At 44.9% G+C, this 72,089-nt stretch overlaps 1 protein-coding gene and 1 non-coding gene across 4 annotated transcripts; one reads left to right on the plus strand and one right to left on the minus strand.

Moving 5' to 3' along the window:
• Nucleotides 1-33,204: 33,204 nt before the first annotated feature.
• Nucleotides 33,205-42,980, plus strand: LOC120644422. 3 transcript variants are annotated; one of them, XR_005663740.1, is made up of 5 exons: nucleotides 33,205-33,923; nucleotides 34,004-34,092; nucleotides 34,454-34,645; nucleotides 34,772-34,879; nucleotides 42,737-42,980. XR_005663740.1 is itself a non-coding variant. In XM_039921049.1 (4 exons), the coding sequence occupies exon 4, from the start codon at nucleotides 35,685-35,687 to the stop codon at nucleotides 36,762-36,764; it is 1,080 nt and encodes a 359-aa protein (XP_039776983.1). In that variant the 5' UTR covers nucleotides 33,205-33,923; nucleotides 34,004-34,092; nucleotides 34,454-34,645; nucleotides 34,772-35,684; the 3' UTR covers nucleotides 36,765-42,196. The 3 variants fall into 2 exon arrangements, 2 of the variants coding, with proteins under 2 accessions (XP_039776983.1, XP_039776984.1); XM_039921049.1 differs by lacking the exon at nucleotides 42,737-42,980 and having other exon boundaries at nucleotides 34,772-42,196.
• Nucleotides 42,981-70,218: 27,238 nt separating this feature from the next.
• On the minus strand, nucleotides 70,219-70,324 carry LOC120646612. Its single transcript, XR_005664513.1, has one exon. It is a non-coding gene; the product is annotated as a small nucleolar RNA R71 (small nucleolar RNA).
• Nucleotides 70,325-72,089: the final 1,765 nt, after the last annotated feature.

The raw sequence follows: 72,089 nt of genomic DNA on the forward strand, positions 1-72,089 counted from the left end.
TTCACAAGTCCAAGAAGAATAGGGAAGAACAAGGATGTGCAAGGCACTCAGCAGCTCGGCTGCAAAACCATACAAGTTCTTAATTCACCATATGATCAAAAGTTGTTTTCTAGTAGCACATAGGTGATATTTATACTAGGAACAACTCTCCTAGTTGGGTGTGAAAGGATCTTAGAGTTTCTGGAGTTTTGCTAACTCAAAGGTCACCACAAACTAAAATCCCGAAGAGCTTTTGTGCAGTGTCCACTAAATCTGTTATTACTCCTTACTAGTAAGCTGCCCGTGCTAACGCTATGGGTAAATTTCAGACGTACACCAAACAACACATGATCCATAGAGTTATTTCAGATGTACACCAAACAACACATGATTGATTGGGCTCTGAGTGCCTGTGCTAATGCTACGGGTCACACTTTCACTCCTATAGAAGTACTATAGATGATACTACATTCATCGTCTGACCTAGAGGCATAGACCGAAAGAGCATCCATCCAGTTATCCAAATGAACATAGGAACACAACATAGGTAAAATGATGTTGATCTTAGCAAATATATTTTTTGAGGTTAATTTATTTACATAATAGTGTCAAAGCACAAACAAATCATATGAAAATATGGACAGTCAAGTATGTAGTTTAAATTAAAGGAAGCACAACCTAGTTTTTAGTTTTGCGAAATCCCATTGAAATTCAAAATTATATAGCTCAAAACGGGTATTTCTTCATTTCTAAAAAGTAATAATCTCATTAGATCACAGCTAACAATATACAAATCCAAGACGGTGGTTATCTCATGAGATCTCATTAGTACCTGTGACCAAACCATGGCACCAGCTAAGAATGCAAGGGTGTGTATTATCTCATTCTCAGCCAAAATACTTGCATAAGGATATTGATGGAAGCAAGGGATTTGTTTTTACCTTCCAAAACCAAGGAAGATTCTTCCCACGGGCTTCCCCACAACCTCCTCCTCCACCTTCGCCACGCATCAACCATCCATACAACTGAGAATTACTGATCAATTTAAAATGATCATATCCATGGGATTATTGAAAATTATCATATCCATGGGATTATTGAAGCAGGAATGGTTCTTATGAGTATTTTAGAACCGACATGTGTCAAATGATCCCAAATTACAAATGAAATGTTCTTGAGCTGCTAAATTTGTCAAGGGCAGCCTGTTTTTCCTTTCAAATCCAAAACTTTGCTAAGCATTCAAAATTATCTATGTTTAGGCCACCCCAACTCAGCTAACCAGTTTCGATATGTTTAGCTACAACAAAATTTCTCATCAAACCCTTGTCCCTTTCCCTTTCTCAAAACAAAGGTATATAGGTTCATCAGTCAGAGGGGAATTTCATCTCGGATTCGAAGTTTTCCCCAAATTTGGAAACCCCAACATCGGCAGCACGTAGGCTTCCATCAAGTAAATGCAATAGCAACTTCTATTTCGGTGTAACATTGCTTGCCTAGACATTTCAATTTAATTCCACTAGGCATAGCATGAGAAGATTCATTGCTAGGAGGTGTATTTTTAATATTTTCAGCAAGCTCTTTGAAATGTTTCCTAATATCCGTAGGAGATAAAGGAAGCAAAGTAATATTTTTGTCCTTATGCATGAAAGTGTGTGTATTAGTTCTACCATGGTGTGCAACATCATTTTCATATTCCCATGGTCGTCCTAACAACAATGAAGATGATTGCATAGGTACCACATCAAAATCAGCATAGTCATGATAAGAACCAATAGAAAAAATGTATGCGTACTGATTTAGTTACCTTAGCGTTACCACTATTGTTGAACCATTCTAGGTGGTAGGGTTGAGGAATAGAACTAGTGGCCAAACCAAGCTTCTTGACCAAATCTGAACTCACCAAGTTGCTGCAACTCTCGCTATCAATTATGTTGAGAACACGGTAATCCTTTACCTCGAGAAACATGTGGAACAAATTCTTGCGTTGGATTTTCTCCTCCTCCTCATGTTCCGCTTTAGAAGTCAACACACACTGCACAAGAAAACTAGGAAGATCCTTTGTTGCAGCCACGAAATCAATTGCCTCACCCTCGTCGTCCTCCGAATCTGCAATAATGTTAGCTGCAAGAACCAAATCATCCTCAACATCACTAGCACTTACATATCCATTACCATCAGGTGCAGTGATGAAAGCTCGAGCACTTGGACAATCCTTCATGACATGTCCCATTCCCTTGCAATGGTGGCACACAATGTTGGTGGAGCGGCACGATGAAGCATTAGCAGGGGCAACCTTCTTCTGTTGTTGGGGCTGCACAGAATTCACATTGCTTACCTCAGAAGTGGGCGCAGGAGATGGTGATGTTGCTGATGGCTTAGCAACAGGCGCCTTGGGCTTGTCAACATCGGAACGCTGCTGAAACGATCTCCCAGTGTTGGACCTGAAAGAAAATTGGTCTTGGCGACGTCCCTGTACTTCTTGTTCAGCCTTAAGAGCAAGATGATACAACTAGGAAAAACGAGTCCATTCTTTGTAATCAAGAATATTCTGTATATCACGGTTCAAACCACCAAAGAATCTAGCACTAGTTTCATCATCATCCTCACGAATACCACAACGTGCTAGTCCAATAAGCAATTCCTGATAATATTCTTTAACTCCTTTATCACCTTATTTTAAAGTTTGTAATTTTAATCGTAAATCACGTTGGTAATAAAGAGGAACAAAACTAGATTTCATGCGCTGTTTTAAAACAGGCCATGTTTGAGGTACAGCAGCAGCATTACCAGCATTGCAAAGATCATTCCACCAGAAAAGAGCAAATCTAGTAAATTCACTAGTAGCAAGTCTAACCCTATGCTCAGCAGGAACCAAATGAGAATTAAACTTTTGTTCAACAGCAAGTTCCCAGTCTAAATAAGCCTCAGGATCACCAGTACCAGCAAAAGGAATCATGGTAAATTTGGCTTTAGCAAAAGGATCATTGTTACCATGATTGTAATTACCTCCCATACCTTGATGATTACGGTGAAGATGGTCCGCATCACGAGCATCATCATCATCATCAAGGTCGGCATCACCATCCTCATCCTCATCCTCATCACCATCATGAGGCTGGCGTCGGTGACGGCGTGGAAGAGGCCGTTGCTCAACATGCTCAATCCTAGTGACCAACCCATTGATATTGCGCATCAGTTCTTCAAACTTACCATCAATGTAGGTGCGCTGGTCATCAACAAGTCGCTGAAGCTCATCCTTTGAAACACATTCATTGAAGTCCGAAGGGGACTCCACTCCTTTCCCTTTTTCTTTCATGGTTAGAAGACAGCAAAAGACAACAGCAAAGTATTATCCCTATCAACTAACAACTACTAGTGGTGGTGAAAGTGGAGTGCAAACTCTCAAGCGGCTTACTACGGTCTTGCAAGTGTTCTTACCAAAGCCAAATAGGACGGTACAATATTTTGTCGAGCTGGGTGTAACAGTTGCAAGATGAACCTATACTGACAGAAGTATATGTGTAGCTTTAGGACAGGCACAATATGTAGCAAGGTTTAGCAAATAACGAATGCAGAATAGCAAAGTTCAATAAGTATCCAAAGTACAAGTCACAATTGCTGGCTAAGACATGTCCTAGGCATAGCACAACAAGTGGAAACAAGGGACGACGGATAAAACTCACAGAACAAGCAAAACAGCACTCTATGCTCCTATTGTTAATTTTTTGCCGAATTTCCTCCAGGACTAGTAGGAATCCAGATTTCTTATTTTTTGAACTATTTTTTATATTTTTCTCCGAACAAGTGTAACACAAGACCGAACCACAAAAATTTTCACCTTAAATAGAGGTGGGATGTGATCTGCAGAAAATCATGAACGTTTCTTGAAATCCGAAAAACAACTTCGGAGCCTCAAAACTCCCTCTTTCTGATTTTTTTTTAAAATTCTGAGAATGGCTCCAACTGGAGAAGTGATTTTATTGTATGTGCATAATTTCATTATCTTTCTGCTGTAAAAAATTGAGCCAAAACGGAGCACTGAGCGAAAAGTTATGCCTATTTTACCGAAGGTAACTCGTGTTGTGCGTTTCCAAAGGCACAACTTGGCAGATTGGCCGGCGGCGGCTAGGGCAAAGCTTCCTTGACCCCGGCACACAGAGCAGCTAAGCAAAGCTTCTCAGCTAGGGCAAAGTATCCCTGAAAAATGCAGCAACAAGTATCGCCAGATGAAATCAAGAAGGGCTGCGATGCAAGGCGAAACAACACAAGGCGGCTTGCAACCTATCTAGGGCTGGCGCGGCGAGAGTTCACGCAAGGCAGCTAGCGAGGGAAAGTCGAGTAATGGGGTGGATCGACATGTTGTTTTCTATAAAGGTGGATGGGATAGCGGCAGAAACAAACACAGAAACGGGCGATTGAACTATGACCACGAACACACTAAACCAGCAACAAGACTTGACCACGGACACAAACTCAACAATGCAAATCTGAAACGAAATTGCAAAGGCCAAAACGGTTCTAGGACAGCGGAATTTTTTTTATAGGTTTTCGTGGACTCTAGGTATATGACAGAAAACGAATCTAAGGGGGAAAACAAAGGGTAATACCTCACGGGAAACCTGAAATCTGATACCACTTGATACCAAATGATAAGTCCGGCCCAGGTGAGATTGGATGAAAAGCCCGACACACCGATCTGGATTCCCCGAATCCCGTAATCTTAGCACCGACAGCCGAAAATACGACACACCGATCCAGCCTCAGGAGTCCACTAGGGCCCAACGACCTGAACCTTGGCAATCCTAGCACCGTACTCCGGCGCACCCCTCGGGGAAAGGCCCAATCACCCCAAAAGACTAGTCTGATAGGGGAAGGGTGGCTCTCCCTTTTAAAGTGGCTTCCTCCTCCCAAGCTAAGCAAGGTGGGATTATTCAGAGGCTCACACGGTCGCAGCTCGACTACAACTGAGCCACTTTGGCCCATTTTTGTTGTGTCTTTGCCAGCAGGTAATAGTGGAGGATGTCCTCATCATTTCTACCCCCGTAACAAGGGCCCAACTCTGATACCACTTGATGAGATCTAGGCCCGATCTTCTGAGAGGTAGGGTAAATTCAATTGGTGGAGTATGTGACGTTAGCGATCCGAGCTTCTAATCAGCACGATTCGGAGTCCTGCAACCGTTACACCACTGCTCCGTGGTTATCAACCAAGCACAACTTGATTGACCTCACCGAGAAGGTTTTTCCTACAAGCGAATCGAAGGACACAAGCAAGAAGATGTAAACACGCAATCTGATTATTGCAAATATGTATGAAGCGAATCACAAGAGGGGTTCAAGCACTCGATTCGGAAGGACTAATCGACATAGTCGAGGAGAGCAAGAACAGGGGCCCTGGATCGGTGTATAAGGACTTGTCGCCACAGATACAACGATCCAATCTCTGTTTCTCGAAGGAAAACACAAGACACTAAACAAAACCCGAGTCTAAACCGCGGCGGCTACTGAGTTTATGAGCTAGGGACGACCTAGGGTTGGGGGCGACCAGGGGTGGGGCGCCCACAACTTGGGCCTAAGGCCCGACTCGATACAAAGCCTGAAAAGGCCCAAAACAGGTGTCGCAGCACCTTTCTGTAGTCACACAGATTGATCCACGAGGCTTCTGGAGCTGGGACCATAACCAAAAGAAGCATCTCTTCGTCACGATTCAACCGCATCTAAGATCACCTCATTTCCACTCGGTATGAGGGAGATATCGCCAAAACCGTGCATGGGTGTTGGCTGAATCCGAGCCGAACGTGATGACCGAGTTGGTGTCGACTTGTAACTTGGTGATGATGCCGGTTCGTGCATGTCCAACGTGGTGATGTCCTCATCATCAAAGGCAATCAAGATATAAGCAATAATAGTTTTCCTTCATAATTTAATCAAATGTGAATGCTTCTGTCATTCGCCCAAAAGAGCACCAGGATATTTGTAATTCGGTTTAGTAATTGCAGTCCTAGTTTTAATGGCAGACACACAAGAAGCTTATACAACCAATGGAATGATCTCCTTCATCTGCTGCATGGAGATGATAAAAATGACAGTAAATATATTAGCTTCCATACAGAGGTGTTATACTACAGGACAAACCAAAGTGCTAGAACCCTCTAAAAAGAATTGTACTCACAAACCAAAGTTCCCGGTCGGCGGCGTCCCGGCCGGCGGAGGAGACCCTGACGGCGGTTGGAAGAGGGGTGGCGAAGGAGCCCCTTTTGGGCCGGCAGAGGAGGCCCTGACGGCGGTGTGCCTGGCCGGCGGAGGAGGAGGCGGCAATACACCAAAGGAGGAGGCGGCAGCGTGCCCTTTTGTTTTCCTCGCGAGATTGGAGATTCGAACCGAGGCAGACTGGGGGCGAGGGAATTGGAGCCCGCGGGAGGTTCGGGGGATGCGGCGTTGAAGCCTTTTGGCCTCGTCTGTTCGATTTCACAGCTGTGTAATCTGGTCCATCCGTTGTGTGGGAGGGGATTTGCTGGGTAGATTTTATTGGGTGTGCATGGATTTGCTCCTCAGCGGGGGGCGTCGGCTGTGTGGTCGTAGCATAAATCGAAGTGGTGCATTATTGGGTGGATTGAGAAGTCCAAATGATGCACCGTTTATTATATTGGAAAGTAGACTTGATAAGCTTTCCAACTATGTGTAGCTTGCACCACAAAACTTTGTAGATTGGTACAGTTTTGCATGGGAATTTGGACCAAGCTAGATCTAGATAAGCCCCTTGACCTTCTGACTAGTCTTCACTAAACTACTCGGATCTCATTAGTGGATAATTCAAAGTACTCGGAGTGAATGTCATTGGTAGACTTCATAATCTTTCCAAAAATGAGCTCAATGACCTTCATAGCTTTTGGGAATAAAAAGTTATGGCTATTTCTTTTGGTGGTCCGATCCTGCTTCTTTTCTTCATGTGTATACCTAAGTACAACCAATGTGGCACATTTAGGAAGTATAAAATTCTCATATATGTCATAGTTAGTTTCAGCTAGGAATGAAGTCACCTGTTGTTGTAGCTTCTTAGCTCGACTACGTGTAATTGGTCCAATGTTCACTTGTTCTACTGCTTGGGTGACATCTTCCACATCATATCCTTGATTTACATGGAATAGTGCTTGGTTGGTTGGGATGGCCTCATCATAGGTAACTGGTGTAACCGATGCATCCGACTCTTGTATGGCCGGGGTGTCCTCATCACTATGTCAAAATTCTTTAAAGAGTTGGGAGTCAAATTATTTGCCGTTATCAACTGTCAGCTCTTTGGGTACCCCGAATCTGCATATGAGGTTATGCTGACTAGAGGTTTTGCCTCTATCCATTTGGTGAAGTATTCAATAGCTACAACGGTGTACTTGTAGTTGCCTTGTGCTGTGGGGAGAGGGCCGACAAGGTCCATCCCCCATATTTGCAGTGGCCAAGCTGGTGGTATGAGTTGCTAAGGTTCTGATGGTCTGTTTCACTTGGGCCCCATCATCTGGCAAGCTTCGCATATTTTCACAATGTGCTCTACATCCCTTAAGGCCGAAGACCATAAGAAGCCTTGTCTGAAAGCTTTTGCTATGAGGGGTCTTATCCCGACGTGGGAGCCATAGAGCCCTGAATGGATTTTATTTAGCAATTCTTTGCCCTGTACTGTAGGGATGCATCTTAGCCATGGCGTGGTTACACCGGACTTGTAGAGTTCACCATCAGAAATGGTATAGCCTCTTGCCCTCTAAGATATTCTCTTTTCATCTATCTTGTTGGCTGGTTCAAAATTGCCTCGAAGGTATGCCATTATGGGGGACCTCCAGTCCTTACTGAAGATGGCATTGATCTGTTTCTCTTTCTTTTGCCGGACCGAAGGTCTTGTGATTTCCTCGTAAAAAATGTCCGGATGTAGGGGTTGCTTTCTTGCAGCCGCGTTTGCAAGCTTATCAGCTTGGTCGTTTTGAGCTCTGGGGATGTGAATGATGGTGAACCCCTTGAAGTGTTTCTCTATGGCCCTGACTGGCTCCAGGTACTCTATCATCTCCGGGTTTCTGGCCTCTGATTCTTTTTCAACATGGTCAGTGATGACCTTTGAGTCTGACCTTATGATGAAGTTTGGGTGCCCCAGTGCTTTCATGTTGCCAAGGCCAAACAATGGCGCCTCGTACTCGGTGGTGTTTTTGTGCTTGGATCATGCTTAGTGAAGTTTAAGCAAGCTGCATATCTCATTTTAGCCCCCGAAGGTGCAGTACTGGAAACCGGAATATCCCTGTCAGTTAGAAACCGACAGAAAAATACAAATTACCGATAGGAAAATGAAAAACCAGTTTTCCTGACGATTTACCGACAGAAAAATACCGATAGGGCTAGCTCGACAGGGAAATAAAAATTCCCTATCAGTTTTCACATCTCCTTGTCGGTTTCCCACCCTCAAGGAAATGCTCTCTGTCAAGTTTGAAAACTCTTTCCCTGTGAAGACAATCCGACAGAGAATAAACTATCTACCGCCAGGAAAATGCATTTCCCTGTCAATTTACAACAGCACAAATAATTTTCATTTTCTGTCACCTTTCTTTACAGACAGGAGAAATATGTTAACCATTGCTAATGTCATGTCATTCCAACTTGGTAATTATTCACTAGCTGACAGGTCAAATTATCTTCAAGACCAGTTACCTCAAATAATAGAATAGTCCAGTAATGACACATCACAACTTAATCATACAAATAGCTTATTTACAAGGCATCAAAACTTGACCAATACATACAGCATACATACTGAGATGACGTACAAATGTTTGACATCAAAACAATAGGCACATGACTTCCCCCGCTAATCAAAAGTCTCCTACTCCAACCTACTAAGTGAATGCAACTTCAAAAGATGAAATTAAACCAACTACTGCCATTCTGTCTTGAAAGCAACCTGCACCTTCACATTGATGCCAAATGATGCCTAGCCTGGTTTAGATTGCAATTATGCTTGCGCCGTCGACATCCTTCCAGCAGTGGGCCATCTACGGCAACACAATCGCTACTCTATTCTGAGCCAACAGAAGATGATCCAGTGGTCTGCATGCCATTACAAGAAAAAATCAGCAGAAATGTAGTATGCAAGGCACAACACTTAAAAAGATGATGAGTTGAGTTCACATCAGTAAAAGTTCAGTAATATTTTCCTATTGAACTGAAGTAGCACCAAAGAACTGAACTAATGCAAATATCTACCTTAGCATCACAGCACCAGAGAACTGAACAAAATAATTTCCAAGTGTTGTACTCACACTTCAACAATTTGTTTGGCATCAACACTGCATGAAGCAACCGGTTTTGACGCAAAACAAAATGAAATCATTAATCAAACAATTTTGTCTGTGCCTTGTCCTCAATTCCCTCCAAAGTCACCTATAGTAGGGCTGTCTAACCCATTTTTCTTGCCTCTATTTGGCCTTCTGGCTCTGGTTCAGAACAACTAACATCTGGCAGCAGCATGTAATAGAAAACTTCTTTAGTGTCTCAAAAACAGCATGAATTATTTAATTTTAGGTTAGAACAAAAGAGCAGCCTTTACGTCACAGATGAATTCATCAGGTTTATCTTGTCGGAGTCATCTGATTCTTTAGTCACATCTCCATTACCAGCTTGAATGTATCCCTGGAGTAGAGACAAAATCAAACAAAGCATTAGTGAAACATGCTATGCAGTTGACTGTTGAGGAGCTCGCATTCGCCTCCGTCGAGGGGATAAGGTTACCGCGGCAGATTCTGAGGACCTCCAGGCCGCCTGCTACCCAGGCCATGCGTGCCCCGCGCCAGCGCCTTGTGCAGTCCTAGCATGCGGCGCTGCCACGCCAAGCAACGTGTGCCCGACGCCCGTGTGCTCTGTTGCCGCCCGATGCCTCCGAGCGGCGAGCACCCGAGCCGTGGAGACCTCGGGTGGCGCGGAATCAATGCCTTCGAGCCACGGGATCTGGGCCTCCTATGCCGCCACCGTCCCCCATTTGCGGCCAGTCGGCAGGGTCAAGTGCCGCCGCTACCGCGACAAGGCAAAGGGTGGCCATGAGGAGGGAGCTCGAGGGAGCAGCGGAGGAAAGCAGGAGGATTTGGGGGAGGAGTTGTTGACGCAAAAATCAACACACTGGAATATGAAGTCACCGTTCGCCAAGTTTCAGAATGCAGACCAAGCATGCCGGTCAATTTGACCTGTAAATTGACAAGGAATCGGCAAATGTTAGATCTGAGAGTGCATCGGCTGGTTTTCCGAATAAACCTCGCACAGCGTATCGGCGGGCTTTGCCGATGCAGTAAACGACAAGAATTAGTTAAAGCAATTGGTGCGAGCGTAAGATGGCGCAGAAGATTGCACAGACGTATCGGCAAGTCTAGCCGACACAGAAAACGACAAATCGGCTCGGACAGTTGATTACACGTACGTAACAATATAAAAGCTAGAATGTGTAACTTAAATAAGGCTACTCGATAATACTTGAAATAGATCTAAATCGGATCTATAATATTATAATAATATTATAAGATTTCACAGCCAATCACACGTGTTTCAAGGCAAATAGATCTGATAAAAGCTAAATTGATAGGAAAAGACCTATAAATCTAGCAAATACCGATAAATTGTGAATTAATCTAGATGAGACCACAGCGATACGCCCAGAAGTCAAAGCCCAGATAGAATTCGATAATTTTGAACAAATCTAAATGAAGCAACAGCGATGCGCCGGTTGACTAAAGCTTAGATTTATTTGATAAACAAAAACATACCAGCAGATCAAGTCACTCTAATGTGAGATGTCCTCGATCAACTTGAAAGAACTCATAGAAAAAAGAAAATAGCGAAGTCGCCGACAAGAAAGTAAATTGTAGGGGAATTGTAAAGGTTTGTTGTATTGGATCTGTATCAACATTCTTAGGTCCCGTACAACTGCTATTTATACCCTAAAACTAACAAGTCCTGGCCGATTACGGCAAACACATATCTTGACAAAAAAGAAAAAGATTTCCTAAATAAGATAAACCGAATCGAAACCAAATTGCCGAGATCTGATCGAATCTAGAATATTCGTTTAGCACATTGGCAACGACACCGTTGGCTGACTTCCATACGCATCGGTGCCTTCCAAACTGGAATATTCTCTTGGCCCATCGGCAGCGACAAAATCAGTCGGTTTCCACATTATGCATGCTGGATTTATCCAAATCGGCAATCTTTCTCCGGTTCATCATTTATCTTAATGCGTGTCAAAAAACGGCGTCAACACATGCTCCCTAGTTTTAGAGTAATATATCTTTTTACTCCAAAATTCACTCCAGTCATGATTGCTTTTCTGAACCTACACTCCAAACAGCGTTTAAACCAGCCCTTGTACCTTGAGCGGGCGGCGCATCAAATCTCCATTATGCCCTTGAGGGCAAAAACTATAAATATCCCATTTCACCACTCATCTTCTTCTCCGCCGGCACCTGTGCTATAGCACCCCTTCCTTTCTTTCTCTCTCCTCAAGAATTCATCTGCTCCATCACTCTCGAGGTCTCAAGCGGCGCATCCCCTTTGGAGTCAAGAATCCTTCTTCCCCTGGCATCCAAGACTCAATCTTCTTCGGCAATGGCTTCTCTTTCCGAAATCCCCCGGGTAAGACACTTCTTTCCTCTCGCCTTTCCTCATTTTTTGCCATTTCTATTCTTGTGCTCTTTACCTTATTGCTCTTTTCTTTCTCTCTAGAATCTTAGGAACAACATAGTTATTCCAATGGCAGACCAGCCCAGTATGATTTGTTTAGGCCCCATGGGTGATCCAGATCCGACAGACTTTATAAACCTAGAGACCAACAGGATCCCCTTCAAGACTGCTAACATGAATCTAGATTGGTCACAAACCTTCAGATCTTGGCCAAACCCTACTCCTGGATGGAGAAACTGGTTCCGCCACATGTCATCACTGCACCAAACTCACTGGGATACTTATGATATAGGGCAGTGCATAACTTTATCATTATCAGAAATGATTAGGAACGAGCCGATGCTAGTATCGGCTTCCAATTTTTGGTCAGATGCTCTGAATGCCTTCCTCTTCGGCCATGGGCCGATGATACCAACCCTGTTGGACATCCTAATGTTGACTGGTCTCAACATTTCCACTTCCGACCGATCCTATGATCTCCTTTCCAGAACTGATTTCAAAATTGATACAAGGAATATTGGAGGTTGGAAGGGCTATATAGAGAGATATTCCAAATCTGGAGCTGCAGATCATAGAGAACACGCAGCCTTCCTGAACATGTGGATGGAGAAGTACATCTTCTGTGGCAAAACCGTCGTCCCAACATCCAATACCTTGAAAAGGCAGAGACACTAGCAAAGTGGTAACCACATCCCATTAGGAAAACATCTTCTTGGATCAGTGTACCACTTACTAAATCAAGTATCAGTCCAGCTTAGAACCGATCAGCCAATCGGCAATCTTGGAGGGCCCTGGTGGTTTATTCAGTTGTGGTTGAACACGTACATGCACAAAACCATGGGTCTAAACTTGAGGCAGACGTCCTTTCCATCAGAGAACTATGCAGAAGGACAGCCAATCCAGATTCGCTGATGCACTTCATTCGGTGAGGCAGCATCGATGATAGACAATGACACCTTCAGTGTGACTGATTTTTTCAAATGATTCTACAATGGTTTTGCCGATGAGTCCATTGTTTGGTTTCCTTATCATGATGACAATAATGATTTTGAAAATCCAGCGAAGCTTCAGCTTGATAATTGGAGAGGCGATGAATATGCAACCAATAGTCTAAGGGAGGCCATTGCTCCAAGGATACTGCCTGCTAACTTCACGCTGGGACGAGGCCAACCCAGTTATGAGTTCTACTATCCATTGGCAGCAGCTCGGCAACTAGGATTTGTTCAAGTGTCGATTCATCCATTCTTTGTTGACAAGGTTCAAGCGAGAGATGCTGTTAAGAGTGCTCTGTTTTACCGTCGTCTGAAGGACTTGGAACCTGATGCGAGCACTATTGATCTGGGCGATTGGCAAATCACCCCCTTCACATCTCTTCCCTTCAAGTATTGGTTGTCAGAATGGCAAGAACACCTTTTCTACCTATCGGCAAGCAACTACTGCAAGAACTTCGATGCCGATTACCAAGAACTTGAAGACAAGGTACACACTCCTTCTCTCTCCAATAATTAGCCATTTACCTTGTTTATCTAACTTTGAAAGTTACTTGGCAGATTCCCAGCGTACCCCCTCCAACGATGAGTAGGAGTAATCGACTGATTGCATACGCTCCTTCATTAGAAGACCCCCTCATCGGTCACAGCGCTCCATCTTTGGATGATATCATGTCTGGAAGGAAGCGCAAGCCCTCCAGCACCAAAATATTGATGCGCAAGTCTCCAGTCCAAGGGTCCTGAAGCCAACAAGCTCTTCCACTGATTACACCATCATCGGCACAAGTCACTGGCCTGTTGATCGTGGACATCCCCGATTCTTCGCCAAGTAATCAACTCACCCTTTTAATTCTTGTGCTAGAATAATTCAATATCCTTGTTTCTTGATCTCAATTATTGTCACTAGCTAGAGAACCTGCCAAAGACATACCAACGTCTCCTCCTTCGATCAGAGTAAGTTAATTTAACACTACTTACTCTCCCTTTTCCGTATCATATTTAGACCACTGACATTAGCCAATCACTCTCAGATCAGGACATTATCTCCAGCACCAAAGAAAGCAAGAACGTCTGCTTCACCTTCCTTGGTAAACATCCTAAGCCTCTGTCTTTGCAAGGTTTTACTTGACTTTGACCACTATCTTCAGGATATCACTACCAAGCAAGTACCATCTGGGACTTCCAGTCAATCAGCTTCTCCACACGGCATTCTTTATTTTGAGACTGCTATTTCCTTGCCGATGACTACACCATCTCCTCCCCCGGGTGCAAGTATTCAATCAGCTTCTCGACACGGCATTCTTGATCAGGTCATTACTAATTCCTGCAGCATTCATCGAGAGCCACCGGGTGCAAGTTCTTAGAGCTCAGAGGCATCTCGCCGATTGTCTCCAACAAGAACAAATTGCCAAGTAGAGAGATGATCTCAAAGGCCTGGTGAATTCCACCCGTGAAGAGATTGACTCGCTGAATAGCGCTCGGGCCGATTTGCAAAAGACTAAAGGCGAGTTAGAAGCCAAACGGGATCACCTTCTTCAAGAGCTCAACTGAGTCAACCAAGATATCGATGCCGTGGACAACGAACTCTCTCAAATTCCATTGGCTCTTGAGAAGCTTGAAGCAGAGAAACAAGAAAAAGCTCACCAAGCCTACCAGCTTCACAAGAGTATCCAGCAGATTCCTGGTTCGATTGATGATGATAACAGAGCAATCCGAGAAGCTGATGAGATTCGCCTGCATGCGATAAATGTGATCCAAAACTCCTTGGGATCACTGTAATAGATTTGCACATTTAGCTCTGTGATGCAAACACTTTAGCCCCACCGTGATGTATGCTTGTGATGAGAACTCCTCTAGCTTCATGCATGCTGTGTCACCAACAATATTTTGTTGTATATATGCAAGTGTCAGCTTTGCCAAAACCTTCTTGTTTATGTTTTTATTGCTTTAAGGGCGACGCATATCGCATCGGCCATAGACTAACCGATGTATTCAAACCACAATCAGTTTTTACATAATTTTTGCACTGAAGGCGATACTTATCATATCGGCTATGATCCTTAGTTCAACCGATGTAAATACTCATTGGCTTTGCATCTATCCACTTGGTGAAATAATTTGTCGCCACTAATATGAATTTGTGGTTCTTACTGGACGGAGGATATATCTGGCCGATCAAATCAATTCCCCATCCTCTGAATGGCCCTGGCTTGATTATAGCATTCATAGCCAATGATGGAGCCCTTTGCATATTATCAAGTTCTGACATCCTTGGTAACCTTTATAATATAAAAAACAATCTTCCAGCATTGTCGGCCAAAAGTACCCGTTTCATCTAATCACCCACTTCATCTTAAAAGCCGACTGATGAGATCCACAAACACCTTCATGTATTTCACCCATTAACACTTTAGAATCCTCTTTATAAGGCATCTTAGCAATACCCCATCAATCGTGTGATAATATAATTCTCCCTCAAGCAACACATATTTAGTTGCTTGGAATCTTATCCTCCGATTCACCTTTTTATTGGGATCCTTAAGATAATCGGTGATCTCCTTCCTCCAATCATCAGCCACTAACTCTAGAGCTAGAACAGTTTCTATCGGCCGATATCCAGAAGTATGCTGTGCCAACCGATTTGCATCACTATTATAAAATTTGGGAACATGCTCGATAGTTACCTTTTTAAACTCCATCAACAATTGGGGACATTCTTCATGATAAATCTGCAGAATATCATCTTTTCACTCATATTCTCCAATCAATTGATTAATCACAAGCATAGAGTCTCCAAATATTTCCACTGCATCGGCCTTGATTTCTCTAAGCAATTGAATCCCCTTGAGAATTGCCCGATACTCAGCTTGGTTGTTGGTAGCCGAGGCCTCAATCGGGAATGAGAACTCAAACCCAAGGCAAAACCAGCACTATGCTGATGCCAGATCCAACTCCACATGATGAACCATCAAAGAATAAAGTCCAAGGAACGAGGTCCACAATAGTCAATTCTGGTCCACAATGCTGAACAACAAAATCGGCCATAACTTGCCCCTTGACTGCTTTAGCCGATTCATATGTTATGTCGAACTCAGATAAAGCCATAATCCACTTATCGATCCTTCCATTTAAAATCGGCAATGATAGCATATATCTAATTACATCATCTTTGCTCACCACAACGCACTCAGCCGATAGCAAATAATGTATAAGCTTGGTACAAGAAAAATACAAGCAAAGACATAATCTTTCAACCGGAGAATACCTGGTTTCGGCATCCAACAATCTCCTATTCACAAAATATATTACCAGCTCTTTTCCTTCAAATTCCTGAATAAGGGCCGATCCGATAGCATGTTCATCAGTCGATAAATATAATTTAAACGGCTTGTGCTTTTGGGGTGGGACCAAAACTGGAGGAGTCATTAAATAATGCTTAATCTCGTCCAGTGCCTTATGGTGTTCCTCCCCCCACACGAATTCCTGATCGGCCTTCAATTTCAACAGTGAACTGAACGGCTGAATCTTTACAGATAGATTAGATATAAACATCCGGATAAAATTAATTTTGCCGATCAATGATTGAAGTTCAACCTTAGTCTTTGTGGCTTCAACTTTATCAATTGCTGTAATAGTTTTCTGACTGATCTCAATCCCCCGTTCATGAACCATGAAACCCAAAAATTGACCAGCCGATACGCCAAAAGCACACTTGTTTGGATTCATCTTTAAACCATGCTTCCTTGTGCATTATAGAGTTCTGCCCAAATCAGCTAGGTGTTCTTAGTGCCCCTTTGACTTCACCACGACATCATCAATGTAAATCTCCACAATCTTGCCGATGAGTTCATGAAAAATATAATTCATAGCTCTCTGATATGTGGCACCAGCATTTTTCAGCCCAAAGGTCATCACAATCCATTCGAACAAATCAACATGTCCAGGACATCTAAATGTTATTTTATGAATGTCTTCTTCTACCATAAATATCTGATTATACCTAGCTTTACCATCCATAAAACTAATCACCTTGTGCCCTGCGGCAGCATCCACTAACATATCGACTACTGGCATTGGGTAACCATCCATCGGCGTAGCTTTATTAAGATTCCTGAAATCAATGCCGACACGCAATTTCCCATTCTTCTTATACACAGGAACCACATTAGATATCCATTTGGCATATCTACACTGCCAAATAAATTTAGCTTCAATTAAACATGTGATTTCTTCCTTTATATCTGGCAAGACTTTAGGATTACAGCGTCTTGCACCCTGTTGATATGGCCGATATTCGTGTTTTATAGGTAAACGATGCTCGACAATAGATCGATCCAAACCAAGTATCTCATAATATTCCCAAGCAAAACAAGATTATATACTCTTTTAACAACTTTTTCAAATCATGTTTATATTCAGGATCTAAACTAGCACTAATAAACATCGGCCTTGGTTTATCACCATCTCCAATATCAATTTTCTCTAATATATCAGCTAACGTGAACCCGTGCCCTAGTTTACCTTCATCTTCAAGGAATTCATCCATCAAGACTCATCTAAAGAACCGACTACTTGGATCGGTGTCAACTCATAATCGGCCACCTTCAAGAAATCCTTTTCCCACACTTGGCTAGAAAAACAACTCACCCTTTCATAGCTCCATGTGTGGGCTTCAGCCGATGCTATACTAAACGACGAATCGGAAGACACCACTACAACAGTATCGTCAATCCATTGTATGAGGCATTGATGCATGGTAGACGGAATGCAGCAATTTGCATGAATCCAATCCCGTCCCAAAAGTAAACTGTATGAACCCTTGCCATTAATAACAAAGAAAGTGGTAGGAAGGGTCTTACTGCCGATTGTCAAGTCAACACATAATGCCCCCAAAGCAGGGGACACAACTCCTTCGAAGTCTTTGAGCATCATATCCGTCTTTGTCAAATCATCACTGCTCTTCCCAAGCTTGCGCAGCATCACATACGGCATTATGTTCACTGCCGCACCTCCATCCACCAGCATCTTTGTAACTGGCTTGCCATCAACAAACCGTTTTAGGAATAGAGCTTTAAGATGTTGGCGCTTGCCATCTTCCAGCTTCTCGAATGTGGCCGGCACTAGCTCTAGAGCCAATTGGGCCACTGTCTCCTTCAACTCTGATTCTTCATCGTTATCATTTGGTGCCATGAATTCCCTTGGCATCATGAAGACCACATTGACGCGTGCAGCCAACAAACCAGGATCTTGTTTGTCATCGGCTTTTGGCTTGACGCGCCAAACTTGTGATTTAACTCTCTTTTTGTTGAGAGTTTGTTTTTGTTCTTCTTCGATTATCTCCAATTGACGCGGCCTTTGAACACGCCTCTTCTGTGATTTGGTCAAACCTGTAGGGCACCACTGAGGCTGACTGGCACAGTGTACAAACAGCTCTCTTTCGGGATCTCTGCGCATCGGCTGATCATCAGGTATCCTGTCATCGGCCATTCGCTCTAGCCGATCATGTGCAGGAATTCGACCCCCAGAAGGGTCACGCAGCATAATCCTGCCCCCCAGCCGATCATGCACAGAAGCTTTTCCTCCTAGCCGATCGTGTCCAGGAGTACATTCACGCCTTTCTATCACCATCGGCCTGCATGGTCCATCGTCAAAGCGTGGTCTCTTATACGACTGGCTACCACGATATAGATTGTTGCATTCAGGACAATCATCAGCCGATGGCAGAGTCAAACCTTCTTCCCAGCAATGTATGAAGAAAAGACACTTCCAATGTTCTTCCTTATGGGGTCCCTCCTCTTCTCTGTGTTGCTGCTTCTCACGATCACGCTGGAACTTGCTCAACAACATCTGAGACGTGACCTTCCTCTGTAGCACTGTAGAGCATTCGGCCTCTTCTTGCAGCTTTTTCCCCTTGACTTCATCGGCCGATACATGTGCCTTGGGATCAACAGCCCCCGATTCCTTGGCCAATTGCGACGTCAAAACCTTGGTTTGTGGCGGATTTTTCTCCTTGCTGATGTCCACCATGTTTGCGGAGAACAGATGTTGGTCAATCTTCATTGTTTTCTTGGGGACTTCAAACTTGAGTCTCCCTTGCTCAAAAGCCAATTGAATTTGCTGGCAGAAGATCTTACACTCATTTGTATCATGAGAGGTCGCATTGTGCCACTTGCAATATTTCATGTTTTTCAACTCTTCATCTGACGGGATCTTGTGATAAGGTTTTAATTTGATCAGCCCTTCCAACAGCAACAGGTCAAATATCTTGTCCGCTTTCGTGATATCAAACCCAAACTTTTCTAGTTCCTTTTTCCCAAACGGACACGATACTGGCTTCTTATTACCTTGGACCCATTCTGCCGATGCAACCACCTCCTCTTCCTCATTACAATCAGGACTATCGGCAGATTTAGTAAAATTAACTTTCTTCTGAAAGTTATTCCTCTTCTGCTCATAAGGCCGAACCTCCCTAGTCATCCGATGGGCCATCTGATTAATATTGTCGAACTCTTGCGAAGCATATTTTTCTTTAATGTGTGGCAAGAGTACCTGAAAAGCCACATCGGCTAGCTGTTGATCAGACAATACTAAGCTGTAGCGCCGATTCTTAACATCCCTGAATCTTTGTATGAACGCAGACACTGATTTGTCATTCCTTTGCCTCAGACTGGTCAGATCTATCAATTTCATCCCAGAAACACCAGAATAGAAGAATTGATGAAATTGTTTTTCCAAATCGGCCCAATATAGGATGGAATTAGCTGGGAGCATGGTAAACCACGCGAACGCCGATCCTGACAGAGACATAGAGAATAAACAAACACTCAGTGCATCCTGATTCCCTGCTTCTCCACGCTGCATTATGAATCTATTAACATGTTCAACTGTGGACACTTCTTCTTGTCTCGAAAGCTTGGTGAAGTCAGGCACTTTGTACTTGTGTGGGAATGGAAGCTGATCAGAAGCAGGTGGATATGGAGTCTTGTACATGATAGATTGTTGCTTTCGCCTTAAACCAAACTGCTCCCTAATCACCTCAGCTATCTTGGAGGACCAATCAATCTGCTGATTAGTGATCGGCGTTTGTTGGGGAGAAGCTGGAGCTGCTGGTTGTGTCGCCGATGCCATCTGTGACGGAGTTGGAATTGTCGGCTCGTTGGCCGATGCCATATGCGGTGCATGCTGAGCAATTTGACTAGACAACTGTTGGTAAAGTACCATCCCAGATGTAGCAATCGGCTGCGATACCGATTGGTTGACTGACTGCTGGGCCATAGAATGAACGTACGGTACATTAACATGCCGTACTCCTCCAGTCATAGGATCATGAAACACCCAATTTACTCCACCCTGATGAGGCAATCTTGAGACTAGGACTTCCGTTGGTGTGGTAGGGTGTACTGACGTAGCACTCTGTTGCTGAGGCAACGACTACGAAGCTGATGCCGTACTCTGCCCCGTCGGCTGGGTTGCCGACGTGTTTTGCATCATCGGCTGCGAAGCCGATATGTTCTGCTGATAGACCATCGGACTGCTTTGCCCCATGGCTGGTGAAGTAAAGAATCCTGGGGGCATGCCAAATCTAGTCACTTGGTCCCACACGATCGGGAAACCCAATGAAGATCCTCCTTGTACTGATGTGGTGATCGATGGAGAAGTTGTGAAGACAGGATCCGTTTGAGGTGGTAATGTTGCACTAGCAGGTTGTGAGAATGTAGGAGCATTACTTCCTTTCGATCGGCTGAATGAAGCCGATGGATCCGTAGCTGTGGTTGACCCAATAGGAACAAAACCCATCTAACCAGGTTGCATGTAACACGATCTGGTATAACCTTGGAACACACCTTCTCCCAATGTCTTGATCACCGCATTATGTACAGTATTAGTCATCACTGGAGCATGGTTGACGAATGCATGTCCCATAGCTTGATGCACTATGTCCAACATCTTGTTCTCATGTTGGGCCTCAGTTAGGGGTTGCAGAGCAGGGAAATCAAATTTCTTGACAACTTCACCACTCCTTGTAGCGTTGAAGGACTTGAGGCATTCGCGCTTGTATGCTTATAAAGCTTTATCTAACTCAGCTTTCTGCTCATCCTTGAGCTTTTCTTCCTCAACGGGGACGTAATTTTCCTTGCTGACGCTGGAACCGTCCATGGGTTTAGTCATGTTGAAGCTTCGTTTGTCCCACCGGGCGTGCCAAAAGGTGTGTTGATGCAAAAATCAATACACTAGAATCTGAAGGCACCATTTGCCAAGTTTCGGAATGCAGACCATACGTGCCAGTCAATTTGACCCGGAAATTGACAAGGAATCGGCAAATGTTAGATCTGAGAGTGTATCGGCTGGTTTTTTGAATAACCCTCGCACAGCGTATCGGCAGGCTTTGCCGATGCAGTAAATGACAAGAATTAATTAAAGCGATCGGGGCAAGCGTAAGATGGCGCATAAGACTGCACAGACGTATCGGCAAGTCTAGCCGACACAGAAAACGACAAATCGGCTCGGACAGCCGATTACACATACATAACAATATAAAAGCTACGAATGTGTAACTTAAATAAGGCTACTCGATAATACTTGAAACAGATCTAAATCGGTTTTATAATATTATAATATTATTACAAGATTTCACAGCCGATCACATGTGTTTCAAGGCAGATAGATCTGATAAAAGAAAAATTGATAGGAAAAGACCAATAAATCTAGCAAATACCAATAAATTGTGAATTAATCTAGACGAAACCACAGCGATACGCCCGGAAGTCAAAGGCCAAATAGAATTCGATAACTTTGAACAAATCTAAATGAAGCAACAGCGATGCGCCAGTTGACTAAAGCTTAGATTTACTTGATAAACGAAAACTTACAAGCAAATCAAGTTGCTCGAATGTGAGACATCCTCGATCAACTCAAAAGAACTCGCAGAAAAAGAAAATAGCGAAGTCGCTGACAAGAAAGTAAATTGCAAGGGAATTGTAAAGGTTTGTTGTATTGGATGTGTATCAACCTTTTCAGGTCCCATACAACTGCTATTTATACCCTAAAACTAACAAGTCCTGGCTGATTACGGCAAACACATATCTTGACAAAAAAGAAAAAGATTTCCTAAATAAGATAAACCGAATAGAAACCAAATCGCCGAGATCTGATCGAATCTAGAATATTCCTTTAGCCCATCGGCAACGGCACCATCGGCTGACTTCCATACGCATCGGCGCCTTCCAAACTGGAATATTCTCTTGGCCCATCGGCAGCGGCAAAATTGGTCGGTTTCCACATTATGCATGCTGGCTTCATCCAAATCGGCATCTTTCTCCAGTTCATCATTTATCTTGACGCGTGTCAAAAAACGGCATCAACAGGAGTATTGCGACAGATTTGAGGAGATGGCAATTTACATGGGATTCCCATGGGTGGCGGCCTGCGGCTATAGATCTAGGCGGAGGTGCTCGCTCCTAGCCGTCGGTGCAAGGGGCGGAGGCCTGAGGTGCCTGCTCCCAGCCGTCGGTGCAAGGGGTGGCGGCGCAGCGCAGGAGTCTAGGTAGCCGCGCCTGCGTAGGCTCGCCGTGACATCCATAGCCGTCGGGTCGACCGAGGATGGGCCAGCGATGTGGAGCAGAGGATCTACTCCGGTGCGGGGTCAGCGGTGGCTTTGAGCAGGGGCAGCACGCGGCCTGGGGGACGGGTAGGGGCGGCGGCGGCCTGAGAGACGGGCGAGGAGTGTCCAATGCGGGAGGCAGCTGGTAGGGAGAGAGGGAGACAGATAAGGTAAGGATTTAGAGTTAGAAGACTCGAGATATACTGGTGGTAACTGTTCGATCGAGATCGGACATCCTGCAAGGGCCGACGCTAAAGAGGCCAACTTCCAGTTTTGGCTATTTTCACGAAGTGGGCCAAAACGTGGTTGCGTCGGGCCAACATTATTTTTTTTGTTTCTTTTTCTGTCCAATAAGTATGCATAATACATTTAAATTCTCATAAATATATATTATTATATAAAGAACATAATAAATTATTACACGACATATAAGTTGTGTTGTAGAAGTTTCAATAATTTTTGATCTCATTTACTATTTTTAATAGTTTAAATTAATTCTTGCATGTTTATTGAAAGTAATTACAATTTGAACTACATGTATCTCAAATAATATTTACAAAATTACACAAAAATATAGTTTAAGGACTTCTGTCCCATTATAGCTCATATCCTAAAAATAGATAGAAATTCCAGATGTTTGTTAGGAGTAATTCAAACTTCTATTTACAACCTTATTATAAAATAATGATAATATTACCTAAAACTTCTCCAAAATTTCTATAAATCTGAATAGAATAATTTTCTGGATGTATAAGCTTGACATTGTTCACAAAATGGATGGATCTCTCACATTGTTTCATACAACTTAAGTCAAACTTTGAAGTTTATACACCCTTAAGTCTTTTCTTCCTCATATACACTTGAAATTTGGACATAGCCTTAACTTCATCCTCCTATTAAAATCTGTGGATTTACATTGCAGCTTGCCGTGCAAAAGGGTTATTTTTCTATTTTTTTAAATAACTAATTAAGCCACTTTTGTAAAGTAACTTGCAAAATTAATTACGTTATATGCCCTGATATATTTTTTATGTGTAATAGGCAACATCCAAGTTGTCATGTAGGAGTTTTAAGATCTTTTTAACAGATTTGTATTTTCTATCATTTAAATGAATTTCTGTGCGATAATCAAAAGTAATCCCAAGTTGAACTATGAGTACCGCCAATAAGATTCGAATAATTGCACAAAAATTATATTTGGGATCATATGTTCCATTCTAGCCCATGTCTTGGAGATGGATGAAAAATTCAATTATCTTATAGGGAAAATTCAAACTTCTATCTCCAAATGACCACATCATCATTACAATAATATCTAAATTTAGTTAGAAAATTCTACGTATTGGTGTGACAACATATTTTTTGTCCATAAGCTTACTATACTAAATTAAGATTGTACCAAAGTTATAGATATATAATTTCCTGTGAGTTTGAGTAATTTTCATTGTTCATTGTTCATTGTCCATAAAGTTCATTGTTCATTATCAAACCCACATGAAAGATATATAATTTCCCTTTGAGTTTGAGTAATTTTCCAGCGTGTTCTTTCTTAACCGACAAGAAAATATATATTTTCATGTGGGTTCAGTTATTTCCCTGTGCGTTCTTCCAAAACCAACAAGAAAATGTATGAATTTTCCTGTGGGATCAATTATTTCCCGGTGCGATCAATTATTTCCATGTGCGTTCTTCCAAAATTGACAAGAAAATATGAATTTTCCTATGGGTTTGGTTATTTCCCGTGCGTTCTTCCGAAATCGACAAGAAAATGTGAATTTTTCTGTGGGTTTGGTTATTTCCCTGTGAGTTATTTCAAAACCGATAAGAAAATATGAATTCCTCTGTGCGTGCTCGAAAAAACCCTCAAGAAAATTGGACACCCACGGGAAAAAAAGGTTTCCAGTAGTGGTGACTCTATAATTGCTGAGATCCCAACACCATCATCGCACCATGCACCATCACAGTATATGACCCATGGTTCTATTGCTGCTTCTTCTTGAAAGCTTGAGGAGGTCCAGTCTGCGATGAAGTCTGCTAGGACTTGCGACAAAATTTCATAAATCATAAAAATATTTGCTTTGAAACTTAACTCCCAACCATGACATGTCATGTTGTATGTACTCATTTCACTTTGGAAATGATGAATAGTTGCTATGATAATTTTGACCACACCACCATTATACACACCATCAATTATGATACATGGTCTTCATTCAACACTCAATTCATAAAAAATCCTTGCATGAAAAGGATATGGACCATCATTACTCAAAAAAAAGAGAGAAAGAAAGTACATGGTCCATGATCCAAAAAGGGAGAAAAAAAAGAGACTATCCATTCAAAAATAAAGAGTTGAAAGGACCGAAGATGACTTTGGAACTCATGGCTAATTTCGACTCGACTCTAACTTCCAACTACTACTAGCCTAACTCAACTAAAGGTAGAAAATAAAGTAGAGAGCTCCTCTTGGTGTGTTGAACCCCGTTGCAAATGATCATATTTATAGGAGTGAGCAACCTGCAGCACCATCGCCTGCAACCTGTTCGACCAAATACCAGAAAGGTATGATGCCTACTGAGACAGCTTATTAAGTGGTGCGTGTTTGTTCCAGTCATAGTTTTCATGCATGGGTTACTTCTTTATTGCACAATCTTGATGAATGCAAATATAAAATAATGGGGAAATCAAATGTAAAATACAAGCTCCAGCTCACTTCATATTTGTTTCGAGTTACTGGGAACCGGTTGCTTGAGTAGCTATGTTTATTTTGTGTGTGTGTGATGCTCGATGATTAGATTACACTACTACAATAATCTTTTGCGAAGCGGGCAAATTTGATTTTCCGAGGCGGGCAACAGAAACGCCTCGGAGCTAAGGTCACAATAAATGGAGCATTTTTTGAGGCGGTTTGGTGCCCGCCTCGGTTAATCAAATAAAAAAAGAAAAACCCGTGGATGAGCCCGCCGAGCCCATCCATGGGCAGCGGCCACCGCACCGCCGCTCGCCGGATCCGGCCACCATGGGCGTGGATCCGGCCTCCAACGGTGGATCTGGCCACCACGGGCACGGATCCGGTGAGGGAGGGAGAAGGATGTTGCCGGCCGCTCACAGGGGAGCATCACCGCTGCAGGGGACCACCAGATCCCACCGTCTCCTCGTGAAAGTACCGCTATAGGGGCCACGTGACCACCGGATCCCGCGAGCGCTGCTGCAGGGGGCTCGAGAGGGAGGGGTCGTCGTCAGGAGGGAGGGAGAGGGGGGCCGTCGGGAAGGGAGGGTCGGGCGGAGGGAGAGAGGGGCGCCGCCGTGGGGAACGAGAGAGATGAGAGAGACTGAGTGAGTGAGTGAGATGAGCGGCCCAAACCCTAACTCCTGTATATATGTGTGCTCACAACTAGGCCTTTTGGGCTAGCGGGCTGGGCCTGATTTATCGAGGCGGTTGAGTTACAATGACTGCCTCGGTTAATATATATTAATTGTGGTGGGCATTTTAAGAGTGCCCACCTCAGTTAATATATTTTGAGTGGCAGTTGTCGTAACCGTCTCGGTTAATAAAAAATGACCGAGGTGGTTGGAATTAACTGAGGCATTAACTGAGGCGGTTGGAATTCCTGACCGCCTCCGAGGGCCTTTTTAAAGGTCACGGTTAAATTTTTTTTGTAGTAGTGTTATCCTGGCTAAAGTTAATCATGATTGCACTTCAGAAACCAATCAATGTGCATGCAAGTTTATAGCTAATGCTTTTCTTTTGAGCTGCCGTCAGTCCCTTGGTTAATTCAGTTAGCTTATGTTACTTGTGTCGGAATACAATAAGCAATCATTGTTTTGTGCTCTTTAACTACTCCCTACTTGCTTTGACCTTTGTTAATATTTCATTTTTAGACACTTTTTATATGTGAGAAATAGCCTACTTCAGATATTGTTAAGCACTATCTAAGTTTAAAGTTTTGTTTTTAGACACTACTAGTTCCTTTTCATTTGTTTATTTTTAGACACTACTAGTTCCTTTTCATTTGTTTGTCTGATGATCTTTCCAAACTAAATTCAGCTGAGGCTAAGGATGTTGGGTGGTTCAGATAGAGTGCAAGGTACTTTTGTGTTATTAGAATGCTTTTAGGAGAACATAGAGAAATCTCTTGTTTAGTGTGATTTGGACCAATTTTTGTTTCCTAGAATGGATAGGAATGATGGCTCCCTGTACGATGTACAGAACTCATGTACAATTGCTATATCTCAATCTATAACTTGTTGAGCTCCTTGTTATGTATGCAGCTCTATCTTTTTAAGTACAATATCTACTCTAGTTTCTGTTACAATGTTATCTTTTCTAGTTTTATATCAACAAATATTATGTTCACGGCCAAATAGAAAGTAGTAATCCAAAATGCTTTTCTATTAATTAAGATTGATTCTTGGTTGAGAAAAGTAATGCATCGGTTGTACACACCATGTGTGCTATATCATGTGCAGGTATGCAATTAAAAGCTGAGAATGATGCAAAACTTGAGCTCATGCTTGAAACATGGGCTTGCTTGAAGCTACTTTTTTTGCAGTATTGTGAGATTTTTTGCTAGATTAAATGAGTTAAACTTATTTCATGGTGAATCCAAAAACTTTGATGTTGTATGTATGTGATGAGATGTTGGATCAGAATTTATCTAGTTTTTATCTTGATTTGGGCTGAAATGATAATGGATTGATTAGAAAAATAGACTGTATTTTAATGGGGTGGATATAAAATGGGCCCTTCTTTTTTTTCATGAGCAGAAACTTAAATGTGCTATATGCAAATGGGCCCGAACTGACCCACTTGCTTGCTGCCATATCATATGGGCTATATGCAAATGGGCCCAAACTGACCCACTTACTTGCTGACATATCATTGTCCACTTCAGCATCCATGTGGCAATCATGCCATCACTTTCCATATCATTGCTATGTCAACAGCCACGTCATTAGCCATGTCATTGTACACATCATCATTTCCATCCACATCATCACCATATCATCGGCCACGTCAGCGGACAGGTCAATATTGTCATCCACATCATCGTCCATGTCATCTATGTGTGACATGGCGATTGAATCCGTGATGTTTATTTTCATCACAAATAATGGGCTCGAGTTGGGTTGCGTGGGCCTAAGACTATTTTATGACGGTTTCAAAATGTCATGGATTAAGCTAATCTATGACGATTTCGCTAAAAACATCACGTGGTGTAATCTGTGACGCTTAATACATGATGAAATTTAAGATCGTCACAGATAACGTTTTATGACCGATTTTTTGATGAAATTTGATCATCATGGATTAACAGATTTTTGTAGTGTGAAAAGCATAAAAAAGTTACCAAATAATGAAAAGGGATACTTTTGCTTGCTTGGGCTAATATTTGTATATGATTTGATTGCAACCTTTTGTGCTAGCCCCATCACTTTAGACATGTTAATAATCAATTAATCCTGCAAATTGTCTATGATACTTTGTTGGTCTGTGGTGCTCCGAACTGTTGAGACAATTGCTCCTCCCATTTTTTTTTTTTGAAAGTAGCCAGGAGCACTGGCCTGTCATGTAAGGGGTTAGGGACCCATGCTGATCGGACTCCATACGTTACGTTTTAGTTAGTGCACGTGTGCAAATTATGATCACTTTGGCTAAAAACTGACGAACCATTAGTAGTATGGCAAAGGAATATTACTAACCACAGGATCAGATTTAGAATTCGGTAGTGAAAAAACATAATGGGCCAAAAATTCCGACCTTCAATTTCTTCTGCATCTGGTTCAGTCAGACCTATTTCTTTCTTAAATTACTAGGATCTTGTGCTTTCTTAGAATAAGCATAATAGTCATCTAAGAACTTGATATTATTTTGCATATGAACATCAACCAGAGGACCAACAATATTCTGTAGTACCTCATTAATTTCAGGAGAAAGAACTAGATTTTTTGGAGGTGAAGCACTTTTACTCAGATTGTCTTGTACCTGAAATGATGGAAGTAGTGGCTAGATGTATTCTTCTTTCTTAAACACATGATGCCACGTCTTTCCCAAGCATGCAGCCTCTTCTTCTCGCTTTCTTCTATGGCCTTTATTTGCTTAATGAGACATTGGCGAGAATCCCTCTGGCATATCACGTAGTAGGCTTTCATGTTGTTCTCATCAAATCGATCTTTGGAGTCTCTTGAATTTTGTGACATCCGGCCTAATTTGAATATAGACCATTAGTGGCCCATGAGTGCTGCGTGCACATGTTTAGTACCACCTTGCTAGTTGAGTAAGGGTAGATCCAATTTATAAACCTTTGTCCTCCAGCCATAGAACCTTCGGGTTGACCCTTTTACACGAAACAAGGACGAAAGTGTAAGTAGGGTGCTATGTGTATGCGAGCCCGCCCCTCGGAAGGGCCGGGCAGTGCGGCTTTGGAGGACAGGGTGTGACAAATTTGTCACAACAACCAATTTCTCCATCCCGTGCGGCTTTGGAGGATGGGGTGTGACAAATTTGTCACAACAACCAATTTCTCCATCCCTAGCGGAGTCGTCAAATAGTTTGTTGACATGAAAACAAGCCACACCAAACACCAGCAAGGTCACTTGCAGCACGTAGAGCTGCTCCTTGCAACGCCTCTGTGAACCAAAGCCTTCAATTGCGATTGCGATGAAGTAAGAACAAAGGTTTAGGGTTTGAAAAAGTAGGGGAAAATAAAAGGAAAAATATAAAGGTAACTGTGTTTTTGATCGATTAGATGACCTCAATTGGCCGTGGGCGGTCTTGCCTCATTAGAAGTCGAAAGTCTTACATACCTTGTACCAAAATATAACTTTAACTTGGATTATATATAAAAGAAAAACTGGCCTGGACAGCTTAGGAAATCACTCTAGATAGTTTTCTGTGGTGTGGATTTCCCCGCAACTATATAACTCTCCCATTTGGATTCCAAATTGGACATTATATATGTATATATGGATTTCGATCCTAAAGAGCTACACAATATAGTGGAGTCCAACTCATGATTCAACAATTTCCTCCAATCAGTTTGGCTGGTTATTTTCAGCCATGCTAATTTTGGTAGTCAAAAGTGGTAAACATTTAACATAGAACGCCCATGCTTACGTGTAAATATGGCCACAACAGGAGTTTGTGGTGCATCATCTCCACCATTTCATGAAGTGGTTGTTTCTTCATTTTTCATAACGTGGTTTGCAGGATGTGTACCTACATTGCTGCACATCAACTACCATTGCCAGAGTAATGAGAGTCTGACTCTAATTTACTTAGCTAGTGCGCAACATGACCTCTAATTTTTTTTCTTTATGTGGAAATACTTGGCAAACACCCTTATACACACTACAAACAATAGTCGTTGTTAGATAGGTTTGCACTTGCGCATGGCAGTAGTCGAAATAAGAATAAAAGCGTCAATTCACAACAATGATCCATCTGTTAGAGGTAAAGATCAGTTGGTTATGTAATCAATCTCTTGTATATGCAATCACATCCTGGTCTGGTAGGGTTGTTTAGATAGCTTGGTATAGAATCAAGAGTTTGTTGTATCATCTTCTAGTTAGTTAGCCTAACCAATCCTAGATGTGATCGCATGAGATGCAAACCACGCAGGAGGTTGTTTCCTGCATATATAAACAAAGGTGCGGCCCCTAACCGGAGTTCAACGCTTCCAATCGATTGCTTCACATGGTAATCAGAGCCAAACCTCCACAAAGCATATCCATGTCGGCCTCCTCGGCGTCCATCCCGGCACCGCCGGCCTCCTTTGCCCAGCCCATCGCCGAGAAGCTCAACAAGACCAACTATGTCCTCTGGCAAGTCCAGATTCTCCCAGCCGGGCGTGGAGCACAGCTAGAGGGGTTTTTTGATGGATCTGAAGTGCAACCACCCAAGTAAATCACAGAGAAGCAGGACGCTGCAGGCAAGGACGTCCACAAACCAAACCCTGATTACGCAAAGTGGCTGGCTCTCGATCAACAGGTTCTCAGCTACCTGTACTAGTCATCCCTGTTTCGGGACGTGCTGAGCCAAGTAGCGACGTTCAAGATAGCGTCGCACGTCTGGAAGGCTCTGGAGGAGATGTACTCCTCCCAAACGCGTGGACGAGCAGTGAACACACGGACAGCACTTGCTAGCTACAACACATAAAGGTAATCAATCTATTACCAAATATGTTGGGAAGATGAAGTCTCTAGCAGATGAGATGGCCTGCGCGGGAAAACCCATAGAAGATGAGGAGCTGAACCAGTACATCATGCAAGGATTGTACATGGAGTTCAATCCGATCGTGTCGGCCATCCGCGTACCAAAGGAACTTCCTTCTCTGAGCTCTTCTCCTAGCTTCTCAGCTTCGAATAGAGGCTGAACCTCTTCAAATTCCCTATATAGCACTAAAAAAAAACTTAGTTCCCTATATAGCACTGGAAAAGTTTCCCTATCCTATTTGACATCCAAAATTTTCTTTTATTCCTTTTTTAACACTTCCGTCAGATCTGTTAGGTTAAAATGCACTGCTGAACACGTTTTGTGGACCAAACTACCCCTCAGGGACTTCCCCACCCACCACTACTAGATTTTAGGGCTAATGCCACGGAGTCCATGGCAACAACACATAATTTGTTGCATTAGACAGGTGGTATTGCAATAATTTTGTATTTCCATTGCAAAAAATTAATGGTATTGCAATCAATTGAAATATGGTTGTGAGTAGCTTATTATTCCCACATTTGTTTTTCATTGTTATAATTTTTATTTCGGTTTTCAATAAGTAAGGGTTATTGCCACAAAATTCAAAGTGGTTGCGAGTAGTAAACAATATTGCTAAGAATTTATTGCATTGCATTAAATAATCATGTGTGTTGCAATATATTTGTCTATATTGCAACAAAAACTAAGTGGTTGCATGAAAAGGATGCTCTTGCCACCGATTATAGTTGTTGGTATATGCTAGTTCCATTTGTGGCAATAGATCAGTGTATTGCAACTAAATAGATTATGTTGCCTCAAATATGGGTGGACCCAAAATAACAAACACCTGGGCCCAGGAACAAAAGGATAGATGGACCAGGACTATCGTTGGAACGAGGGAGGCGCGCAATCATCGTGTGATCAAGGTCGAAAGGGCAGGCAAGCGGTAGGCAGGACCATCGGACTTCTCTTGAACCACAATTTCGTGATGCTTTATCAATTTCATCACAATTCGGCCCAGAACACTATGACGTATTAAGAAAATTCTTCATGGATGTGAAGCATAAACCTTTATCAATTTTTTTATACTGTCTCTTCCCTTGTTGCTTACGTGAAGTATAAAGCCTTTTTTATACTATCTCTTTCCTGTAGCTTACGTGAAGCATAACCAAAAAAAAAAATATTGTCTCTTCCCTGTAAAATAGTGGCTCACAAGGGGTTCAAACCCAGGTCTACAGCCCGCCATGCAAATGTCTTACCATTAAGCTAGTAGTGTAGTTGTGGTGGAAATACGAAGTTTACCTTTCATATAAGCGTACAACTATTGCACTGAAAAAAAGAAGAAGCGAACAAGGGGTTCAAACCCACGCGCCAGCTTGCTAAGGGGTGAGAAGCCTTAACCACTGCGCTGTTGGCAAAGTTGTGTTTACATACTACGTTAAAGTTTATTCATAGTGATAAAATGGCAGGGCAAATCCGAAAAACAAAGGGAAACCCTCTAGCAGGAATCAAACTCGCAACTGTAGGAATGGCAAGTGCATGCTTTAGCACTACACCACTCACTACGGTATGTGAAGAGTAAGAAGATTGTACTATAAAACAATACTAAAATATGTGCTGGAGCCTCGCCACGGATCGCAGCCAGCTGATTCCGATGTGCGAGCCCAAGGGCCAATAGCATCACACCACATGGCAATATGGCATTGCTGCCTGCCAACCCTTGATAATCCACATGTATATTTCATCTTTTCTCTTTTTTAATCTGTAATTGAAACTTGTAATGGGTATTTCTCCACCGTAAAAGCTCCGAATTTGATGATTTTTTTCTGAATTTTTCTAAAATTCAGATCTTTCATTTAGTTTCATTTGTTTCTACATTAATTGCTATTTTTGATCTTTTTTATATGGCTTATTTTCTTACACCTAAGTACATAATAGAAAAATATGTTTTTACATAATAATTGCTTAATATAAATTAATGTTTTCAACTAATATGATCAACATAAGGTTGTGTCCAAATTTGAAATACATATGAGTAAGAAAAGACTTTAAGTGTGTGTAAACTATAAGTTTGACTTAAGTTGTATGAAACAATGTGTGAGACTATCCATTTTATGAACAATCTATACTTCGATTTTTATAAAAACTTATGAAACTTTTATGTAAAGTTTATAGATCTATAAAATGATTCTATGAATTTACAAAATTTTCGCAAAATTTTAAGGTATTATTATCAATATTTTGTAACAAGGTTGCAAGTACAAGTTTGAATTATCCCTGGCTAATATTTGAACTTCCCATCTATTTTCAGGATATGAGCTATATTGGAATAGAGATACCTAAAATATATTTTTTGTGGAAATTTTGATATATTATTTGAGATACATGTAGTTCAAATTGTAATTACTTTCAATAAACCTACAGAAATTCATTTGAACTATTAGAAATTGTAAATGACCTAGAAAATTATTGAAATTTCTACAAGACAGCTTATATGTAGTCGATTATATATAAAAAATATATTGATACATATAAGACAATTATTTTTATGTGTTACTTCATAATGGTGAAATATAAATAAAAAGAAAAAAGAAAAAAAGGAAATTGTTAGATATGTAAGACCTATTCGGCCCAAGTAGTCCTACTATATCTGACCATCCGTTCTCAATCCAATGGCTGTGATAGCTCTCTCACGGTATAGAAACAGCTGGAACCCTAACTGCTTGTCTCTCCCTCGTCCTCCTCCAGGTCCAGCCCCCCGCGCCCCTCGCCATCTCCTCCGACTCTCTAGCTCCTTCGCGCCCCGCGCCCCATGCCCTTCTCTTCCGACTCCCTGCTCCATAGCTCCCTGCGCCCTGCTCCTTCGACACCCGGCCATGTGCGGCGGGCGGCGCCCGGCCATGGGAGGCTTGGTTCCCAGATCCGACACCCTGCCCCCCCTTTCCCCTCCCATCCCACAACGAGTGGCCTGGCCTCCATTCCGGCTCCCCCATCTCCTCCCTCTCCGATGCTCGCCTCCCGCTCCTGCCCCCTTGGCGGTCTCCACGCGTTGCCGGAGTTTGTCGATGCCGGTGGGAGCGAGAGCATCTTCCGCGTGCCATCCGCCGCCGCTCGAGGACGGAGCCAGAATGGAGCGCCGTGGCCCCTCCCTGTCGGTGCGAGCACCAGGACAGGGCGCCTCCACTCTCCTTCATCGCGAGGGGTGCTGCTGCGTCCCCTGCGCCGAGCGAGCTGGTGTGGTGCACCTTGGTTCGATTTCGAATCGAGCTTGCGACTGCCCTCTCGTTCGGCGCAGATCTGGCCGTGCCCCATCCGGATCGAGTTCGTCAGCTAGTTTCATTTTAGTCCTTTACAGCTCAAATCAAAGAACAAGTTTGCTTAGTCTGTTCATTTCTTCCTTGCTGCCATCAAGACTGCTGCGCTTATCGATCACGGAAGGCACTACATCTTGCAAATTATCCGTAAGCTTCGTTCTATCTTCCGCAATGTCGTGTCCTTTTCCCCAACCTGACAATGCATATTCTATCTTTCATCTGGGAAGATTCGCATCCTAGGCAGGTACTCTTCCAACCGCAGGTGGACCTTCTCTTCCATCATCGCCTGCAACCTGTTCGACCAAATACCAGAAAGGTATGATGCCTACTGAGACAGCCTATATTTTGTGGAGCCTGTTTGTTCTAGTCATAGTTCATGCATGGGTTACTTCTTTATTGCACAATCTTGATGAATGCGAATGTAAAATAGTGTGCAAATCAAATGTAAAATAGGAGCTCCAGCTGACTTCATATTTGTTTTGAGTTGCTGTGAACCCGTTGCTTGAGTAGCTATGTTTATTTTGTGTGTGTGTGATGTTCGATGATTAGATTATCCTGGCTAAAGTTAATCATGATTGCACTTCAGAAACCAATCAATGTGCATGCAAGTTTATAGCTAATGCTTTTCTTTTGAGATGCTGTCAGTCCCTTAGTTAATATTGTTAAGCACTTTTTAGATGCACTTTGTTGTCTGAACGAATCGGTCGTCTTCTATGCGAGTGGCGGCAAATCTGAGCCCCTCACCGAACGGAGGTGGCGAGTCCGTGATGGTCGCCCATTGGTGGGCGCGGACATGCACCATCGCCCCTCTTCCTCCGCCGCTGCCGAGTCGTCATTGCCACTCTCCCTCTCCGACGGCTTCCTCCATGGTAAACGCGACCACCAATCTCTGGCCTCCTGTATTGTTCTCACTCCTCCGATGTGGCTTTCCATCGAGCACCTCGCTGACTTGGTTTTTGTTTTTCCTTCGGGGATGTGGTGGCTGCGCAATGAAGGACGGTGTAGATAGGATTAGCAAGTACGTCGCCAACGGGCCCTCCGTCGGGCTCTACTTCGTACAGCAGCACGCCTGGGCGTCCATTCCCATTCTCCTCAACGTCAAGGTTCCACCGCCTGGCCTCCCTCTGCCTCTCCCATCTGCTCCCTATTTAATAATTAGCAGCGCTAAGGATGATGCCTTTGTCCATGTTGAGTTCTGCTTTTTGGAGATTAACGTTCATGTTGTTTTATTGCTGAAGATTCAGCTTTCGGAATCACATATCACCCTAAGTAATGGATGAAATTAGAGATTTGACTTTATTGGAGACTGTTGACAGCCAAAATTGGTACACGCCGAGGCCGACCGGTCTGACCAGTCGGGCCGACCGGTCAGACTGGTCTATGCCTGTAATCCGAGTAGATTTAGATTTAGAGGTAGAATTCCTTTTGTAAATCAACTCGTGAAGGGGTACGTCTTCCCCGGCCTATATATATGAAGGCTAAGGCCGATTGAGGTTATTCCCAATCAAATCAATCAAAAATCGCATTACTTTTTGTCTCTCAAACCCTAGCCCTTTTCTAAACCCTAATTGCTTTCTTCCTTCGTCTCAACGGCATTTGAAGACGTTCTGAGTGGCCTGCCGATCTCAAAGCAACCCTATGTTCACGAGCTCCGATGGGGTCCCTCCCAAGCTCGCTGTTCTAGGTCTTCGTGAAGCCCTGCACGAATCGGTCAGACCGGTCGGCGGCACCGGTCAGACCGGCCTGCCCAGAGCTTCGTGGGAGTTGATCAATTTGACGATCATTCGCACATTCTAGTGCATCCGAATGTGTTTGGCGCAATTCTGTGTCAACACACTTTTTGGCGACTCCGCTGGGGAAGAGATTAATCTAGTTTTCAAGACCGATCTAATCTAATCCTCCAAGAAGATGAGCTCCAAGGCTGAAATCAGTGGAGACAACATCATCAAGGCGACCATGGAGGAGCTCACCGAGGACGAGCGCCGGGCCTACCTGATTGCTGAGGAGCATATGAGGGAGTGCTTCCTTCAAGGGTTCAAGAAAGAGCGTGCAGGCCTATTCAAGAGGGTCGGGGAGTTCGTGATGCCTTCTTTCAAACTAAACAATGACAAGGTCGATGTAATTCCCCCTGTAAGCAATGAACCCTCTGAATTAATTAAGCAATTATCTCTTATGGTCGATAAGAAAATATCTGATGCACAAGTAGCTGCGGGAGAGACACTTGCTGGGATTAACGATGAGAATGCGGCTTTAAAAAAGGGTAAAAGTGTGGAGGGTGACACTTATTTTCCAGATCTGAGTTTGGTTACTATGCCTTCTGCACCTGATCAGTTTTATGGGATGCTGCCGAACTCGTTTTCAAGGCAATCGCCGCCACCACCATCTGTCCACACGCCATCGGTCAGACCGTTCCAGGCGACCGGTCTAACCGGTGCGATGGTGCATAATCCACCATCCCCTACACCGCTTGCTGCTATCCCTAGTTCGGTTGCCTCTGGCCGAACTGGTGAGATGGTGTCATACACACCACCCCATACTGCAGCACAGCAGGGATCTAGACCTTCGAGGGGACCGATTCCTAACACTACTACGGCGTATACTGGTCCTAATGTGCAAGGTGTAGCGTCTTCTTTACAAGCTTCGACCAGTAGTAGGTATCAAGCCAATTTCTCTAGGTTTAAAGAGCATCTGCCTGGGGTGCTTAAAACCAAACTTGTGATTGATATGGGTAGTTCGCGTTTATATCAAAAGTCGTATCCTCCTGAGTTTGATTTTGTTTCTTATCTGGCTGGTTGGCGTATTCCTGAGTTCATTAAATTTAATGGTGATGACTCTCGTATAACTTGGGAACATGTTAGCCAATATATTTTACAATTGGGAGAAGTGGGTCTTAATGATGCTTTACGTGTTCGCTTATTTTCTTTATCATTAACTGGGACCGCTTTCTCTTGCTTTTCTTCACTTGCTCCTGGTTCTATTTTAAATTAGAATCAATTAGAGCGTAAATTTCATGATCACTTCTTTAGCAGAGGAACCGAAGCTAAGTTGTCAGATTTGACATCAGTTAGGCAAAACTGAGATGAATCGGTTTTAGATTATTTTCAAAGATTTAAGGCTATTAAAAACTGATGCTTTAATTTGTCGCTTTCTGAAAAATACTTAGCGGATTTGGCTTATAATGGTTTGCGTTCTTATTTGAAGGAAAAACTTGAGGGCTTTGATTTCATTACTGTTGATCATTTGCAAATGCGAGCCATTGGTTTAGAGTTCAAATTTAAGAATGCAAAAGATTCTTTTAAACCTCATCGGTCCAACACACATATAGTTGAACATGATTCTGATTGTTCAGACGATGAGGAGAAAGGAGTATATGCCGCTGAGTTTGTTTGGCCATCAAAGGACAAACTATCTACATGTCCTTCACTAAAGCCGATTCAAAAGAATCGGCAAAATGAGATGAAGTTTACTTTCGATGTTTCCAAATGTGATAGAATTTTTGATGAATTTGTTAAACATGAAAACATTCGTTTATCTCATGCTATACCATCGGCGGAAGAATTAAAAAGGCATGCACATTGTGAATGGCATAATTCTTTTTCGCATGCAACTAATGATTGTAATGTTTTCCATCGACAGATCCAATCGGCTGTAGATGAAAGACGATTGGTACTTTCTAAGATGCAAGTGGACAAGACTCCTTTCCCTATTCACACTTCGGAGCTGAACAATCCAAAGGTACTCCTTCGGCCAGAGCAAGCCGAAGGGGCTAAGGGGAAGAACGTGGTGATTGGTGATCCAAGGCCGATGAACACTAATGACAAGATTCTGGCCAGGGAAGTTGTCATGCAAAAGACTCCTAATGGAAAAGCCGAAGGATTATTGTCAATGCTCCTAAGCCTGGGGGGCAAGAGAATTCCACCTGTTAGCCTACTGTCCAGGCGACCGGTCAGACCTGCCTAGAGATCAGCCGCGGACCTTCAAGCCAAAGCGTCCGGAGGTGAGTACTTGGAAGACCAATAATCCAAAGGTACAGGGACAATCTGCAAATCAAGGACTTACCTTTGGGCAGTTACTAAACAAGTACACAAAGGCTGTTCAACAAGATCGGCCATTAAAAAAGAGACCACGCTCACCACTGCGTCAAGGCAATCCTCCATCTCCAAGAAGGGAATTTAGCAGGCCCAGGGGTGATATCCCACCGTTCCCTCCGCAGAAGGTGTATGCTACCATGCCATGGGATCCACCGGCATCAAATGCTGTCAATCCGGTGTGGGAACATGAGGGAATCTGGATGCAATGCTTCCCAATGCCATATCCACCGCCATATCAAAGGGAAGACGGGTTTAGGACGCCAGTACATGACCGATTGGGGCCACACCAATCTAGTCCAGTGCAGCAGGCCCCGCCGGTCGGACTGGTCCCCTATGACCAGTCAGACCGGTCTCAGCAGAGGCCGGCATAGTTTGCTCCTTTGCGGTTGGAATACCATGTAAAGGAGAAGAAGCAAGAAGTACAACCTACTGTTGACCTAGAGAAGCCTAAAGCCGATGCTGTTGTTCAGATCGGCAATATCAAAGTGGTTGTACAAGACAAGGGTAAAGAGCCGATGGTGTTTGGTAAATCGGCTAGCTCTCCTGTTCAGAAACCTGTCATGGCCAATGATCATGAGGCCGGTAGCAACAAGGCGGCAGATAAGTACCATCAACTCCGTTGGTGTCCAGAGGGGTTGACACATACTCAAAAGAGGAAACTACAGCGCCTTCGCAATAAAGAAAAGAGGGAGCAAGAGGTAGGTAAGATGAGGGATGAGCATTTCAATAAGTACAGACCCATGGTCCCTCAAGGTAAGGTGTGGCAGGTCAAGGCAGTTGACCAGCCAGCAGCAGGACCGGTCGGAGCGACCCCGGCGACCGATCAGACCGGTACACCCGACCCGCTCTGAACAACCGGTCAGACCTGTCGAGCCCAGTGCAGATTGTACAGCCAAATCAGCAGCGCCTGTTTCAGTTTCTCATGTTGATGAAGTGCCACCAGCTCTTCCAGCAAAGGAGGATGAGGAATTGGTGGATTATGAAGCATCTCCGGAGCGCAACAATTTGGAAATTAATGTTGTGCACATGTCTTTGGATTACTTCATAGTTCCCAAAGAGGAGGTGGCTCATCTTCAATTTGGGCCTCATGATGCTGTGTTCCAGAAGCCTAAAGAATCAGACAACCATTTGAAAGTTCCCTACATGAGGGGACATGTTAATGGGAAACTAATTTATCGTATGCTTGTGGATGGTGGGGCCATTGTAAATCTTATGCCCTACTCGTTGTACAAGAAGCTTGGCGGGAAGGACGAGGAGCTGATCAAAATGAACATGATGGTCAGCGGCGTGGGCGGAGGTGATCCCATTGGTGCTAAGTGGGTTGCTTCCATGGAGTTGACCGTTGGAAGCAAGATGCTCGCCACAGCTTTCTTCATTTCAGAGGTGCAAGGTAACTTCAGCTTAATACTTGGGCACGATTGGATTCATGCCAATCAATATGTTCCATCTACTTTGCATCATTTTCTTATCCAGTGGATCGGTGATGAGGTTGAAGTGGTGCATGGTGACACATCATCTTTCGTTGCTACCGCCGATTCCAACTCTATTGGTGCAAATGACAACATCAAGTGCTTATCGGCCTTGGATCTGTCCGATTATGAGCTTATCAGTTGCACCAAGGATGGGTTCGTTCCTGCTACTCTAAAGCCGATGGAGAATCAGCTAAATTATATAATGTAATCAAGATGAGTCAAGCAGGCGACTCAGGCACCACCGGTCAGACCAGGTCCCACGACCGGTCAGACCGGTCCTCTTCGGATCGGCCATCAGAGCCGACCGGTCAGACCGGTCTAATGCAGACTGACTGCAGTGACGCATTGAACACTATCGGGAGCATACGAACGATATGTGTGAGACTATTAAAGAGTCAGAGGATATGGACAAGCTGGGCCAAGATTTCACGTCGGCTGATCCTTTAGAAAAGGTAGATCTAGGTGATGGAACTATTCCTAGGCCGACTTTTGTAAACAAAAACTTATCGGTTGAATATAAAGCTGATTTAGTTAAATTATTAAAAGAATATATCGATTGCTTTGCTTGGGAGTATTCTGAAATGCTTGGTTTGAGTCGTGATCTTGTTGAACATCGTTTACAAATCAAAGCTAGTTTTAGACGCTATAAACAACCGGCTAGGCGTTTCAATCCTAGTATTTATGATCGAATTAAAGAAGAGATTAATCGATTGTTAGATGTTGGTTTTATTCGGTCTTGTTGCTATGCGGATTGGATCTCTAATATTATGCCCGTTGAAAAGAAAGATACGGGCAAGATTCGGGTTTGCATTGATTTTAGAGATCTTAATAAAGCTACTCCCAAGGATGAGTATCCTATGCCTATAGCCGATATGTTAATTAATGAGGCATCCGGACATCGTGTCATTAGTTTTCTTGATGGTAACGCGGGTTACAATCAAATACTCATGGCTGAGGAAGATATGTCAAAAATGGCTTTTAGATGTCCTGGATTTGTTGGTTTGTTTGAGTGGGTTGTTATGACTTTTGGATTGAAAAATGCTGGTGCAACTTATCAAAGAGCTATGAATTTAATCTTTCATAATTTGCTTGGTGTCATCTTGGAGGTGTACATTGATGATATTGTTATTAAATTAGCCGGCTTGAATCATCATTTAGCTGATTTAAAACTTGCTCTTGAAAGGATGCGTCGGTATGGTTTAAAGATGAATCCACTCAAATGTGCGAGTATCGGCTCGAAAGTTTCTTGGCTTCATTATTCATGAGAAGGACATAGAGATTGATCCTAAAAGAATTGAAGCCATGAGAAAAGTTGAAGCTCCTACTTGCAAGAAAGACTTGCAAAAGTTTTTAGGCAAGGTAAATTATTTGAGGAGATTTATTTCTAACTTGTCTGGAAAGATAGATGCTTTTACTCCTATCCTTGAGTTGAGGAATGAAGCCAAATTTACTTGGGGGCAAAATAGCAAGAGGCATTTTAAAGGATTAAGCAATACTTGTCTTCACCACCGGTTCTTAAGGCGCCTAGGAGGGCTGTTCTTTTAGGTTTTATGTGGCAGCGGAAGACAAAGTTATTGGGGCTGTTTTGACTTAAGAGACCGAAGACAAGGAGTATATTATCACTTACATAAGCCGACGACTTATTGATGCGGAGACGATGTATACTTTTGTTGAAAAGTTGTGTTTGTCTCTATATTATGCTTGTACCAAATTGAGGCATTATCTACTATCTAGTACTTGCATGGTAGTATGTCAAATCGATGTGATAATACATATGTTGCAAAAGCTAATTTTGAGTGGTAGAATCGGCAAGTGGGCATATGCTTTGATAGAGTATGATTTGGCTTGTGAACCTTTGAAATCTATAAAATGCCAAATTGTAGCGGATTTTATTGTTGAGCATCGGATTAATGATGAACATTTAGAAGTCGGCTATATTGTTTGCACACCATGGAAGCTATACTTTGATGGATCGCTTTGTGATGAAGGAAGAGGAATCGGTGCTGTTCTTATATCTCCAAATGGTGCTACTTTTGAGTTCTCATACCAATTAGGGGAATATTATACAAATAACTAAGTTGAGTATGAGGCACTTTTATTTGGCTTGGAGATTTTGCAATCCATGGGCGTAAAGCATGTTGAAGTTTCTGGTTATTCGCTTCTCATTGTGCAGCAAGTATCCAAGGTATGCCAATATTATAATGGTTCATTAAATACATATCTTGATAAATACCTCGATATTATTTCTTCTTTTGATGAATTTGTTATAAGACATTTGCCAAGGAAAGAAAATGGACAGGCTAATGATCTGGCTCAGCAAGCATTTGGTTACAATGTTGAAAAGAAGAATTTCAACATTAGAAAACCGATGCGAATCAAAGCTGAGTTGCAGGTTCTGGACAAACCGGTCCGACCGGTCATGTCAACCGGTCTGACCACAGACAATTGGAAGCACTGATTCGGCTGCAAAGGAGGCCGAAGATCGGGATTGGCGGACTCCTATAATCTCCTATCTCAGAGATCCTGGTCGTGGTGCAAAGAGGAATATTCGGCGTGCAACGTTCAAATATATTTTAATTGACGATGAACTTTATCGTCAAACTGCCGAAGATTTACTTCTCAAATGTTTAGACTCGAATCAGGCTAGAGTTGCTATGGGTGAAGTTCATGAAGGCATTTGTGGTACTCATCAATCGGCTCCTAAAATGAAGTGGTTGCTTAGGAGTAATTGATGGTGTGCATATTTAGAACCATGTTAGTTAGTTGCACTGTGGAATTCGGTCAAATGTATATCCTTGCCAGAATACCATGATACTCCTCAAGTGCTTGGTATAATATGATTTCTTGCTGTTTGGTATCAAATTGGTTCCGATACTTGGATGCGGTCAAGCTTTGATGTTTCTTGATTAGCAACTAGGGTTCTGGCGACATAGATTGCTTGATATAGTTTGATGAAAATTTTTCACTGCTCTTAGCAAGGAACCGCGCAATTGTTTTAGTGCAAGTTGCAGTATCATCTGAATTAACCACCTTCTATTTCATACAAGTTTCTGGAACAAGCAAACCACCTGATAATTGTATTTTGAATTTAAATTTGTTAATAGATTTTTACACATTTCAGGCTACTGATTCTATGCGTTGCTCATTATTAGTAATAATTCCGTCTAGAAATCTCCTGGCCTTTATTTTGTCCACAAGGTCGTCTTGGCCATGCTCGTGGTGGTTGAAATGACACTATAATTCCATTATGTTTCAATATCTATATGGAGCATGGCATTAGCTTAGCACCATTGCTTTGATGGCTTGTACATACAAAATATATTAAATATTGATTAATTATGGAAATAACAATAGAGTCTTTGCTGATGCATACAAATGCTTGCTTTTTCTTGAGCAGGGTATTTGAACTTACTGAATGGATCATTCGGACTCGGATGCCTTCCATGATCAACATAAAGAAAGTTTGCAATGTCAAACAATGTTTGCTGGATCCTACATAAGATAGATGTAGTTGTGTTGTTCACCCAACACTAGCTAGCTAGCTAGCTATGAACTATTCTCAAATGAGAAATTGTACTGCAATTGGGCACTTGACATTTTATTATCTACTCATTGGCTGAATTAATAATGGATTTGTTTTAGTTTCATGATGATTTGAATCGTGATTTTGGTTATTAGTTGTTTATTATTCAGGAAAAATTATTATTCAAAAATACCAAATGCAATATCCATTGCGACGGGAAATTCTTGTTGCAATAACCAAAATGCAACAATGGTACTTCGATGCTATAACTTATTGCAACAACTCTATGTTAGTATCAATACAAGCTGTTGCCATATATAATGACTGGTGCTAAAATAGTTTATAACCTCGAACTATATCTTGTGGCAATAGCACTTGTTTCCACCAATTATTTTCTGTTGCAACACTTTTTTTTTGACCTGAAGGTCTGTGGGGGAGATCCCCACAGCGCAAACTTTTATAAAATTAAAAAAAAAGAGAACAAGATTACAACCACATACTTACAGGGCAAACTTATTGTTGCCACCAATAATTTCCGTGGCTACATTCTCTATTGCCACGATGTTGGCCATGGCCAAAAATCTATTGCCACAGCATTAGTGCATTGCAACTAAATATTATAGCAACACTTAGTGGCGCAGCAATACATGCTACTGCCATGATATCAGCTGTTGCCACACTTCTCTAAAGCAATGGTTCATTGCATTGCAATTACTAGTACTGCAATGGGACTAAAAACTCGTTGCAAAGCACCTATTACCACAAAGGTACTTGCAACGGCTTGCAACCAAACAGAGTTAGTTGCAAGTTGAACCTACCGCATCTATATTTGATCTATTGCTACTATTTTGCGACCGTTGCCATAGGCCTAAAATCTAGTAGTGACCCTTTTTGACGACTCCCCCAAACCGCCGCTCTCCCCCATCTCACGCAGCCGCCAGCCCCCCGACCCCCTCTCTCATCTTTCTTCTTTCTCTCTCCTGTTCCCTCCCCAAACCCTAGATTAAGGAGGCTCGAGGCGCGGCCCGTTTACCCCCTCCCCGTCGGCATGGGGAGCGGCGGGCAAGGGGCTGCCCGGCCGTAGTCGAGCAAGAGCAAGGGTGAAGGGGCTGGGGCGGCGGGCTGCTTGGCTATGGACGGCGCAGGGGCAGGCGCAGCAAGGGGCACAGGGTAGCCTCGGGCATGGCCTGCTTGCCTGTGGACGGCGCAGGGGCAGGCGCAGCAAGGGGTGCAGGGGGAACCGCACCAATGGAGGGGAACGACGATGAAGCACAGGAACGGCTGTCTACATCTGATTCAAAAGTAAGGCATGTGCAGCATTTCTTCAAAGGAAGCACAAATGCCCTATTTGCAAAGATTATGGCCATCACTGGCACAAGTACAAGAAGGGTAACCCTGAGGACATTGCAGCCCTAATGGTTGTAAGGTAGTAACTTGTTTATTTCTATTATTTGTTGCATCATTTTTACAAGGTCACTATCTTATTATTGCTCCTGCAGAGGGCCACCAAAAAAGAAGAGAAAGACCATCAAATCATGTCAGACAAGCATTGTGCCTTTTGAGGGTGATGAATTACCAGCATCATCTATGTCTTTCCCACCTAGGTTATCAGTTTTATATGATAAGTTGTTGTATTCTCATGATTGTATCTAGATTTGATGACTTGCTGTTCATTTTCTAAGTTTATTCCTTCTCTTTGTAGTCAAATTTTGGAATCTGCAACTGTGACAAAGGGAAAAAGTCCCAAATCAGAATCTGCAGGATCCAAAAGGTAATATTTGGACATCTATTGTGCACTAGTAATGTAAAATGTGAACTTTAACTTGCTAAATTATTTCTGCATATTTGTAGATCAAGAAGTGGCTCAAAAGAAAAGGAAAAGGAGGCAAAGGCCAAAAAGAAAAGGAAGCAACCAGCTAAAAAATAAGGACACAAACTTATGCTCTCATCTGACAGCCAGCAATGGGCACAAGAAGCAAAAAAGTTGTGCCCTGCAATTATTGAACCTTGTTCATGTCTCAACGTGTTGTAATGATTGCACCTATCGCTATTTATGAAATGTTCCTGTTGGAATTTCCTATATGCACCATTGTCATGTCAGAGTATATCCGATTTTTTTTTATCAATTGAATTATTAGATGGGAGGATAATAATCTTTATTTTTTTGGCCATTGAATATCTATGCACCGTTCATGTTTGTTGCAGTAATAGAATATGAAACACAATGTTTGCCTCCAAGGGATCTGATAATACTGCAGTAGACAAGATGAGGGGCAAAAATGTCTTTTCAGGTTGGTGTAACAGCCCAGTTAATGGAAATGCTAAGAAAGGAACCAAATAAAATTTCAGTGTCGGATAGGGAAGATAAAGTTTTCTAGTGCTATATAGGGAACTAAGTTTTTTTTGAGTGCTATATAGGGAATTTCCGCCCAACAATAACCCTCGGTCCAACTACAACAACAACTCCAGCTCATCCTACTCTTCCCACCGGCACCCGCGCTGCCAGATCTGCCTCAAGGCAGAGCACACCGCAGACCATTGCTGGCACTGCTACGACAAAAACTATGTAGCGGAGGAGAAGCACGTCAATGCAGCCTGCGCCATCTACAATGTCGACAACACGTGGTACACCAACACGGGATCCACTGACCACATCACCAGCGAGTTGAACAAACTCTCTTTGAGCGAGAAGTACAACGGCACGGATCAAATCCACACAGCTAGTGGATCAGTTATGAGCATTAGTCATGTTGGTCACAGTGTCTTGCACACCGTTGATTGAGAGCTGTTTCTAAATAATGTTCTACATGTGCCTAGAGCCAAGAAGAATCTTGTATCTATCCATCGTTTCACCACTGACAACAAAGCTTATCTAGAGTTCCATCCAAATTTCTTTTTTGTTAAGGATCAGGCAACGAAGAAAACAATCCTTAAAGGGACGTGTAAGAGTGGCCTGTATCTCCACTCCCATCATTTTTGACCAGTGATCTTGGGAGGCAGGCTTGGAGCGCCACAAAACCCTCTGCTGAGACATGGCACAATCGTCTTGGTCATCCTTCTAGGTCCATTGTTCGTCATGTTGTGAGCAAAAATAAATTGAGTCTAGTCTTGAGTCAGTGTGTGATGCTTGTCAACAAGCTAAGTGTCATCAGTTACCCTATCGAAGGTCCTCTAGTAAATCTACTGTTCCCCTAGAACTTGTGTTCTCTGATGTATGGGGGCCAGCGCCTGGTTCTGTGGGCCGAAAGAACTATTATGTCAGTTTTATCGATGATTTCTCCAAATTCACTTGGATCTATGTTGGTATTTTGTAACGTCACGAAAAAAATCTGCAAGCGCACAAATACAACTGTAGCTTTCACCCAGGAGTATTTCAGGATATCGTATCCACTGAGGAACGTGAGTACACTATCTACAGGTTCAGTCTCATCCAAGGACATACACACTTGTGTAGGAGGGATAGGACAGAGAGGGCTTCCTAAATCTAGAATCTATGCTTAGAAAAAGAGATAATTTCGCCTTCTACTTCGAGCTACTGGTTTCCCCTGGCTTAAACAAGCCAGTTGCTCTGGTAATAATGCTCTATCCTATAACCGAACGTGGAGGGTTACTAGGGCTCGAACAGGGCTGTCACCACCTCCCAGCTACCTCACAATCCGTGGGAATATAGAACAACTGAGTGGTAAAATAGTCTAAACACCACGTCTATGCTATACCATACTAATTCTAACCCTGGCCAAGATTATCCATCTCTATCCGGAGTCTTAAGCTAGGATCAAATGCTACTCTAAGCATACACTCAATTCAATAAAAGGCAGAAGAAATAACTTGCAACTAAACTCTAATTTTAAATAAGAAAGTCTCGAACACTTACAACCAAATAAGCATTCATCGAGGTACAAGTGGAGAAGAGTGCCGGCAAACCCGGCACTTCCCCCGACTCCTCCTCACTCTCCTCCTAATCTCCTACACCCCTAGGCTGCCTAAAGCATCTAGGATGAAGATCTTCAAGCTCCAAAGGAAGAGAAGAGGTATGGGATGTGTGTGTTGTGTTTTAATTTCTTCACCCCCTCCCTTAAATTTATTGGAGGGAGCCACGGCCAAGGGAAGCCTCTTCTGCGGGTCTTCCTCTTGAAACCGACCTTGTGATCCAATGGTGAGCCTCCACGTGGTGGGGTTGAGGCGGTGCAGCCCACTGGGCCGTCGGTGGTAGTATTCGTTAATAAATAAACTTATCCTAGCATTTATTCCACATTATGGTTGAATTTTGTGCAGGAGTTGATGGTCAAAATGAGTTGTTAGTGACCGTCAACAAGATCCCCCACACTTAGCCCTTTGCTCGTCCCGAGGAAAGGTTAGGACTAAGGTGCCTCGACATCTCCTTGATAGAACATCCTGCACCAAAGTTATTTCATACCTTGCTTTTGCTTGTGAACTTGAGTGTGTCTACCATGATGCCCGTAATTGTTGAAGAATGGAATGAACTTGACTTCAAGTGCCATCCTTGCCACGCTGCAAAATTTGGGGGTTTTGCAAGAATTATCAAAAAGAAATTGTTCATGGTCTTGCTCTCCTTCTTAGGTCATTGTCACTCATGTGTATCTTCTCACCAGGGCTTACCTTTACTCTGTCCTACTAATATGGCTGGCATATATGGAGTTTTGATAGGGAGTAAAAAGGCATCTGCTTGACTCAAATCTGTTGCAAGATCAAAGATTGTATCCACAGGTATAATACTTATATTTACGATCTGATTAGGTTAGTGCACAGATAATTACACTCCTTTCATAACTGACTTTACTTATTGGGCCATGCTTCTTTGGCATGCCAACTTTTCTTCTCTCTCTCTCTCTCACTCACTCTCTTTTGGGTCATGCTTCTTGGGCATGCCATCTTTTACTCTTTGTTTTTTTAATACGATTGTCAGTCAATACTTATGGAGCATTTATTTTCATCTGTGCACACAATCCTTAATCATGAACGCAAATAAAGTATAACCATGATGGCTCACAAAATTTGATCAAGCTCAACACGTAGTTAAGAGACATATGCAAATGATTTTTCATGTGGAGAATATCATATGGCTCTGGTAGGGAAAGGTACACGGAGGTAAAGATCATGAACTTAATTTTCTTTTTTTATATAAATAAATTCCCCAAACTTATCAACATATAAGGATAAACAACTTAGAGCCAAAACATATCACGTTAGTTAACAAATAAACATCATGGGGTCCCTAAAAGATTTGGTTCACAAACTCAAGTGCAGCAGGAAACAACATTTATGCAAGCGTTCATCAGGAACTCCTTCTAGCAGATTTTAAACAGATTTAGGATATTCAAGAGATTATGCTCATGTTTAGAAATGCTAATGGGAGGAAACAAGTGAGGTAGTGCAAACTCAGGAGTCAGAGATCTCCCCCCCCCCCACACTTGTTTTTGACCTGCTCATCGATCATAGACAAAAAAAAAACATAACGGATAAAGGGGCTCTACCGGCATTAACACCGGGGAGCCAAAGTTCTTACTCAAGCAAATTAAACTAAACCTAGGACGCGAACTAAACCGAACTAAGCCTAAATGAATTAACCTAAACTAGAGCCCAAACTAAGCTAATGATAATTACCTTTTTAGGAGGTGAGTCCTAGTAAAGGTCCTTGTGGCCCGTAGCCTCATATAAGTGCTTCATCTTAGCGCTTAGACCACGATGGAGAAGACTGAGGTCGTCCCAAAGTTCTTCGACCTCTATCTTCCTCTCTGCAAGCTGGTCCTCGAGGCGCCTATTCCAAAAGCGCAGCTGCTGGACCATCGTGGTGAGGTCGGCGATGGTTGGCCCCTCTGTAGTAGTGTCGCCCCTTGGCTTAGCTGGCGATGACTGATCTCACCTTCCTGGGGGAAGGACTGGCTACTGCACCCCTCTTCTGAGTATTCGGGGTCCGAGTTGGGGTTGCCCCCTGCCCGATCACCGGGGCGCTCTTCTATGGCATGGGGCTGGCAGGTGCATCTTGAAGCAGTACATAAGACCCCGTCACCGCACCCTCCTTGAAAAACTGCTTGGCGATCGGCTTCCATGGGGATGGAACCTCCGTGGATTCTGTAGGGACTCTGAGTACGAGCCCTCGCTTTTTCCATCTTGAGAGGTGATGGTGACCTTGCTGCAGAACGGGGGCGACGGGTGTCAGGCCGTCTGGTCGGCCGACTACGGTGGTAGGCCGACAACTGGGCGGCACCCATCGGCCCTCTGTTGTTCCCAGTGGAGGGAATCATCACCAGGGGTTGCACAAAGGTCGCCTGGTTCTCCATCATCGTGTCGGCGGCACGGATTGGTGTGTCGGATGGCGGTGGAATCGCGGAACGGGCAGCGACTGGCGTTGTGGTCAAGGATTTTGGGGTTCCCTCGCCGGCCATGGCTTGTGGATGGTGGGATGCTGCTGGAATTGATGGAGGTTTAGGAGTAGATGGGAACAAGGTGGAGAAGAAGAGGGTTTCGGTTTTCTAGAAGAGAGGCATGAGAACTCTCCTTTTCTCCTTGCAAACAATGTCGTGCCTGATGGGTTTGGGCGTGGCATGGGTCAGAGAGGCTGTGCACCGAGGATGGGCCTCATTGGGGTCAGTCCATGCTCGGCTGACCATGGCTAGGCCCCAGCAGGCCCCAACTTCCTCTGGTCGACAGGTAGGGCTAGAAATATTATAATTATTGTGGGTCCACCTGCCCTTTTGGCCTATATGGCTCTTAATTAGATATATGAACGTGATCGACTAAGTCAATCACGTCCATTTCTTCATCAAGAGCTTTGTTATGGTCTAAGAAAAGCTTGAGGCATTGACCATTTACCTTGAAGGCGCTACCGTTGTCATCTTGAATCGTTATAGCTCCATGAGGCGATGCGTCGATGACATGGTACGGTCCTAGCCACTTGCTGCGTAATTTCCCATGACCAAACAATTTGATACTAGAATTGAAAAGCAATACCTTGTCTCCTAGGTTGAAGATCTTGGGCTTCAACCGCTTATCATGCCATCTCTTGGTTCTTTCTTTGTAGATCGAGGCACTGTGATAAGCTTTATCTCTCCATTCCTCCAGTTCCGAGATCTGGCACTTCCGGTGCTCTCCGGCTTGTTTTAGATATGTTCCATTTTCGGATGGCCCAATGTGCTCTGTGCTCCAGCTCTACGGGTAAATGACAAGTTTTTCCATAGACGATCTGGAAGGATGACATTCCAATGGGTGTCTTGTATGCTGTGCGGTATGCCCATAGAGCATCCGGTAGCTTCAGCTTCCATCCCCTCCCCATCTCATTCACGGCCTTCTGTAGAATATTCTTGATTTGTTTGTTGGATGTTTTTGCCTGACCGCTGGTCTGGGGGTGATACGGGGTCGCGATGTTATACCTAGTCCCTAGTTCCTCGAGAAAGTTTCGGAAGGCCGAGTCGATGAAGTGCGACCCTCTGTCACTAATAACCATCCTTGGTGTGCCAAACCTTGGAAAGATAATCTTGTGAAACATCTTACGAGCGTGCTTTGCATCTGCGGCCCTGCATGGCATGGCTTCGACCCATTTGGCGACGTAGTCCACGGCGACCAAGATATACTCGCAACCTTGGGATTTTACGAAAGGTCCCATATAGTCGATGCCCCAAACGTCGAATAGTTCAACTTGAAGGTTGTATGTTAGGGGTATCGTGTTGCGAGCTGTAATCCATCCATGCCTTTGGCAATTTGGACATCTTTAGATGAAGTTTCTAGTGTCTTCTTACATAGATGGCCAATAGAATCCACTTTGCCAGATTTCCGCCTGAGTGCGAAATACACCATAGTGACCTCCATATGATGCTGCATGGCATTTTTCTATAATCTTGCATCCTTCTGCTGTAGGTACACAATGTCTGAGCAACCCATCTGTACATACTCAATACAGATATGGTGCATCCCATAAGTGGCATCTGCTCTCGTAGATCAACTTCTTTTTGCTCTCCCCTGGGGGTACATACCCTGAAACCATGAAGTTCACGATATTCCCGTACCAGGGGTGCGAAGCTGTTACCTTGAGGAGCATATCTAAATCGAATTCTTGGAGTAGAAGAATCCATCTGATCAGCCTTGGTTTAGCATCCTTCTTAGTGAGGAGGTACTTGAGTGCAGTGTGGTCGATGTAAACTATGACCTTTGTCCCCACTAGATAGGATGTAAACTTGTCAATAGCAAAGATGACTGCTAGGAGCTCCTTTTCCAGTGTGGCATAATTGAGCTGGGCTCCTATGAGTGTCTTGCTGGCGTACGCGATCGCGTGATGCTTCTTATCCTTGGTTTGTCCAAGTATGGCCCCCACCGCATAGTCACTAGCCTCACATATGATCTCGAACGGGAGCTTCCAATCTGGGGGTTGTATGATTGGAGCTGAGACGACTGCCTTTTTGAGAGTTTCAAAGGCTTTGTGGCACTCATCGGTGAATTGGAAATGGACATCCTTGGCTAATAGGCTTGTGAGGGGTCTAGCGGTCTGAGAGAAGTTCGCAATGAACCATCGATAGAATCCCGCATGGCCTAGGAAGCTTCAGATTCCTTTCACATTGGTGGGAGGAAGAAGTTACTCAATGACTTTGATTTTTGCCTTGTCCACCTCTATCCCTCTCTCGGACACCAAATGTCCTAAAACGATGCCTTCACGGACCATGAAATGACATTTCTCCAAGTTGAGGATCAGGTCCTTTTCTTGGCATCTCTGCAAGACCTTGTCCAAATTTTCTAGACAATAATTGAAGGTTGTTCTATAGACCGAGAAGTCGTCCATGAAGACTTCCATAATTTCCTCGACCATATCTGAGAAAATGGACATCATGCACCTTTGGAACAATGCCGGTGCATTGCATAGCCCAAACGACATTCGTCGGTAGGCGTACATTCCATAAGGACATGTGAATGTAGTCTTGCTTTGGTCTTCAGGATGGATGGGTATTTGATGGTAACCAAAATAACCATCAAGGAACCAAAATTAGGAATGCTTCACCAACCACTCTAGAATCTCATCGATGAAGGGCAGCGGGAAGTAATCCTTCTTTGTGGCCTTGTTGAGTTTTCTGTAATCTATACACATCCTCCATCCTGTGACAGTTCGTTGTAGAATTAGCTCATTCTTGCTATTTTCCACTACCATCTTGCCTCCTTTCTTAGGCATGACTTGAACAGGGCTAACCCACTCGCTATGTGGAACAGGATAGATGATTCCGGCATCTAGGAGTTTGAGGACCTCTTTCTTTACTGCCTCCCTCATGGCATTGTTTAAGCTTCATTGGGGTTCCCTAGAAGGTGCTATTTTGGGATACAGAGGAATCTGGTGGGTGTAAAGAGCGGGACTGATGCCCTTGAGATTCTGTAGGGTATAGCCTAAGACTGATCGGTGCTTTTCCAAAATGGCGATGAGCTTGTGTGTCTCTTCCTCCGAGAGTTTATCGCTGATGATCACGGGAGACTCTACATCGCTATTTAGGAAAGCGTATCTAAGCCCAAAATATAAAGGCTTTATCTCGATCGGGGGTCGTGATGGCTTTTCGGTCTTGGGCAGTTCAAAGGTCTCATTAGAGTCTTCGTCAGCCTCGATGACTTCTTCTTCTGGGTTTTCCTCGATATCCTCCTCGAGGTCTGAGTCAAAAGACTCGAGAACAGAAGTGGCCATTATTTTCTCGGTTGGCTCGAGAGTAGGGGGATCCTCCACTGAGCATTTTAGTGCTCGCTCTATTGGAATGTGGAGAGTGTCCTTCCCTAACTTGATAGTTAGGTACCCTTCTTTAGGTACATCCTTAAGGAGAGTCTTAAGGGGATGTCCTATCAAGAAATCGAAGTTGAGATCTTCGAAGACATGAAAGTTTAGTGGTACCTTAACATCATCGTGCCAAAATGGCACGTCTGTGAGTATCCCGTAACTACTCGTAAGAGAACCTGAGGGCCTCTTGAGCTGTCCGTCTATCGGAGTGAGCTTGTGGTTGCCCAAAAAGGCTAACACAAACTCGCCTGACATAAGATTGGCTCCGACAGTGGGACTATAGAGAGCGTCCACATTTTGATCTCATAGACAGCAATGGAATGACGAGGAAGGGGAGTTAAGCTGAATAGGGTTCAGGGATGACTCTCCTTCTTGCAGCCATTCATTACTCATCAATGCTGTCAACTCTTGAATCATCTCCCAAAGATAATTCTCTTCTGAGGGATCCATAGGGGTGACAGGGACCGATGGTCGCTTCTAGTAGAAGTATCTTGAAGTGTTGCCGAAATCTTCAAAGAGATCGTACTCGATACTTCGGAGAAACTCTGGAGGTAGAGGATCCTCTTCCTCTGGTGTTTTGGGTTTAAGATCAGGAGAGGGTTCGGGGGTCGAATCTACTGATTGGCTTTCTATGGCTTCTGATTTGATCTCCGAGGTTTCCTCTTGACGCATCTTGGGTTCTATCAGAATTGACTCGTGGATACAAATGAAAGAGGTTATGTGCAAAATCCCATTAAGGACTTCCCTACCTTCAGATGGGGTAAGATGAGCAAATGATCCTCCAGAAGTAAGATCGAGATGGTGTGCAGACTCCTTGTCAAGACCAGCATAAAAATGCTGGAGCAATAAATGCTCGGGTAATGACAAGTCAGGGCCTGATTGAACCAATAAGGTAAATCGAGCCCAAGCTACACCGATGAATTCCTTATTAATCTGACGGAAGGTTAAAATTTCCGTTCGTAAGGCACATATTCACGAAAGCGGGAAGAACGCAGAATAGAATCTGTTCTGAAGTTCAATCCAACTTCCCTTCACACATCCAACGACACGAATGTACCATTGCTTTGCTTCCTTCGAATGGGAGAATGGAAACAACTTCCATTTAAGAGTTTTGTGCGTCATGCCCGAAATTTTCAAGCATGAACACACTTGCTCGAATTCGTCCAGATGGTGGTAGGGATTTTCACAATCCCTTCCTGAAAATGAATTTTCCTGAACTAAGGCTATAAAGCCTGAGCTGAGTTCGTAGCTAGTGGAAAGAATTGGGTCAGCGGGATGTGCTGGCTCACAAAACTCGCTCTTGGGTGAAAAGAGCTATTGAAGGGATAGCTGCTCCACGGATAGCGGGGGTTGAGGTAGAAGTAAAGAAAAAGAAAAAGATATGAGGACGACTGAGTCTGAAGATAATGTAGCTACTGTCCCAAGGCAACGGCGCCAGAAAGCTTGTTGATATTTAGTAAAGTCACGAATAAAATCCACAAGCGCACGGATACCGATGTAGCTTTCACCTAGGAGTATTAGGGTTTAATCCATGCGCCCCACCCCTATATTTATAAGCACCCATAGGCGCCTCCTTAATGGGATCTGCAGCTGAGCCCATTAGTACACCTAAGCCCAGGTCCAATTCGGATCTCATCATCATTGGGCTTCCAACCCCTTAAGTGTGTGACCCTATGGGCTCACATGCGAATAGATATGGCCCGGGTACTCTTACTCGGCCCAATAGTTGATAGCAGCCTCTAGCAAGACATATCAACTCCCATGTGCACGTAAAGATCACATCAGACGAGCATCACAATGTCATGTACCCGGAGTATCCGGACATATACCCGGAGTCTCCGAGGTATTGATCGGATGTCCGAACCTCTGTCCGGAGTATCTGGACATATACCTGGACTATCCGGGGTGTTGATCGGATGTTCGAACCTTTGTCCGGATTATCCGGATGTATACCCGGAGTATCCGGGTCAACACTGTTCCTTTTGCCTCACGATATTTGGTCTAGCACCAAGCTGACCTCTCTTTCTTGATGTCGTGATTCAGATCCTTGGTTAACACTTAACCTTGGCATGGCCATGCACTTCTTGATTTGACTCACTCGAGGGGCCCAGAAATATCTTTCTCGGGTAAATAGGGGTAAATCCCATCTTGACTGACCATGTCTCACAGCATGTTTCTTGACAAACCCGAAAACCACCTTTATAACTACCTAGTTATGGAGTAGCTGTTGGCATTTCTTAAGTCGCTACCAAGTTTTGTGTTCCCGGCAACGGCGTCAGAAATGCTTGTTGACAACATTTCTTAATGTAATCACTAGGAATGGGGGTGTTAAACCCATTCCTAGCGACAGCACCAAGAAACGCCACTATTGTGGTATAGTCTATATGATTACAGAAAGATCCGCAAGCGCACGGATATACCGTTGTAGCATTTCACCCGGAGAGTAAGGGTATCGTGATTTATATTTTCCCAAAGGATGGCCGCGGCAAAGGTTTTGTACTTAACATTAATCATGACATTATGCCTCAAGCAATAGGCAGAACTCTAACAGGGGTAATCCAAGATAAAGAAATAGCAAGGGTAATGTGACACAAGCACACAACCACACCCAAGGAGAACGGAATAAAAGAGATAAAGAACGAACTAATCTACCCTATGTTAAGTCAGCTAGAGCTTAGGCTAGGTTAGGAGTCCTAGTGCTTCTATCCAAAGCTGAGGTCATGTTAGGACATGGTTAGGGCTACAAGTGCTAGGAAAATGTGATAGCGGGGAGAAGGTCCCACACTGGAGTACATCCAGTCCCGTTACCTCTTTGCATAAACTCCTACACCGAACCCGAATGTCGGGAAGTGCACTAATCGTAACATAGCAGTTACGACAGACGGACAGGGCTGTCACCACCTGCCATCTACCCCAGTCACACCGTGGAGCACGGTCATATCCGAAGGATCCCGCATACCCGAGCACCACGTTCGTGTATGAAGTCACTACCCTAGTGTCCCCGGGTCTCCCACCCTTCGGATGGACAAGTAAAATGCTAGATCAAGCTCGAAAGCACAACAAACCTCTATCCGTACCCAGATCATCTGGCCTAACCAAATCCATAGCACAACTCATGAACAAACTAAGCATGGATTGATAAACTATCAAGATAGTAAAGCAACCATGGCACAACTCTATATTATGAATAGAAAGCTGACAAGTCCAATACAAAACCATACCAGGAGCCGAGGATTGCTCAATGACCCCAAGGATGACTCGCTTCGCTAAAGAGAAACTAACCTAGCTCCACTACCTAAGCAAGAGGGCAAGAGAGAGCCTCCTTGGAAAAGTGGAATGAGAGGTGTGTGTGTGGGGGGGGGGGTGGATAGAGGCCCTATTTATACTACTCAGTGTCGGTTCCCGCCATCTGCATATTTGGAAGGTGATCAGGTGGCGTAGGGGCTACTCCTCCCCAAGATGCATCTGGCCGGGAAGCAGGCCAGGTTCGAACAACCCGTGGGGTCGACCGGCCCCACCGGGCGGCCACTCGTCCTTATCCTCTTCTGGCAGGCTGACATGTGGGCCTTGATCTCTTTCCTTGTATGCATATTGCGTGGCGTGCCCATTTGCTCTAGCAGATGAGCCCTCCTTGTAAGTGTGTGATGCCAGATGTAATATTCTGCGTAGTTGTGTGGCGTCTGCTGCGTGTTTTTGTCTTATTCCGCTCTTGCTCATCTGAAATAGTTAAACTCCAAAATAACTGTGGAACTAGGTTAGAGATACAAATATGCGAGTAAGGTGTGTGGTTTTCCTTTATTATTGAGTCTAGTTGACGGTCGAATTTGGCACTTATGGACCGTCAACAGTAGCATTTGATGACTCCTAAGTAAGTCGGTTCACATCTTGAGTACATGTGACAATCTCAGGTCTAAGGACACATCGTATATATTGTGTAATGAGGAATCATCATCTCTCTTTTCGGGTTAGTCCAGTCTCATGTCCTACATGAGCCCACATTATTAGTTTGACATCTCCATGTTCATGACTTTTGAAACATAGTCATCAACTAATACATGTGCTAGTCTAATATTCATATGTGTCCTTGCATGAACTCCGACTAGGAATATCTTTAGAATAACTATACAAGTAAAGAGTTTTACAAACAATTAACATAATCGTTAATCAGACAAGTTGCCATTCATGGATATTCAAGGAACACTTCATTAACCATGAATACAAGGAAATATGATCATCTCTATGATTGCCTCTAGGGCATATTTCCTACAGTCTCCCACTTGCAATAGAGTCAATCTAGAATGTATCTAGTACCCATTGCTCTTGTGTGCGCCTCATGCTTGGGCTGCAGAAGAGGTTTTGTCAGTGGATATGAAACATTCAAATTCATGTGTATCTTGCATATCTTGATCTCACCCCGTTCGACAAACTCTCGAATAAGACGAAATCGCCTCATAACATGTTTGCTCTTCTAGTGATTTCGTGGCTCCTTTGCTTGCACAATAGCCCCACTATTGTCACAGTAAATATCCAGCGGGCTGGATGCATTTGGAAACACACCAAGCTCAATAAGAAACTTCCTTATCCAAACACCTTCCTTCGCGGCTTCCGAAGCTACGATGTACTCGGCTTCTATTGTAGAATCAGCCACGGTCTCCTGCTTGGAACTCTTCCAACAAACAGCACCACCATTTACTTTGAACACATAACCTGATTGGGACTTTGAATCATCTTTGTTAGTTTGGAAACTTGCATCGGTGTAACCTGTTACAATGAGCTCCTCCTCACCTTCATAGACTAAAAACATATCCTTAGTTCTTCTCAAGTATTTAAGAATGTTTTTCACAGCTATCCAGTGACTTTCACCTGGATCAGACTGGCACCAGCTCGTAACACTTAGAGCATAAGAAACATCTGGGCGTGTACTTATTATTGCATACATAATAGATCCAATTACCGCGGTATATGGAACTTTGCTGATGCGCTCCCGCTCATCAGTCGTCCTAGGACACTGAATCTTGCTAAGATGTATGCCATGTGACATAGGCAAGAACCCTTTCTCTGCCTCCTCCATGCTGAACCGTTTCAGCACTTTGTCAATATAAGTATCTTGGCTTAATCCTATAAGCCTTTTCAATCTATCTCTATAGATCTTGATGCCCAGAATGTATGCTGCTTCCCCTAAATCCTTCATCGAAAAACTATTTTTCAGTGAAGTCTTTACGGACTCAAGCATAGGAATGTCATTTCCAATCAGCAATATGTCATCCACATACAGGATTAGAAATGCAACAGAGCTTCCACTTTCCTTCTTGTAAACACAAGCCTCTTCTTCATTTTTGATGAAGCCAAACCCTTTTACTACTAAGGCCTTGCACTCGATTACAAAATGGCATTATTAAGCCTCTTGTGCGCACTGATGGTACAATTTCGTAAGGAAATTTTTGTGCTACGAGTGAACTAGTATGTCTTGATGAGGCACTTGGTGATACACGGTGGTTGAACTCAATGCAAGAAGAGTTTGATGCGCTCTAATGCAACAAGACGTGGCATCGAGTTCCTTCCAACATGAGCAGCAACTTAATTGACTGCAAATGGGTGTTCAAAACAAAGAAGTGTAACACCACGTAATTTTTACGGAATGTTATATATTCCAAAAATGTGAATTTTCAAAAGCTTTTTGTGTGCTTGTGAAATTAGCCAGAATAATCTAAGAATGTCTTCTTTCTCTCTCTAAATTCCTAGTAAATAAAAATCAAATTAATATAAGGACTATTAATGCTAGTGTGAATTATTTGAAATTTATTTGGATCTACCTTGTTTCAAACCTATTCTCTGAGTTTTTGCTTGAATTGAGTGGAGTTTACATTTGAAAAGGCCATTCAAATCTAAACTCAATGTGCTAACCCACTAACAAAACCAAACCAGCCCATCTAACCCCCTCGGCCCAAACCACACCTAACCCTCTAACCCGGCTTGCTCCGCGCCCCGGCCCAAACCCCGCGCCGCGCGCGACGCGCGCGTCGCACGATGCGGCTCACACCAGCCCGTTCCGCTAACCGCCCGAGCACGCCGTGCTGTGGCCTACTAGCTAGCCCAGCTCGCTCACCTGCTCCGTTCCCTTGTGTCGTTGCCGCTTTGGCCCCATGCGATAGCGGTGCTAACCTATATATCTTTTCCCTCACGCTGCCACTCTGCCATGCTGCGTGCACGCCACGCCGCCCCCGCATCACGATAGGGTGAGGAAACGGCCCCGCCTGCCACCGCCTGCAGCGCCTTGTTGCCCGCCGCATTTCGCGCCGGCCCTGCCTGCCTGCTGTGGGCCACCCGCACGTTCCAGCCCGGACGCCAAGACCACCAGCCCCAGCTGCACCTCCAGCCCAAGCGCCTCCTATAAAACCCCCACAGCGGCTATCGCAAACCCTAGAGCTACCCCTGGGGTTTTCCCCAACCCAATCGAGCGCCGCCGCCACCACAAGTCAAGAAGAAGGAGAGAGAAGAAGGAGCGCCGTGGAGAGGAGGAAGAGGACCCGCGGAGATGGACGAGGAGCACCACCGCCGACTTGACGCCTGACCGATTTCATCGCCGTTGCTGCGCGGCACTGCACAGCCCCGGCTCGTCTCGTCTTCGAATCGCCGCTGCGTTAAGCCCCTCTCCGGCGAGCTGCACGGTAGGCCGCCCCCGCTCACCCACACCTCCTTGCTGCCGGCCCTTGTGCCGATGAACCTACATAGAACCGCCCTAGGACCACCCTGTCCCTATTATTCTTGTGTAGGGACATGACGCGCCGCTTCTTAGCCCTACAGCCCGCCATTGCCGTCTCACCGCTGGAGCCCTGGCTTTCCAGGCTCCCGCGCATGCACACCTTGACCCTGGCCGGCCGAGCCAAGGGCCATGCCCCTGGCAAGGATGAGCCGAACTCGCTACTCCACTCCGCCACCTACGCCACGCATGCCGCTGCGTGCTTGAGCCGCGAACGCCGCGCGCGATGTCGCTAACCCCGCTGGGCGTGCAGGTGCACACTCAGATGGGGAAGGCACGCACGGAGCACCCACACATGCACCCACCGCCTCACCATACCCACGCCACAGCCTTTCTTGCGCGTACGCCGCGCGACGTCGCGACGTAGTGCGCGTTGGCACCTCGGTGGCATTCCGCCGAATGCCTTGCGGGCAATCTCACACGTGTACGCAAGTGGTGCACCTTCGCACACACGTGTCCTAGACTGCCGTGGCCGAACCCGCCGTCTTGGCCCCACCCTTGCCTTGCCTCTTCTCTGCCTTGCCTGTGTCGCTGCGGTCCGGCCATGCGTAGCGCCGTACGTATGCAGCAGCCGCGTCGGGCCTCAGCTTCCCGAGTGCCCGCGCACTCCTTATTGACCGCCGCTACCCCGGAGCCCTTGCACGAGCCCGGCATCGTGCCCAAGGTCGGGCCATTGCCCCACCTTGGCGTCGAGCCATGCTTACCGCCGTCGAACTAGCCGCTGCCTCCACCTCTGTTTCACCGTGCGCACGCGCACGAGAACGCCCACACGCACGCCCGTCCACAGCCGAGCCGAGCCGCACCAGATTTGCTCGAGCCATAGCAGATCCCATGGAGAAGGACAAGGGGCCCCCACTCATCAGTGGGAGGAGGATGCCGCCACGTGGGCCCGAGCCGTCAGCCACAGAGGAAAATGAAGAGAAGAATTAAGGGAAAAGAAGGAGAGATGGGCCGGAGCTCCGAAAATTATAAAACTAGTTTCATAATTATTTTAAAATCATGCTCTACCTGTTAGAGTAGGTTTTATAATGAGTTGGATCTTATTTGAGCAGTTTTTTGCACTTTAGTCCCCATCTTTATACGTAATTATGAATAGATTATGCTGTTGAAGAGACGACCAACGACCAGGACTGCCAGGAGGCTCAGGAATACTACAAGGAGCCCTCAGGTTCACGCCCATCTATGACTTGAATTCCTATAAGACATTGCTTCCTAGTTACGCTATTGCTTTACTTTCCTATTATATGAGATGAGCCTGCATGGCCTACTTGTTTATCGTATTCCTTGCACTCCTATATATGAGATGCTTTGGCTACTACATGCATGGGAATGTGTGCAACCTTGTGATTGATAGTCTTGGTGTGAGTGGAGATCCACATATGGGGAGTTGGTGACTAGGGATCTTTCTTTAGCGGGGGCGAGCTATTGTTTTGCTGTGAGTGTGTGTTTGGCACTCCCTACGGGGCACTTGTGGCGGGTGCAATAGTGTGTCGGTGGATACGGGTGATTACTTGAGGAGTGTGGAGGGGCAACACCTGTAATGGGTGCTTTTTGCGGACCATTAGGGAGGGTTCGCACGGAAGATGCTCGCCCTGGCAACATAAGGCTGAGTTAGTGGACCTGGTGACGGAACTATGTTAAACGTGCACACCACTTATCCATTATGAGGGTGGACCTTGTCCGAGTAAGCTATGCACGGCACTAAACTTGTTGTAGGAAAGGGTATCAACTGTGTAGGGGGAGGTTCAGTGCTGGGGTAGTACTGGCCTTGCGTAACCCCCAAAGGCAAGGGAGGGCTTCACAACCCCGGGATGACCTCTTGCGGGCGGACATACCCCAAACCCAGGGGAACAAGATGGTGCCATAGCCATTAGTTTCGTGGCAGTAGACTGGTGCCTCGGGGTTAGTCAGGTCATACCCAATTGGCGTCGAGGCGAGTGGCTACAGGTGTTCGAGCTCTGCAGAGTTAAAACTATACGTATAGCCGCGTACTCAGTCATGTACAACTCTTGATTCGGCTACACTTACATACAGTAGTGTTACCTGATTTCTACCTCCCTCTACTCTACTTTCCTGCTCGGATAGCAGATGAGGTGACGAGGAAGATCATTCTTGTGCCGACTTGGTGGGTTTTCGTTTTCCTTCTTGAAGGCATGTCTGACCGGGAGTCCGGGATTCCAGAATGGCCCGCATTGAGGTGTTTTGGATGATGCTGCTTGCATAGGAAACCCCAGCTTATCCTTTGGCTATTTTCTATACTTTTGCATCCACTTAAAGCTTGCATACGGATGGTGACGTGAACCTATCCCATCCTTGGGGATAGTTTGGTAGGATGTAGGATCCGATCAGGAGTTCGACGCCAATGATGAGGGATGGTATGATTGAAGCCCTTGCTATGCTCATGGTTGCTTGTGGAGGAGAAGTTCAAGATGAAGGATGGCCCAAAGACTAGCTACCACTACCAATTTCTGTTTGTTCCAGTTTAGCCTAGTGGGCTTGAAATGAAAGATTCGTACTACAAATCCTATGGATTCTGTAATAATTAAACCCATGTTTGCACTCCTTTAAGTGAGTATGATCTAATTTACTGCCTGAAATGAGTTATGTATATCATAGCTTCTGATCCAGGGACTATCACGACGATATATGGATTAAGGTTCTTCTTACGGAAACCCGGGTCGTTTCATCTAGTATCAGAGCATACTTGATCGTAGCACGAGCCATAGGAATGGTTAATAGATCTAGGACAATTCAAATGACTCACTCTGCTTATTATACCTCCTTGAACTATTAATTACTACCTTTGTCTCATTTTTCCTCATTCCTTGACTCATTCTCTTACTTGCGCTGATGCAAATTCTTACGAGCCTCGTCAGGTGAGATGGAAGTAATCTCGGTTGACTCCTGAGATACCTTGATCTTCATGGAGTAGAGACTACCCATTTGATGCAGTTACGAAGTAATTAGATAGAAGAGTGTGCTTGTTAGCTTTATCTAGAATGTTTGAGTGCTTGAATCTTAATTGCATCTTGTTGTATCTTGTGATTCTTACCATTGAGTGTAGTATATAGTTTTTGTGCTCTTTCTTGGTGAGTGTCGAGTTAGTCCTTCGTCTATCCTTCTCAGAAGATGTCAACTCGGAGGTCAAAATGTCTGATGGCCCGCTTTGAGGAAGCTGATAAAGAGGAAGTTGCTGCCGCAACTCGTGGATGCGGATGCGGCCGCTCCGCCGGTCGTGGACGCGGACGTGCTCCACCTGCGGGGCGTGGCAGGGGTGCAGCCCCGGCTGCCCAAGCCCTTCCAAATCCCGCGGGACAGGTGGAAGAAGGAAAGGACGAGGACGAGGAGGAGATCGATGTCGAACCTGTGCCACAAGCAAGAGGCTGACGTGGAAACAACCGTCAGCAAGCACCACCTCCGCCACCGCCACCGCCACCGCCACCTAACTTCGCTAAGGTTATGGCCGCCTAGACCCAGTGGCTCCAATACTTGACCTTGATAGCTCAACAAGGAAACCACCATGGAGGTCACCACCAGGGTCCCCAGGGAGAGGATATGCACCGCAAGATTGAGAGGTTTATTCGCTTGAAAGCCCCCACATTCAGCTACCCCGAAGACCCCATGGACGCTGATGATTGGCTGAGGATCTTCAAGATGAAGCTCGATCAGACCAACTGCAATGACGAAGAATGTGTGGCACTCGCTGTTCACCAACTGGAGGGTCCTGCTAAGTCTTGGTGGAACAGCTATTGTGACTCCCACGCCCACTCAGTGCATATCTCTTGGGATGAGTTTGCAAAGGCTTTCCGTGACCAGCACGTGCCGAAGCAAGTTCTCATTCAGAAGGCCCAAGACTTCCGTACCATGACCTAGGGTACAATGAGAGTGGGAGAGTACGAGCACCATTTCATGAAGATGATGAGGTACTCCCCAGAAGACACCATCACTAAAGACAATAAGCAGTTCTGGTTCCGCCGCGGCATGCACCACGGCATTCGCCAGATGGTGGCTGGGTGTGAATTTCCCTCACTCCTCCATATGGTGAATCAGTGCATTGCCATTGAGAAGGAGAGGATTGGATGGGCAGATCGCCAGCGTACCAAGAGGAAGCTTGAGAGTCAGCCTCGTGACAGGAACTTCCAGAACCCAAGGAACAAATCGCACTTTCCACCCAGGAACAGTTTCCATTCCGGCTTCAATCAGCTGAAAGCGAACTTTGGTGAGAGAAACCACCAGTACCCAAGCAACAGGAACTATGGAGGGCAGACCCAAGGAGAAGCAAGTTACCCCATCAGCAGCTCACACAGAGGCCCAACACTCTGTTCGCACTGTTTGTTTGTTTCGCTTGCAACCAGGTGGGCTACAAGGCTTTCAACTGCCCCACGAAGAAGAAGAACCAGACGCCCGCTCCAGCCACAGGTTCCGCAGGCAAGTCAGCTCAGACCCCACGCACCGCCGATCGTGGTCAACTCACCCACCTGACAGGAAAGGAAACCAGAGATGCACCCTATGCCAAGACCGGTAAGTGTATCCTCAAAAAATTCAAGTTTTAATATCGGTTAACTCCAAAAGTTTTTATTCTTCCAAACCTTGATAGACCCTTAATCTCAGGGATGAGATTCTGGTGAGGGGAGGGAGTCCGTAACATCCTGTAATTTTTACGGAATGTTCTATATTCCAAAAATGTGGATTTTCAAAAACTTTTTGTGTGCTTGTGAAATTAGCTAGAATAATCTAAGATTCTCTTCTTTCTCTCTCTAAATTCCTAGTAAATTAAAATCAAATTAATATAAGGACTATTAATGCTAGTGTGAATTATTTGGAATTTATTTGGATCTCTTGGATCTACCTTGTTTCAAACCTATTCGCTTAGTTTTTGCTTGCATTGAGTGGAGTTTACATTTGAAAAGGCCATTCAAATGTAAACTCAAAATGCTAACCCAATAACAAAACCAAACCAGCCCATCTAACCCCCTCAGCCCAAAACACACCTAACCCTCTAACTCGGCCTGCTCCGCGCCCCGGCCCAAACCAAGCGCCGGGCGCGTCACGCGCCCCAAGGTGCGCTAGCGCCCCAGCTCCGCTCGCACACAGGCCCAGCACCCCGCACGCTGTGCGCGCGCAATGCGGCCCACAAAAGCCCGCTCCGCCAACTGCCCGAGCACGCCGTGCTGCGTCCTGCTAGCTAGTCCAGCTCGCTCACCCACTCCTTTCCCTTGTGTCGCTGCCGCTTTGGCCCCACGCGCCAGCGGCGCTCCCCTGTATCTCTTCTCCCTCACCCCGCCACTCTGCTCCACCCAACCACCCACGCACTCACGCTCGCTGCCCCCGCATCGCGACAGGGCGAGGAAACGACCTCGCCTGCCACCGCCTGCAGCGCCGCGTCGCCCCCCATGTTCCGCGCCGGCCCTGCCTGCCTGCTGTCGGCCACCCGCGCCCGCGCCCGCTCCCGCTCCCGCTCTGTGCCCTCACCCATGCGTTCCGGCCCGGACGGCAAGACCACCAGCCCCCGCGGTGCCTCCACAGTGGCCGTCCCAAACCCTAGAGCCACCCCTGGGGTTTTCCCCAACCCCAATTGAGCGCCGCCGCCACCACAAGTCAAGAAGAAGGAGAGAGGAGGTGATAATGACACGGCTACGATGTCCGTGAAATATGGCCCGTCTTTCACGGTACAAACCAACAAGTTGATCAAATTTTTTTTTAAGCCGCAGCACCAAGGCAGACAGCTAGTAACCAGATCACTTTTTGCACTCCACGGCAAGCAAGAATAAACAATGTTAAATATATTCTCTCTAGCAAACACGATAGCAGCAAGGTAGATTAATAATTATAGCCTTTTGGAAACTGATGAGTAGCAACGTGAATAGATGGAGCTAATAAATCTGACGGCAATAGTATTGGCTGAAATAAGAATTCCGATTGATAATTCACCAGTCAAATCAAACCACTACTACAGAAAGTGCATATAGTCCCGGTTGGTAAGGGGCTTTTGTCCCGGTTTTTCAACCGGGACTGCTCGTCCGGGATAAATGTGTCCGACATTTTATCCTGACGGCTATGGAACCGGGACAAATGTAATTTTTAACAATAAAAAAAATTCAGCCTCCATCAGCCAGCCCGTACGCGCCGCCGCTCGCCGGGTCTGGCCGCGCCGCCCACTAGAGTTTGGCCAGGCCGTCCATGCGGCTTGCATCCTGTCCCATTCCCCTTGCATCCCCACCAATAGTGTCAACAAATTATTCAAAGAATCAATCACCAAATATTGAATCGACCATACAAAATCAATAGATCCAGCAAATCATTCAAAGAATCCATCACAAGATACAATCCATACAATCCGATAAGCATCTCTATTTCTAAAAAGTAAGAAAAAAAAACTGACGGACGGCTCCTGCGGCGCCCGGCGCCCGCTGCTCGAGCGCTCCCGCCGCAGTGGCCGGCGGCGGCCCGCTTCGGTGCGCTCCGTGCGGCGGTAAGCTTCGTGCTTTGTGGTGGCGGCGGGCCCGCGTGCTTCTTGTCGGCGGCGGCGGCGGCAGCCGGCCCGCGGCCCGCTCCTCACGGCGTCCGCGCGCTCCATGGCGGCTGGTGCCCTCCGCCGCGGCGGTGGCTCGCGCGCTGCACGGTCGGCGGCGGCCCGCGGCCAGCTGCTCGTGCGCTCCGCGGTTGCCAGTGGCCGGCGCCCTCCGCCGCGGCGGTGGCTCGCGCGCTGCGCATTCGGCGGCAGCCCGCGGCCTGCTGCGCGGTCGGCGGAGGCCCGCGGCCTGCTGCTCGTGCTAGCAAGACAAAGAGAGGGATAAGGTAGAGAGAGAAGAGAAGTAGAGAAATGAGTGGCAGAGAGGAGCCACGGACTTCGAATCTATCAAGAGGGAGAGGCCGACCATCACCTTTTGTCCCGGGCTGTTGTTTCAACCGGGATAGAATCTTAGCCATTGGTCCCGGTTGGTGGCTCCAACCGGGACAACAGGTCTGCGCAGTCTTTTGTCCCGGTTGGAGCCACCAACGGGATAAAAGGCCACCCTTTTATCCCGGTTGGTAGCTCCATCTGGGACAAAAGGCCTCTGTCCCCCCCCCCCCCCCGCTGGCCCGGCTAGCCGTTGGACCCGGGACAAAAGCCACCTATTGTCCCGGGCCCAAAGGCTGCCGGGACAAATGGCCTGGAACAAAGGCCTGTTTTGTAGTAGTGAACAAGAGCGATAGATTAAGGGATCAGCTTACAACAGATGTAATCCAAACCCTAACAGCACTTCCACCCGTGTACTGAATAGAACACGATCAGAAGGAGGGGATTCTGGCAGGAATCCGAGACGCGCCAAGGATGCAGCAGCTCGATCACGTCTTCTCTCGACCCAAAGGAACGGCAGCAAGATAATCAAGAGGATGGAATCGCCACCTCTCTCTTTTTCATGGAGGAAAACCCTAGAAAAAGACTCTCACGGATAAAATCTCCCTCCTGGTACATGGCCGACCTTGGCCTTTTAGGTGCACGCAGGCACAATTGACCAAAACAGACTAGGACTCAACACAAGCTAATAAGTCTGACTCCACCCTAAACAAATATGGCTGGCCCACCTGACTCCGAATCAACTCAGTCTGTCTCTTACTTGTATTCCAAAAAGCACACGAAGCTGCACCCAAATTAATGTATACAATAGTAACCTGACCACACACCACATCTATAGGAATAATAAAATATTCCGTCCAAGTTACTAATGACGCCAACAAATCTTCCAGCAAATTATGTCCCTATGATTAAGTTGGAAAAGCATCACTGATCTCGACATGCATACTACCAATACTGATATATTTTATTGGCCTCCTATTCTCCTCTTTATTTTGTGATAATAAAGCACCCCTGAACAATATATTTGATGATAGACCTTCACTAGTAAATTTCACCATATTCTTGTTATATTTCTCATTAGAAAGAACAGCTCCAAATTTAAGACCAGATAACTCCTAAGAATCATGAGTTACCGTATTTGATATAATATTAGACTGGATGGTCTGAATATCTTAAGGAGCCTTGGGCTCATCAGGAGGAGGAGCGCCGCGGAGAGGAGGAGGACCCGCGGAGAGGGACGAGGAGCACCGCCACTGATCGACTTCATCGCCGTTGCTGCACGGCACTGCACAGCCCCGGCTTGCCTCTGCTTCGAATCGCCGCCGTGTCAAGCCCCTCCCCGACCAGCCGCACGGTAGGCCGCCACCGCTCACCCACGCCTCCTTGCTGCCGGCCCTTGTGCCGATGAACCTACATAGAACTGCCCTAGGACCACCCCATCCCTATCGTTCTTGTGTAGGGACCGGACGTGCTGCTTCTTAGCCCTGCAGCCCGCAGTCGCCGTCTCGCCGCTGGAGCCCAGGCTTTCCAGGCACCTACGTGTGCACGCCTTGACCCTGGCAGGCCGAGCCGAGCTTGCTACTCCGCTCCGCCGGCCGCGCCGCGCGTGCTGCCGCATGCTTGAGCCGCGAACACCGCGCGCAGCGTCGTGGACCCCGTTGGGCATGCAGGTGCACACTCAGAGGGGGAAGGCACGCACGGAGCACGCACACATGCACCCACGCCACGGCCCTGCTCACATGAACTCTGCGCGACGTCGCGGCGTGGTGCGCACTGGCTCATCGGCGGCATTCCGCCAAACGCCTTTGTTGACGCTCACAAACGAACATTTCTAAGCGTCAACTTGATCAAAAAATCTTGAGAGTTTGCATTTCCTACACACATCTTTATTCAAATAAATCCCTAAACCACACTTTACCTTTGGAAATATGCAAGATGCATTTTTGAGATAATATGCAGGGTGCAAGCACACTTTGGCCTGACATAAAATCATAAAAAAACATCAGAGCGCAGAATCAGGCTCAATTTGACCAAGTGTAGCCCAAGAACTGAAGTAAATCCACACAAGATAGGCCAAGCCTCGGTGTTAGGATAGGAGGAAGCCCAAACAAGCCCAACCACCAGCAGTTGGGGTGGATGGCGCCCTGGGTGGGTCGGCCGACCACCCTGGTCGATCGACCAGCCCATGGGCCCCACCGCCTTACTCCTTTAATGTGGCAGCCTCTCATTGGTCCTAGATGTCGGTTCTTGGAGGAAGAGCTTCATCCCGGTCGTGGCTCCCTCCTATAAATATAAGGGAGGGGGTAGAGAATGGAACACACACACACACCCCACCTCTCGCTTACCTCAAGTGCATTCTTGCTTAGTCTATAGGCTTAGTGGAGTTTAGGAGAAGTCTAGGAGTCATCGAGTCCCCGGAGTTGCTCGGGAGTTCTGGTATGGGTTCATCTCTAGTCCACTCTTATAATTCTCGATTATTTGTAATAGAATTTGACTATGGTTACCGATATCTGCTTGAGGTATGTTCGGAGTTATCGGATATATGTTTTGTGATCTGGTTGCGTTATCATTCGATGCTTGCATTGCATGATCGCCTTGTGCTTGTGATCGTTAACATATTGGCCATAGAACTCTGTCAACTGTTCCAGTATTCGTATGTTTGCTTTAGTGTTATGTCTATCCATCCGGAGGGTGTGTGCTCCATGCGGGATGCTAGAGTATCGCTTACTAATGTAGACGTGGTGTCTAGACTTGATAAGTGTTGCTGGATGTCATCCTATCCCACGGATTGAGAGGTAGCCGGCAGGTGGTGACAGTCATGTCTGAGCCCTAGTAATCCTCCATGTTCGGATTGGGGGGTATGAGGTACAGAAAGCCGCATGGTTGGTTAGGCTTCTCCCGCCAGCTATAGGGCGGTCTCCCTGTTGTACTAGTTTAATCTTTGACAATCTAACCATAAGATAGCGTAGATATAGCTAGCCTAGCACATCTGACTCGAGCTCTAGCTTCTGCCTTTCTCCCTGCCTATAGCGTCTTTTGTTTATTTATCTCTTAGGGTAGTTTGTGTGTGTGTGTCACACTACCTCCTACCATGTTATCTATCTTATCCCTATTTATGCAATTGAATATCCAATCAAGATCAATTCATTAGCTAGTCTATGTACTTCCATTCACCGCCTTCCCTGCGGAAATATAAATGACACCCTGGTATACTCCTGGGTAAAATACTACAGTGGTATTCCGTGTTCTTGTGGATTTATTCAAGGTTCATGAAATACCTTTCACCCTCTTGGTGTTTGCGGGCGTCATCGCTGCTCGCTTAGTGGTGACGTTGGTAGGCGCCAACAAGCATTTTTTACGCCGTTGCCGGGGAAGGCATAGATTGACGTTGGTAGGCGTCATCGCTGCTCGCTTAGTAGTTTTTGCTTGCTAAACAGGCAAACTTGGCTTTGTTTTCTATCTCTTGTTGATATGAAAACAAGGTAGTGTATGACTAGTTTCGACTTGCTGAAAAATTTCACGCCTAATCCAGTGTCACTTTTGAGAAGAGTTCGTCCTCGTGTCTTGCCTCCTCAGATCTCACTCTCAGCAACTGAACCAGTCATTCAAGCACTATCAGCTTCTCAAGCTATGGCCCAGAAGACACTCCGTGATTACTCCGCTCCATCTACTAACCAGGTCCCCACCGAACCTAAGGTTAACACCAGAGGAGAGAATTTCAAGATCAAGATGGGTCTTATCACGATGGTGCAGGCTAGCCCTTTCTGTGGCAAGGTCAATGACGATGCCAGCGCTCATCTCCAGCAGTTCTTGGAGCTCTGTAGCACTTTTGTTATCAAGAGTATCTCAGGATGCGATCCGGCTGCGTCTATTTCCGTTCTCTCTTCTAGGGAGAGCGAAGCAATGGTTCTATGCTAACAAGACCGCTATGGACACCTGGGACAAATGTGCCAAGGCGTTCCTCGTGAAGTTTTTTCTGACGGGCAAGACTAATGCTCTTCATGGAAGAATTTCGAGCTTCCAGCAGGCATCAAATGAGTGAATTCTTGAAGCTTGGGAGAGACTTCAGGAGTACATCCTTGAGTGTCCACACCATGGGATGGACAGTTGGCTCATTCTTCAGAATTTCTACAACAGGTTGACTCAAACTTCCCGTGATCATGTGGATGCCACTGCGGGTGGAGCTTTCTTCTCGCTGACCATTGAACAAGCTACAACACTAATCAAGAAGATAGTGTCCAACCAAGGTTGGAGCGATGATTGTCTCCAACCATGTCAGCAAGGCATGCACTCCATCAAGGAGACTAACCTGCTCGCTATGAAAATTGATCTCCTCCTCAAGAAGTTCAAGGATTATTCCCAAAACAAGGCTCAGATGTAGACTCTTCAAGCCCTAGAAGCTCGCATGACGTGCGAGGTCTGCAGGAATGTTGGACATTCAGGTGATAATTGCCCAGAAACCCAAGAAGAAGCCATGTATCTCAATGGCAACAACAACAGGTTTCATCCACAAGGAGGTTAGGGGTGGAATCAACCATGCCCATATTATCAAGAAGGTAACGGAAATTCAAATTCTTTCAATCCTAACCAACCTACCTCAAGAAATCTTGTCTATGGCCAAGCAAAGATCAACGAGTCCCTTCAAAAGAAGTTGGCCGCTAATGACAAATCCATGGAGACCATCTATGCCAAGATGGACGGCTTCTCCACTGCCATCAAGAACCAGTTGAGTTTCAACAAGATGATTGAGACTCAACTCGCTCAAGTGGCTGCCGCCATGCCCCCTTCTATGGAGAACGTTAAGGCGATAATGACAAGAGGAGGTAAAACTACTCAAGATCTGCCTTATCCTAACCATGACAACAGGAAGAAGGCAAGCCCGTTAGCAGAAGAACCATCTCAGGAGGTTGAACCTGAGAAGGTTCATGAAGGGAAAATGGCTCCACATGAATCCTATGATACCCAAGTATTGCCGTTCCCTATAAGGACAAAGAAACCAACTACAAATGAGCAGTTCAACCGCTTTGTTGAAATGATCCAGCAAGTGAACATCATGTGCCTTTGATGGATGCGATGAAGGTCCCAACCTACGCTCGCTACCTCAAGGACATAATCAACAACAAGCGATCATTGCCAACTACTGAAGTAATCAAGCTTACTGAGGCATACAGTGCAACTATACTTCAACAATTGCCTGAGAAGAAAAAGGATCCCAAGTGCCCCACTATCAGATGTGCGATAGGGGCATAGAGCTTCGACAAAGCCCTATGTGATTGTTGGTGCCTACCAACGTCACCAGCGATGACGCCCATAGATGCCAATTTGGGGTGGTAGTATTTCATGAACCACGAATAAATCCGCAAGCGCACGGAATACCGATCTAGCATTTTACCCGGGAGTATACCGGGGTGTCATTTATATTTCCGCAGGGAAGACGGTGAGTGAGAGGATATATAGATTAGTTGGTGAACTCTATCTAGATTGGATATTCTCATGCATAAACAGGGGTAAGATATAACATGGTAGGAGGTAGTGTTACACACACACAAACTACCCTGTTGGATAAATAAAAAATAAAAGAAAGATAAATGATGCTTTAGGTCGGGAGTAAGGTAGAAGTCAGAGCTCGAGTTAGCTGTGCTAGGCTAGCTATATCTACACTTTCTCATTGGTTAGCTCGTCAGAGATTAAACTACACAACAGGGAGATTGCTATCGAAGCAACGGGAGGAGCCCGTATACCCCGGTGACTTTATGTACCTCCTACCCCCCATACCGAACGTGGAGGATTACTCGAGACCAGATAGGGCTGTCACCACCTGTCGGCTACCTCTACAAACCGTGGGTATAGTTGACATCCAGCAACA

This window comes from Panicum virgatum, chromosome 8K (assembly GCF_016808335.1).
Source record: "Panicum virgatum strain AP13 chromosome 8K, P.virgatum_v5, whole genome shotgun sequence".
Classification (NCBI taxonomy): domain Eukaryota; kingdom Viridiplantae; phylum Streptophyta; class Magnoliopsida; order Poales; family Poaceae; genus Panicum; species Panicum virgatum.

Coding starts and splice junctions, on each gene's coding strand:
- LOC120644422 (XM_039921049.1), top strand. CDS start 35,685: ATGAGCTCCAAGGCTGAAATCAGTGGAGACAACATCATCAAGGCGACC.